This window comes from Sebastes umbrosus, chromosome 16 (genome assembly GCF_015220745.1).
Source record: "Sebastes umbrosus isolate fSebUmb1 chromosome 16, fSebUmb1.pri, whole genome shotgun sequence".
NCBI lineage: Eukaryota > Metazoa > Chordata > Actinopteri > Perciformes > Sebastidae > Sebastes > Sebastes umbrosus.
Genome location: NC_051284.1, coordinates 12,934,068 through 12,984,552, shown reverse-complemented (window position 1 = coordinate 12,984,552; position 50,485 = coordinate 12,934,068). Strand labels below are relative to the sequence as shown.

At 41.8% G+C, this 50,485-nt stretch overlaps 3 protein-coding genes across 6 annotated transcripts; 1 reads left to right on the top strand and 2 right to left on the bottom strand.

The window, feature by feature from the left end:
• Nucleotides 1-4,848: 4,848 nt before the first annotated feature.
• Nucleotides 4,849-44,862, top strand: dnajc17 (DnaJ (Hsp40) homolog, subfamily C, member 17). Its single transcript, XM_037746822.1, has 11 exons — nt 4,849-5,095; nt 12,681-12,750; nt 15,095-15,153; nt 16,177-16,264; nt 16,551-16,627; nt 17,325-17,436; nt 19,046-19,095; nt 21,754-21,831; nt 23,660-23,740; nt 24,356-24,475; nt 44,595-44,862. The coding sequence occupies exons 1-11, from the start codon at nt 5,006-5,008 to the stop codon at nt 44,712-44,714; spliced, it is 945 nt and encodes a 314-aa protein (XP_037602750.1). The 5' UTR covers nt 4,849-5,005; the 3' UTR covers nt 44,715-44,862.
• Nucleotides 27,673-34,438, bottom strand: LOC119474659 (cdc42 effector protein 3). Of its 3 annotated transcripts, XM_037746823.1 has the most exons (3): nt 33,602-34,438; nt 33,350-33,504; nt 27,673-31,939 (listed from the first exon to the last, which is right to left on the bottom strand). In XM_037746823.1, exon 3 carries the CDS (start codon nt 31,790-31,792, stop codon nt 31,160-31,162), a length of 633 nt encoding a protein of 210 aa, XP_037602751.1. In that variant the 5' UTR covers nt 31,793-31,939; nt 33,350-33,504; nt 33,602-34,438; the 3' UTR covers nt 27,673-31,159. The 3 variants fall into 3 exon arrangements, with proteins under 3 accessions (XP_037602751.1, XP_037602752.1, XP_037602753.1); XM_037746824.1 differs by having other exon boundaries at nt 33,350-34,438; XM_037746825.1 differs by lacking the exons at nt 33,350-33,504; nt 33,602-34,438 and adding an exon at nt 32,937-33,268.
• Nucleotides 44,863-47,945: 3,083 nt separating the features above from the next.
• On the bottom strand, nt 47,946-49,916 carry gchfr (GTP cyclohydrolase I feedback regulator). 2 transcript variants are annotated; one of them, XM_037747450.1, is made up of 3 exons: nt 49,713-49,916; nt 49,086-49,177; nt 47,946-48,484 (listed from the first exon to the last, which is right to left on the bottom strand). In XM_037747450.1, the coding sequence occupies exons 1-3, from the start codon at nt 49,746-49,748 to the stop codon at nt 48,355-48,357; spliced, it is 258 nt and encodes an 85-aa protein (XP_037603378.1). In that variant the 5' UTR covers nt 49,749-49,916; the 3' UTR covers nt 47,946-48,354. The 2 variants fall into 2 exon arrangements, with proteins under 2 accessions (XP_037603378.1, XP_037603377.1); XM_037747449.1 differs by having other exon boundaries at nt 49,086-49,180; nt 49,713-49,906.
• Nucleotides 49,917-50,485: the final 569 nt, after the last annotated feature.

Below are 50,485 nucleotides of genomic sequence, written 5' to 3'. Positions count from 1 at the left end.
GGCACTGCAGCCAAAAGCAGTAAAGAGTCCCTCCCCTGGCGAAGGTGACTGTGAGCGAGGCCACTGTAATTCTAGGATGGTGACGAATGCCTTTCTGTCAACCACAAAGACGTTCCACTTCAGACGGTTACAGTGTTCGTCTGTCCATGTTTTTGTTTGTTTGTTTGCTTGGACGGTGGAGGGTTGGGGAGGCTCCGCACCGGCCAGTATAGGGTGCCACCTGTGACCTTGTAAAAGAGAAGTGATGAAAAATTTATGTGAGAAATTCGACCGCTTGTTTTTTTTTTCTTTTGCTATTCAGAATCCTCACAGTTCATAATATTTTTTCGACACAAAACAATTGTATGGAGACCCGAGGCAGGGTGCTGTGGTTATGGTTAAGTAACCGAAGAGCGACCAAACTGCATTAAACTGATTTATATCTGCAATGTGAAATATTTTAGCCCGCATACCGATCAGGTTTTACACTGAGGCTGTAAAGCAATCGGTGAGCTCAACCCTCCACCACATCAGTCACGACTGTGCAGGGTGACACACAATCTATGAGGTGAACAAAGTGTCACACACACTTACTGACACTTTACTGTACATGTACAGACACCACATAAAGGACTATCTTTGATGTGTGGTTGCTGTATGCCTGTAAGTGTGTGTTTTTTTACCAAAGGAGAAAGTGTTGACCCCTATGTACCTCCCCCATGTCTCTGGCTGACTGAGCAGATCAGAAATAGCTGTGTAATGTGAGGGGCAGCTGTGATTTTGTATGTGTGTGAGTGTGTATACAGGCTCAAACATGCAAAGACAGCATAAACAGGTGCCTTGAACACACACACACACACAACCTCTGATATCTCACATTCCAGCACAAGGCCGAGCCCGCTCCTCCTTTTCCTCACACCCTTCATCTGAAACTCTTAAGACTCCCAAACACTTTGATTATGAGATCCATTTCCACTAACAGGCCGATAGTGAAACATTAGTGGGAGGTAGCTCTCTGTCAGATAGTTATGGATCGTGCTGTATAGAGGATGAGGTCACCAAGCAAATACATCGCTGCTCTGCCTCACTGTCACTTTTCTAATTGGAACGGCAGGCTGGGTCATATCGCTCCAAAGTTAAGATCTTAATCTCCTCAACAGGATTGATGACGACAATGTTTTATACCCAGTGGACGTAAATATTGACACACGTATCCAGATGTATATGGGCTAGTGTGTAACATGAGGGTGTCTCTCTGTCATAGATGGCAGGTGATCTGCTGACCTTGGTGATGACGAGTTCACGCACAGGGCGAGGGATACAGCTGCATGGGAGGGTTGGGTGCTCAGGGGTGTGGATTTGGTACATTGTGTAGGAGCATTGGAGCTTCAGCATCACTACCAGCTGTCTGCCTGGTAAGCTGTATAGCGAGCCCCCCAACCGGTATGATGAAATCACGGGCAGCTGTTGTGTGGCAAGGCCAGACAGGCAACCAAATTCACCAGGGAAGCGCCAAAATGGATGCCGACCACATAGCTCCACCGCGGTCCTCTGCAGCGTGTGGTGGGAAAAACAGAGCTACGGCATGAGGGCGAAGGCTCCATTAGGGGCCATCAAATATTCATCTGCCATACGGCACCGAGCCCTTGGCTCGATCCTCACAGCACAGTGCAACAAACCACCAAGAAAAAAGGCTCCTGAAAACAACAACAACAAACTGAAGAGCCTGCAGTGCAGAGCTAAGAAACTGCTTTAATTATCTTTGACCTCACACCAGCAATTTATTTATTGATGAGTACAGGCAGAACTAAGAGCCATGCACAAATCACTTAATGCTCCAAGCATCACTAACTTAATGGCTGTTCAATTTGCACAACACTTTCACATGACAAACTAAGCTAATGACTGTTTAATGGAGGGAGAAGTTTGCTTTCTCACCTGCCCACATTATATAGTGTTAACTGCCAACTAATGGCCGCAAAAGACATTAATGAGGATAACAATGACATCACCAGACTGACCACATGGTTCAATATGTTGAGTTAACTCCAAACTGTCAATAAAAACTCCATCAATGAATCCAAGCAGCCCCATCCAGACTGCGATCGGGTCTTAAATGTGTTTAGTGCTGCTGGTGGGGCGGTAATTGCCTTAGCAGGCTAGCAGGCTGGCTGTAATAGCATTATCAACCCGTTAACAACCACAGAGGAGCTTGAGTTGTTCCTCCAAAGGCTTTGTCATCCGTCAATGTATGGTCAGTTGCAGTGTTGTTTATCTACAGTGCTATTTGTTCAGGTCTCTCATGTTTTGAGGCAGAGATTATCAAAACAAAAAAGGCTTTTAATATTTAATATTGTGTTAAATGGCGTCAAGAAACACAACAGGAGTCAAGGGCGTAACTTACGAGGGGGACACACAGGGGACATGTCCCCCCCACTTTTTCAGACTGCAGTTTTGGACCCCTCCAATTTGTACAGTCTGAAAACTGATGTTATATTACAAAAAAAAACAGGAGAAACTGCACGCTCTAATCCCCTTCCAACTCCTCTTCCTCTCTCCTTCTCATGGTGTCATTCAAACCGATTCAAACAGCCAGCCAGCAGCTCAGCAGAAACGTTAGAATGTCCGGCTTAATATTGCATCATATCATTGCCGTACAACACATGCACATAAATATTTGGTCTGCACTTGCTCAAAGGCTTACTAGCTGGCGCACGATCATAGAACATGAGGATGATTGATTTGTTTCACCGAGGCGTCCGTAGGGAGGGTGTCATAGTAGCTTACTTTATGGGGGAGAATTACAATTCTGCAATTATTGAAAAGATCTTTAATGAAAGACCATATACAAATGTGTTCTATTTGAAAACATTCTACTGTATATCGGCCGCCATCCATTCGAGCAGACTCATAAAGTTCTGTCAGGCCAAGTGCACTCAAAGACTAGCTGAGCTGTCACCATCCCTTTATGTCTAGCGCCGTCTGCTGTAACCCTCCAACATCGCAGCTCCAGTTACACTGTGCATGTGTTATACCTCCATAGCTCAAGACCCTGTCCTAATCTCTCATGTCCTGAACTTCAGAATACCTGAAGCTGATATTACAGCCAATTTAAGAAGCTCATTTGTCTTCTTTGTTGGTTCTCAGAGAAAAGACATGAGGTGTTGCAGACTGCATGGAGGTGAGGAGAGGTGGACCTGAAAAACACTACCGTCTGTACAAAGCTGGAAACTGCAACAATCAAATTAGATGATTTTTATATTTGAATGATTGTGTGTCTGTAGTTTGATTTTTTTTTTCTGTCTCAGCCCTTCAGAAAATGATGGAAGAGCAGCAGGAGAACCGCAGCTGGAGAACCACAGCTGGAGAACCACAGGGAGGCTCATCAGAAGCAGCTCAGCCGCCTCCAAGACGAGAGTGATGCTGGACGAACTCGCCGAGTAAGGAAACATCAGTAAAGCAAAATATTCTCTCGATACTCTGATTATTGTTTCATATTTTTTAATTTGTGTTTTAAAAATATTTATCTGGCATTTTAGCCTTTTTTAATTTAAAGTGGATGGAGTAAAATGGAACCAAAGGAATTACATAGTATGTGTCGAAACCACTTGACTACCTGGACATGCATGTTTTATTTATTTTAATTTTATTATTTGTTATGTAGGTAGCAAATGAATGGTCTGACAGACAGTGAAAGTCACTGTTTCATCATTGTGAGTCATTTTGTGAATAAAAGGGCCTTAAATGCAATTAAATGTTAGTCACTTTTAAATCCTTGTCATCATAATACAAGGCACATTGTGATTACATGATCAGATTATCAATGTATGACCCAATATGCCTACCTGTGGTTTGAGTTGTTGAAGGTTTTGATCTATCTTCCATGAAAACTGATGAAAGTCTGTTTAATATGTTTCGTAAATGTTGGTGTAAATGTCTGTGTTTACTGTCCAGACTGCTGAATGAAGAAAGGGACTTGAAGGACCTGAAGGAGACAAGAACCGGAGCACATTGAACAAATATTTGGTAACTATCAAATCAACAAGTAGTAGAAGTTGTTTTATAAGTAAGTAATAGTTGAATTTACTGCAGTTTATAGTTGTTGTTGTTGTTGTTGTAGTTTTAGTAGTATTAGTAGTTGTTGTAGTAGCTGTAGTAATGTTAGTTAGTTGTTGTAGAAGTCATAATAAGTCATACAATAGTATATCAAAACAATTGCCATAAAAATGGTAATATTACGACTTTTTTTCTCCTAAAGTTATGACTTTATTCTCGTAATATTACGACTTTTTTCTTGTAATATTATGACTTTATTTTCGTAATTTACAACTTTTTCTCGTAAAGTTATGACTTTATTTTCGTAATATTACGACTTTTTTCTTGTAATATTATGCCTCCATTTCCTAATATTAAACCTTTTTCTCGTAAAGTTTTGACTTTATTCTCGTAATATTACGACTTTTTTCTTGTACTATTATGACTTTATTTTCGTAATATTACAACTTTTTTTCTCGTAAAGTTATGACTAGTTTCTCGTAATATTACGACTTTTTTTCTCATAAAGTTAGGACTTTTTTCTCGTAATATTATGACTTAATTCTGTAAATCTCAGATTTGTTTTCCCTCAATGTGGCCCTAATACTCCGTAGTACATTTGCTCTTTGGCCCTCACTGCATTAGACTTACATACTATATACTTAGACTATAAACTGTGTTACCTTCGTCACAATGCTCAAATGTTTTGCTGCTCCAGACAGATTGTTTTTGTCTAAAATGTCTCTTTTGATAGTAAAGGTTGCTGACCCCTGTGCTATGGTTAAAAATGCTCAAAATCTTTCTGCAGCAGCAGCAGAGCAGAAAAGCTGAACAAAAACTACATTTCCCAGGTTGCAATGCACATCCTAGTTGAAAGGTCGACACGCATGTGCCCGGAACAACAACAAACCACTGAATTTGACAAACCTTAACGTTTGCGTCTATATTTCTTATTCTTCCGTGTTGGTATTGTTGCTCGTTGTTTGCAGAAATGTCCAGAAAGGCTGGGAAGGCCAAGGATCTCCTCCAGTTGGACCTGTATGGTTTACTCGGGATTGAAAGCACTGCTACATCGAAAGAGGTGTGTACATGTGCTAACATTAGCTGTTGTCTTTACTCTACAGGCGCATTACAGACTGCAGGAGGTTGTGTTCACAGACAGTTTAGTGTAGACTGTTAAAAGCTAACTATACATGTCAAAGTAGTTGTGTTTGCACAAGGAGAGACTGTGACATTTCTGCCTGCAAGCAGGAGGCTATTTGAGCTTGCTACCATGGAGCTTGTAGAAGTGTGTGTGTTTGCATTGTGTGTGATATAAGGAGAACATCAGGAGTCTGTTGTTTCTGTAAAGAGAATGACTGCAATTCTAGGTCCAGTGAGTGAAAGCACAGGTAGCAAAAGACAGACACACACACCGGCTAATGTGATGTGCAAAGATGTGATACACATAAATGTCCACCTGGTGGCGATGTTGCATCAGTTCATAAATGGTATCATCATTCATATGAAATGGCTAATGAGGGTGGATGTAAATCCTAGAGCTGCAACTAATTTCAATCATCAATTAACCTTCCCCTTATTTTTTTTTCTGAGTGACTGATTAATCGTAACTGATTAATTGGTTTATGAAATGTCAAATTAAGTGGAAAAATGCCCAAGGAAATATCATCAAATTGCTGATTTTGTTTTGAAATTTATCTATTTTACTTTATTTCATTTTAATTCTTTGGATTGTTTAAGTATGTGTCCTCCCTTTTTCTCGGAATTCAATTGAAATTATAGTTTAAGATGAAGTCTTGTTTAGTTTTTTTGTGTTTTCTCTTTCCCCTCTTTGTTTTAAGTTGTGAAATTTTGTATAAAAACAAAGAGATAGCTGTAAAATGAAAATATAGTAGGAAAGAATGTGATGATGATTGTATAAGTTGCTGAAACTGCAATAAAAAAAATATTTTTAAATAAATTGCTGATTTTGTATGACCAATAGTCCAAAACCAAAAGATATTCAACTTACAATAATCATAATATATAATAATATAAAAAGCGGCAAATGATCACAATGGAGAAGCTAAAAAATATAGAATGTTTGGCATTTTTCTTTAAATTATTACTTAAAATAATTAATTGATTATCACAATGGATGCAAATTATTTTTTTGTCGATCGACTCATCGATTAATAATGGGTGTGACATTTATTTATGTTTTTTAGTAGGGCTGACTGGAATGCTTGGAAGCTTTGACTGCTGCCGTGGTAATTGACCTCCAAATCAGTATTTGAATGCTTTGTTTAAAAAAAAAAAAAATAATGATAATAAATAAATAAAATAAATAAATAAAATAAAAAATAAATAAATATATATATATATATAATTTTATTTTGTATATATATATATAAGTGTGTAATAATAATAATGTATAAATCCCAAAATAGCCCATGAAATAAGGAATAATCCCACATCATTATTTATATTCAACATTAATTATTATCAGTTATTCTCAGATGGATATCGTTGTTTGTTGTGTGTAGAGGTGCGCGTGTTTACAGTCGTGCGGCAGCAGCACTGAAACGGGAGAGATGGAGATAGACAGACAGAAAAACATGTCAGCCTGCCGCACCACGCCACGAAGATACCGTTGAATATTTCTCACCAAAGCTTCGTAGCCCAAAATTGGGACAGCCTTAGTTTTTAGTCTGCCAACTCAATCCACAGTATATTATTTATCTAAAACTAAACATAATGTATATGTGATCACATATAAACTTGGAGTTGTAATACGATTACATCTGATGAGGCTTGGAAAATGCTGTAATACTATGGACAGCCTATTTACAAAAGGTTACATCTGTTTGCTCACCTATGCACACTGTAAACAGAATTTTGCCTGAATGACATTTTGTGCCTGCATGGATTTTGAATCAACTCCTATACGTTTCATTTCCCAGCCCAGAGCGGTTCACCATGATGTCCTGAATCCTGCCTTTTTCCTACGACCACCTCTCCTCACAGTTTCCAGCATCTAGAATCCACAAGCCCAAAGGGAAATTAGAATTGCGGCCAAAATGAGGGAACGAAGTTAATTTCTTAATTGGATTTCAAAGTCCTGTCCTCCCCAGAGAATTATCCTGGAGGAGGTTAGCGGTTGTGGCTTGGGTAGAATTGAGACTCCAAAATGCAGAAAACTGTTTCTGTGAAGTCTGTTGATGTTTTGAGAGCGATATCAAGGGTTTGTGTGTGTGTGTAGTGCATTGGCTCCAAAAAATCAATCATGTGTGTGAAGACAGATGTCATCAGATGGGCTACTTATCCCAGTTGTTTTACCCGCTGCTACACCACCATTATCATACTTGTTGTTTATCACAGAGAGAGGGGAAGAAGCGCATCCCAGAGCCTGTTTATGTGGGCTCAGCCACAGCTTGTAAAACATTGTCTTGACGTAGAGGGATTCGCGTTTTGCATCTCCTCCTGGTTCTATTTAGCATCTTTTTCTCTTATCACTGCTGTTGACTTTCTTCTAAGCTTGGCCGGCTGATAAATGCTGGGGGATCTGGCACGTCAAGAGTCTATGATTTAATGTCTATGGATGACTGGGGTTTGCTTTACCCTTGTAGTGCGGAGGGAGGCTGTTGCTGAAGGCTATCCACCATTTAAAGAGTCATGCTCATGCATATCAGCAGGGCTTGGGTAATAATTGCCCAAGTGTGTGTTTTACCTACCACAGATTGCTTGGTGAGACAATGTCAACAGCCAAGACCACACAAACTGTCTTGTTTGGGGTTTATTCAGCTACTCAAATTGTAGTGTACCTGATGTGTTGCTGTGTATACAGAAACTACATACCTGGATGGTTTACTTCCAGACAGAGCATCAAGGATGATTGATTGCAATACACTGTCATAGCGCATTGTAAACTCATTGCTCTCAGCGAGGAGTTTCTTTTTGAGTGTCTGCTTGGTCAGGGTGGGTAGATTAAGAGTATTATTGCATCCTCTGGTGCACTGGATCACATCACTAGTGATGCAACCTGGGGTCATTGTAGGGCTGCACGGTATGAGGAAAATATGCGATATATGTGATAACGTTGTTGAATGTCGCAATTACAATATTACTTGCGATAAATTAACGGATATTAAAGTGTACTCAGTTCTGCCTTTGTGATTCTACAATACAACAAATTGCTTGTTGAATTAAAAAAAACAGGAAATTCTTTCCAACATCGTTTTATTGAACAAATTGAACAAATTGAACATTGAACAGAGAAGGCACCAATAGAAAAATAAGGATTTAACAACATTTCAAAGTGCAGTTTTCTAATGATCAAGTAAAAAAAAATCCCTGAGTGCAATATCGCAGTCTTTCTTTTGGTCATTTTGTAGAATGATAACAAAAAATGAGCTCATCTTGAACCAAGATGAGGAGATTACCTTTTAATGGAATATAGGATCATAATGAATTCATGCTGAGTTTGACAGGAGGTTTGGTCAGGTTCACAAGCACATGGAAAGTTCATCACAGTGTCTCACTGTTTCTCTTCATTACATCCAATTTTTCTTCTTACTTTCTGCTCTCCTTTTCTCTGTGTGGTCACGTCCTTTCTGCCCCTGTCCTTCTTCCTTTTCCCTGTTGTGCCTGTTATTATTTTCCCCTAGCTGATAATGTCCCGTAAATAGCAAAGCCTTGTAATTAAGGAGGATGGGCCCATGGCAGATCAGGCAGCTAATCAGCCACACAGGCTACAGGCCCTACCAGGGCTGTGCCGAGGCTGCACTAGGACCATTTTGTCAACTGTAATTGGCACCAAAGACTGGTGTAATGAAGTCAAGATGTGGGCATGCAGTTAAGACTGTGGCAGGCAGGGAGGCACAGAGAGTCTGTTTTTTCGCCGGGCACTAACCATTAGGCTACTGTTGGCCTGCTGCTGCCGAGTCTTTCCTTGATGTCTCGGTTCGTCCTCCTGCATACTGAAGCGTGGGAAATAGTTGAGATGTCCGCAATTCAGTTTGTCTTGCGTATGAGAAATGGAAAATGTGACAATCTTGAATAATTTGAATTGCAAGAGATTGAATACTAACATTACTGCTCATCTCTAAGCACAAGGGACAGCAGTTGGTTTCTGTCCAGGAGTTTCTTCTGGTTTTCTCTTCACATGGTCTCACTCGTAATTGATTCAGGAGCCAATCCTAAAAGGTCATGCTGAACTGCACAAAGATAATTGCGACAGTAATTGGCTGGATTAGTCCCGTAGGAAGATGCCACTCGATCTGAGAGCTCTTATCCACACATGTGCTAACCTCTTCAGATGTTGGGCCCACTTTGGCTTCCAGTTTGTAGGACCAAAGGGCTTCAGACTCTTCCAGCATCAATTAAGGCTTGCGTGTTACGGCATTGATGGGAGTAATCATGTATTATTTACAAAACAGCACTGGAGGCGCGGTTGAGACAAGATATCATGAAGGATGCTAGAGGGGAGTGAAACAGAAAAGAAAGGAGGAGGAGATGGAGAGAAAAGGAAGTAGGATAATTAAGTGAAATGTAGAGAAGTATGTGTTAACTGCATCTTAAACTGAACTGAACTCAGTGAGACAAAGGTGATGACGTGCAACTCCGCTGCTCTCCACCAGTACACCATCAATGATGACAGGTTGTACTTGTCAAACAGCTCAGCTGGCCAGACTTTTGTCCTGACCATGTCAAACATCTGCTATGTTTACAGCAAATGTGAGGATGTGTTTATCTTGACAGCTTGCTGCAGGTGATGATGAACATGAGAAGTAAAGCGAGTGTGAACTGGGGACACGGCATGAGCTTTGAAAGAATGAGCTCTTGGATGTTTTAGCCCCCTTTATTTCTAATCACACATACTTAACTTCACAGCTGTAAACTGTGTTACTCGGTTTTAGAAATATCAGTGTATATTTCTACCATGCTGGGCATCCATTGGTTTAACCCTTTTGAAACTTGCATGCCTGTGTGATTCATTACAGTAAGCATCAGGGTGCAGGTTTTGTCAAAATGAAGTACAGACTTTTTGTATCAATCTGCACCACCACACTGACAAAAAAAATGAAGACTTGTTCACTGTAATGGTCTACAAAGCAAGTTTTATGGATTTTATCTGAACTGATTTTCATTTTCATATGGATATTAATGGAAACCAATTGCTGGCAGAGGTTCATAAAGAAAAGTAAAAAGAAAACATAAAGAAATAAATATGTTTGGGAAATAAATACATACAAGTAGTAATGAATAAATACATTTAAAATACATTTTAAATAAATAAAAATAAATAAACAAATGTGAACGTTAATTAAAATAAATAAATGGGGAAATTAAATAGAAGAGAAGATAAACAAATTAATACAAAGGTAAATTAATAAAGAAGCAAATTTAAACAGAAATATCAATTTATGTCACATTTGATCAATTAATCAATGCCTACATTTATTTTTTTATGTAATTTATTTTTTTTATTTTTGTGGTTTATTTTTTGCTACATTTAATGACATATTTATTTATTTTTATTTTTGACAGGTTCTGTCCTCCATAGCTTGGTGCGGAAGAAAAAAACCCATCAAAATTATATATAACATCTAAAACTCTAGTCTACAGCCTATATTTGGAAATGTCATGGTCGGCATAAATGTACACAAAATTGTAGTCGAAGAACTAAAATTGTCAAAAACTGCCACACTGGTATAGTCCTTTAAAGCAGACTCTCTTTCTTTGTGTGTTGTCAAAGCACTGATAGGGCAGGAAGTTCTCCAACTGTTACCACTACCTACCATTACTTGGGATGCAGTGGCTTTCATAATGACCTTTCTTGGCTTTTTGCTTGAGGAACAGCATTTCGTTCAACTGTATGTACCTGCATGAATGACGATACATTTGAACTTGTGTTTGAATTTTCATTCCCTCTCTTTTGGGTTGGACAATGCTATGATAGCAAGCGCAGAGAAAGGAAGAGGGAGAAAGAGACCGTTGGAGGCTAAAAAGGAGAAGTAGGCTTAGGCCAACAGTAAGCATATGTGTCTGGCTCCGGTCCACAGCCTTGTGTGTCAGTCTCGATCTATAAGAAGGCTCTGTGTGCCAAGCAGCAAGACTAAATATCTCTTAATGATGCCTAGTCTCTCAAAAACCCTCTCGATGAACCGAGCTCTCATTTACTATTGGAACTCTAATGAGAAAAAGTCTGATACTGACTAAGAGAGAGAAATAGGACTTGTGACATTTAGGAGCTGTCTGGTCCACGATAAGCTCCAGAGGGTTCACTGGAGGCTTGTTGCTGTGGAGTCTTAGCTCTTGTATCGTGGACAATGGGCTTCCAGCCTAATGGGCCTAAAGTTGACTGTCATGGAGTCTCATTGGAGTTGCTAAAAACGGCTTGGACACTGATGGATTGCACCATTCTGCTCCGTTCCCTCAGAGTTGATTTCTGTTTTCCCCCCAGTAAAGTCAGCGCTGTATGTTTTGGCGTGCACTCTAGAGATAAAATTGTGCAAAACAACACATATTGCATATGCCAGAGGACCAGGCGTCCAACGCAAACGTTTCCCAGACATGAAGAAAGGAGCTCCCAAATTCTGTGGCCCGTAGCATACTGGCAGAAGATTGATTTGCGCGAAGGGGGGTATGTGAAAACATGCAGAACGTTGGCATGGCTGATTCGGATTGGTGAGAAAGTGTATGTCAGTGTGTGTGTGTGCTTGTGTCTGAGCTTGGATATACGTGGGATTTCTGTGCCAAGTCCTTAGCATGCAATGCATATATATATGAGCGTGCGTTTTTTTAGGTTGTGTGCCGAAAGCTTCAGCGCCGCACTCTACAGCCCTCCTCTGGTCTCCACGGAAAGTTTTTTCCTGCTTCCCTTCTTTCTCCAGAGGAGCAGAGATCTAATGAAAACCACCTTGTCATTAACTGGTCCCTAGAAGGACCGATGAATGGTTAACATTCCAAGCAGTGACCCAGAGTTAAAAAATCAGCTATAACTAAAACCTCACATGACATTACAATACTCCAAAGTATTGTTTAGTTTTTCCACTTTGCACTTTGGTTCTCTGAACCCCCCCAAAAGGTTTTGGCTACCTGCCTAAGATATTAATGGCGGCCTTCTCAGATTTGTTATAGACAATGGCACTCTGTTTGTGTATGTTATTGTAACGGTTTTTTTTCAAGTTTAAATAAAGATGGACTAATACTAGGCTGCAAGTCAGGCCACATTTATCTTGCACACTGGCAATGGGCCCGAGAATAGTTTGGAGTTCTTGTGCGGGTAATTCACTGTGGAGTATGTGCCGAGGTGGTTTGGTTCCATTAACAACATGTCAAAAGGACACGAAGCAGAGGATCAGCTCAGGTGTTGATTTGATCCAAACAATACAATCCCCTGATTTTTTTTTTGTATTTAAATGCAGACCACATTTCACCCCCAGTGCTTTCATGTCAGATTGTTACCATTTTGTGCCATTATTTCAATGGGACCATCATTTCTTATTCAGACTTTGGTTTTTGTGGGCCAAGGACGACAGGATAAAGATAATCGGTACTGAGAGTAAGAATTTCACTTTCACATGGCCAAAATCTGTGCATAAGTGGATGATTCGTTCTCTTTGTGTCCTAATCAACATTTTCCACTCTACATAACTTTAGGGGTTCTTCTGTTTTTCTCCTAGATCAAGAAAGCTTATCGACAGAAAGCCTTGACATGCCATCCAGACAAGAACCCGGACAACCCAAAAGCAGGTGAGTGAGCCAGTTAATGTTTTTAGACTGTACATATAGATGGATGACGCGTCTCCACTTCCTCCCACTTTACAAAAGTGAAACCAAAATATCCCAGGTACCGGAGCTGCCATCTCGAGATTTTGACGTCATTTGGAGTCAGAATCTGTGCAGTAGTGATCGGGGAGCAAAGAACGTATTTTGCTAAAAAGTGAAAGTCAATGTTTGTTCCATTGCAACATCAGCACCCAGCAGCAAAGCTATGCTTCTGCTATTTTAGACTGAAAGCGACAACCACACGCCAGTAAAACATCCACCTCCAAAGTGCCGTATAAAAGTAATGATCAAATTGACACATGTTGTATTACACCGTCTTGTGACGGTTATGGAAAGTTAAAGTTACATCTCATCCGGCTCCGCAACTACTTCACTCCGAGCAGCTGTCAATCATAATGTCTCACCCCCTTTTCAAATAACTAATTAAAACAAAACTTATCAGAAAAATTAACACTTGAACATACATCGGTGTGATAAGAACTACCTAAAATGACAGAAACCACCTTTGGGAAACATTCATTTGACATGTTCTTTGACTTTTTAGTTTGGCCCATGTCCCATCCACTAACATGGAGGAGGCAGGATTTATGAGCTATACTGCAGCCAGCCACCAGGGGGCGATTGAGATGTTTTGGCTTCACTTTTGTAGGAGCTGTCATGTCGTCCATCTTCATAAACAGTCTGTGGTTTATCTGTGTTGGTTTCTCTTTACCCTCTCCCCATTTTGAGCCACAGACGTCTTGTCAGTCACCCAGTAGAACTGAAACAAGATTTATTACTTGTTTATGCAATTTCTGCATTGTTTTCTGAAGAATTAGGGTTAATCGTCAGACCGAGCGGCCATCAAGCTCCACAACCAAAAACGAATACTCTAGCGCTCTCGGCAAGTTGTACCCTGCCAGACAGCCTAGCCACAAAACTCTGTAGGAAGTCTAAACAGCGTCTGTCTCTCCTGCCGGCTTTTCTAGCCAGACAGGACCAGCCAAACACCAGCAGCACCACCGCCATCACCACCAGCGTTTCCACACTCCATCCCTCTTTTGGCTCGAGTCCTTCCGTGGCCTGTCGCCAACCAGCATGTCAACAATTACACCGGGAAATCTCAATGTAGCTTTTTGTCGGGATGGGGGGGGAGGCACCTTGGACAAAAGACTGGTCATGAGGCATGTTTTCAAGTGAGGTTTATGTGGTTGCTGGATATTTCAGACAATTCCTGATTATGTCAAGAGAAAAAAAAACTGGGAAATTGGTTGGGTTTGGGGGGTTGAGAGGGATAATACAAAAGCAGGGGGTCGGTTTCCCAGAAATGGAAAAGAAGTGGTTTGGAGGGCCTCAACACTTGAACCCGCACATGGACAGATTCTGTCTCTATCGCACGAGAGCGGAGCAAGCCTTGGGATTTGCTGCTCCTCAAGGGAAGGTTGTACGCATGTAAAAGGTGACTTGGGGGTCATGAATCCTCACTGACTGAAGACACCCCCCCCTACGCTATTTCCTCAACCCCCCATGTTGTGACACTCTGAGCTGCCTAGTGGGCATGGCAGGTCTCTCCCAGTTGGATTTCATTCCAGTCCATTATATGCGTGTAGGTAACCTGACCACTTCTGCTGGCAGCGTGATCTCCAGAGCCTCCTGTTAGTGTGCACTGCCAGTCCCCACAGGGAGTAACTGTATCGGTCCGTTAGGCCTCCCATCAGTGAATGATTAAGCCTGGCTCGTATAGTGAAGTAGTGTGGCGGTTGTATGATGGAGAGTGGGATTGTGGTCTCCCTGTGTACATTTGTATGTGTGTGTGTGTGTGTGTGTTGGATGACAACTGGTGAGGTGGAGTCTTGCGTGGTGGTGGTGATTGCGGCAGTGGCCCCTTGAGGTGCTCAAATGGAGGGTAGATGGAGAGACCAAGGGTTTGTGTGGGAATGCACGTATGTGTCATTGGAGGAAACTGGTTTTGTGAGACTCACGCCACCTTTTTAAAGCGTAAAATGTCTCAGTTTGTCCCAGCATCAGATTGAAGATATCATATTGAGCACATAATGCCCCTTTTGTCATAAGCCCCCTGTAGATGTTCTCTTCACTTTCTTCAAGTCACATCACCTTCTTTTGTCTCTCTTCTGTTTAAGTTGCCAAATTGACAAAATTACCAGTGTTATATCTTTATGGAATTTTAGCCACGTTTTTGTTTTTTAAAGCTCATACTCCACGTGCAAAATATCAGTTCCTGAAGCAAAAGACAAAGAAGAAGTGTTTCTGCGTGTATCCAGTAGCAGAATTTTCATTACTTTTGTTTTTTCTGGTCCCTTTCTTCTAGTGGAGCTCTTCCACCAGTTGTCCCAGGCTCTCGAGGTGCTAACTGATGCTCCTGCAAAGGTAAGACAGCTGATGCCTCAACCTGTCACAAGTGTTGATGCACATTCACACATAGGAATGCACCGATCCGACTTTTTCAGTCCTGATACCGATAGCGATACCTGAGCTTTGAGTATCGGCCAATACCGAGTACCGATCTGATACCAGTGTTTAAATAATAAGCTGTATGCCTCACTGTGTGGAAGTGACTGGGATCACTCTTTTATGTGTATAAACATCAGGCTTGACTTAAACACTGCTTTCCTAACTTTGCAAAACAAAATATAACAAATAAATACATGGATATAAATTTACTGAATGATTATTTATCATTAAAATATTAAATCATGCACCAACAACTTGGTAAGAAATCTTCCAAATTAACAGGAATTACAATTAAAGTCTAAACTTTTTTTTTTTAGTGCAGCAACAACTTGGTCAAACTTAAAGGGGAACTACGTCCATTTTCAAAATTCATACATGCTATTCCTATGGTCTCATTCCTATGGTCACATGATACTGAGAGCATCCAGGGGTATGTTCTGAGAATATTGGTTTCACAACTGACAACAATACAATATAATAATGCCCATTTGGGTATAAAAAAGAAAACAAACATACTATGGGTACACAAAATCAGTCTCCCATTCATTGTCTATGGAGCTGCTCCAGACTTTATACCCTATGACATCACAAGTTTGAGACTGACTTCTCTGGTTTCTGGCTTTGAGAGAGAGCAGCTCGTGTTCACAAATATTGATTGAACTTAACTAGGCCACAGAAAATAACATATTGGAGCTCTTAATTTAGGTGGTGTTCCCCTTTTTAAAAATGAATTAAAATTCCATTATATAATGTATATAGTATATAAACATAGAATTGAATTGAATAGATCGGCCCTATTGTCACTTATATCTATATATCCTATATTGGATATAGATACCCAATCTAGCTATTTGAGTCAGTATCAGTCCGATATCGGTATCGATGCATCCCTACTCACACAGAGATATGATTCATCCTGGTGTCTAATACTGTTTTCAGGCTGCCTATGACAAGCTCTGCGCCGCCAAGAGACAAGCAGAAGAAAGAACCAGGAAGCTAGATGATAAGAGAAAGAAAATTAAGCTTGGTGAGTCCCTTTCCAAATCGTACAGCATCTCAAGGCTCTTGATTTACTGATTTATTGGTATTGTAAAGGGTTATATTAAAATCAGTTTTCTGTCATACATATTCCAGGTTTAACACAACAGCAGCTAATATTTTTTGACATGTTTTGACATCTTGGATTGTCCAGCAGGAAATTAAACAAGAGCAGCTGTTAGAACATAATCAATCTATTTAGCACGGTTTTGTCTGTTCTTGTGGAAAAGAGATACAGACACTTGAGTGTGTGTGTGTGTGTGTTACTTTGACAGATTTGGAGGCCAGAGAGCAACAAGCAGAATTTCAGAGCCAGGAGGAGGTGTTTAACACTAGATCACTCGAAGAAGAGGTAAGATAATTTATTGAAACCATATGAGAGATGACACTGCTGCACCAAACATTGCCAAAAATTTGAAATACAAATTTCACTATACTACAAGCCTCGGCGGTGTACTGGGAATAAGGTATTCCAGTGAGTCCAGGAAACTCTGAAGCACACCCAGGTGTTTTTATTCTGTTTTTCGTCAAATACTCCCTTCTGATTGAGCTGAAATCTCCCAAAGACTTGGGTCAGGAACAAAGGCTCTATCTGAGAGAGGCGTTTTTTCACTGCCATATCATAATTATCAGTAAACCCATTAGGTGATATTGCATGACTTGATGCACTTTGTTTTGAAAGCCAATGATAAATAAAAATGGTTCAAATGCTTCCAAGGTGAGTCATGGCATGTGCTTAACGTACTAAATGCATGTAAATACGTGGCCATGTGCCTCAGGGGGAAGGAGGTAACCAGTAGGTGGCACTGTTCCATTTTCTTTCTCATCTCAAGGGGTTATTGCTGAATAACTGAACTCACGAAATAAGGTGGTCTGCACACTCTCCTGGAAACACAGAAGAGCAGAAAGGGTTTCTTAGAATGGGAGAGTCGTGCAAGTGATGAATTACATCTGTGTGCAAAGAGCAAAGATGTATAATCTGCTGTCACTCAAAACCTGTATGTCGTGTTTGTTCACATTACTGTATTGTATGCGTCTGTTTCTACCAGATAGCCCGTTTGAGAGAGGAGGGATCCAGGCAGCTTGAGGAGGAACAGAGGCTCATCAGAGAGCAGATCCAGAGAGAGAGAGAAACACAGCAGCAGCAGACAGGAGGCAGAAGTATGTCCACTTCCAACATTTAACCTTGTGCAGTCTGCTCCAGTCCAGGTTAAAGGCGTAGTTCGGGTGTTTTGAAGTGGGGTTGTATAACGTACTTATCCATAGTTAGTGTATTACCTACAGTAGATGACGGTCGGCAAGCCCACCTAAAAAAAATCTATATCAGTTTAAGTGTAAACTATATTTAGAATATTTTCACCGGTTTACTTTTCCGTGAAACATCTACACAGTCTATGTTTCCGACGGGGAACTGAAGCCGTTATCTATGCTCTTGTAAAAGCAACCAGACTCCATTTAAAAAAAAGTTTTTTAACCTCACAGAACACGGGGGTTGCTATTCTATCACTGCCTCCATTGATTAGTTTGTCTGTGTTATTGTGTGACTTTGGTTAGTTCAGATTCACCAAAGTCAGACGATAACACAGACAAACTAACCGATGGAGGCAGCGGTAGACCAGCAACCCCCGTGTTCTGCCAGGTTAAATTATAGTTTTTTTCAATGGAGTCTGGTGGCTTTGGCGAGAGCATAGATGGATGCAACGGCTTCAGTTCCCCATCGGAAAGGGCTGTCTGATGGCAATATTCTAAATATAGCGTACACTTAACCTGATATTGATTTTTTTTTAAGGTTAGCCTTTCTTTTAGGTGGCTAAAATATGTTTTACTGCCGGCCCCGTCCACAGCAGTACATTGCTTTGCTTCCGTGCGCTAACTCCTGTCTGTTTTTCCAAACTGCGGGCGTGCTGACCGTCATCCACTGTAGGTAATACACGGACCAATGACAAGTACCTCATACAACCCCACTTGAAAAAACACCCAAACTATCCCTTTAACCAAACCAGTTCAGTGCAGTCTTGTTCTGCCTGGATAAATCCAGTTTGATCCAGTGAAATCATTCGACTCTCCTGAAACCCTCAGCCGAGTGAACCCCTGTATTTCCCAACCATCATACTGTCAGTCCAACCACAATAGTCACAGAGTTCTCCGTGGTTTGCCAAATATTATTCACATAATAAAACAATAACAATAAGCAAATGTACATTTGAATTAATGTTTTGCACTTTGAAGAGGTCTATTTTAGTTTCTTGGCAGTAAGACAACTTGGCAAGGTAACATAGGAATGCCCAGCACCACGCACACACACAGTTATCCATCAAACTTTTAACCTCTTGATAGTATTTTTTCGTTTTAAAGCTTCAGTGTCTCCATTCTGGAGACATGAAAAAAGTAAGAGTCTTGTAAAATAAGACTATAGAAGTGTGGGTATTTAAGGGAAGTACTGATTCTTGGCCCTAGACTTGGACCCATTTTTGTGGCTGGACAATTACTCATGCATAGTCAGCACGTCTTTTGAGTCTCTTCCATTTGCACGCAGTCAGGCCTCCCCAGCCCTCCGCTGGATCAGCGCTCTGCCTGTTCCATCTCAGTGGATCATCAGACTGTAGCTAGAGCCATACATTTACATTGTGACAGCAAACAATCGCTGTCCATTTGCCCGAGTTGACTGCTATCTTGAGTGCCACATTTCTTTCCCCAACAAAACAATTGTTTCCTTGTCTTTTCACTTCACTCGTCGTCTCATCTCCCCTCTCATGTTTGTTTTTCTCAGACTCAGGACTGGAGAGATGTTCCAAGAGCAATGTGACCCCCAAATTGAAGGTAAGGCTTTCAACTATGGGCTTTTAGTCAGGGGACGAGACTAGGAAGAGAGGTCGGTATGAGGGTTGCAGTTCTCGGAGAGTAACGCAGGAAGATGGAAAAGAGGAACAGCTCCATCTGAGTGAAAGTGCAGGCCGAACCTCAGCGGGGATTTTGATAGAACCCTAGACATTTGTAATTCATTATTTGGAGACCACATGCGCTGTCTGTCTCACCACTGAGCACACAGGCTGTTCTAAACGCCCATTCCTCCAGAGTAGGCCCGACGTCGTCAGGAGACCTGTAACTACGCCAACAGAGGGCTTATTATATTTCCTCCTGGAAACTGCCTAGCCTGTGCATATTAACAGACACTGTGGATGTTAGCTAATGTGTTTAGACATTAAATCTGCTTTTAAGATTTGATAGCCATCTAGTGTAGCAGTGTATTCTCCGACATTTGTGTATTCAGTTAGAAAAACAAACAGCAGCCGGTAAGACTGACGGTATCACAGGTCACGTTCGAGGACATGGGAACATTACTGCATAGATACAGTTACAATTCTGTGTTTTAATGGCATTCATTTTTTTCATAAAATTAATTTCTTGTGTTGTCTCTCGACTCAGAGGAGAACAGTGTTTTTTGTTTGCTTTTTACTTTCCAGTAATTATTAAGTAATAATTAAGTAATTATATCTTTAATCTGATTCAAAATGATTCTGGTATTAAAGATTAAACCTGATTTTTAGATTAAACAAATCTTTGGGATGATTAGACAATTGATGTTCAGCAAAACTATTGACTGCGTTGTGGACGTTTGCAATGAAACTGACATAAACCATTCCTTAAAACAAATCTCAGCGACATTTGACATTATGATAGATCATTTTCATTCTAGACTGATATGTTTTGATTAGGGCTGTCAATCGATTAAAATATTGAATCGTGATTAATCGCAAATGAATCACGCATTTTTTATCAATTAAAATGTACTAATTAGAGGGAAATAGTAATTAAAGGGAGATTTGTCAAGTATTTAATACTCTTATCAACATGGGAGTGGGCAAATATGCTTGCCTTATGCAAATGTATGCATATATTTATTATTGGAAATCAATTAACAACACAAAACAACGACAAATATTGTCCAGAAACCCTCACAGGTACTGCATTTAGCATAAAACAATATGCTCACATCATAACATGATAAACTGCAGCCCAACAGACAACAACAGCTGTCAGTGTGTCAGTGTGCTGACTTGACTATGACTTGCCCCAAAACTGCATGTGATTATCATAAAGTGGGCATGTCTGTAAAGGGGAGACTCGTGGGTACCCATAGAACCCATTTACATTCACATATCTTGAGGTCAGAGGTCAAGGGACCCCTTTGAAAATGGCCATGCCAGTTTTTCCTCTCCAAAAGTTAGATGCCGCTGAACCCACTAAAACCTAAAATGTTCAAGTTGTGTTAATGTATTAAAGAAATTAGTGGCGTGAATACAAATTTGCGTTAATGCGTTATCATTGCGTTAACTTTGACAGCCCTAATTTTGATATCTAGTTATAAAGATACATCAAAAGCAGAAAGAGCCCGTTGATTTGGTTCCACTAATATCTTTCCTATCTGTATAAGAGAACACAGCAGTGTGTCAGTGTTGTGGTCTAAAACCGCAGACATCACATCGTGCCAGTATTTCAACATCTTATACGAAGATTAATGGGTGAGAAGGTTATCACCAGCGGGTACAGGAGACTGCTCTTGGACGGAGAATGTACATTTTCAACCGTAATTGTTGGTAAAAGAGGCCATGAAGACATGGAAATTCCCAGAAATCCTGTTTCTTTGACAGTGAGCAGAATGCTGGAGCCGGATCAACGCTTAGTGCTTGCCATTTATAATTCTACTTTTAAGCGGTTTGTCCGGTATTGGCTGGACTCTGCTGTACTTGGTACATGGATATGAGGAGTTGCACAATATATCTTTTTTAGGAGTACGGGAAATCGCATTAGTGTTTAGTGACTGGGCTCCAAGTAAATAAAAGAATTTATGATAAATTATCTTGTTGTTTTTTGTGGAGGCTGTTAGCTGGAACTGTTCAGCTCTTATACAGAAAATAGAGATAATAGTAATACGGTAATTTCTTTAACAGCATCTACACAGTGCAATATGGCAAGCATCAACACAGAAACACTGTTACACAATCCGATAAGTTAACCACAGTCCAAGCAGAGACACAACACATCTCTCTGCCCATGACAGAGTACCTTGGGCGACCTGCTTTGGAGTCATTATTGTGTCTGGTGTTGTGCTTTATTTTGTGGAGATATGGTTAAGCAGGTGAGTCACCATGCATTCTCTGGTCCAGGAGCTCCGTGTGTTATTTTTCACCCATTTCAGCAGTCCGGCAGTCACCCGACAGTATGAGTGGAAATTGACTGCAGGTCTCACAGGTGGTGCCGGGCTGATGTTCCAAGACTTTAACAATGTCTCTTTCCCGTAGCTCCAGTCTGTGCTGATGGTTATGTAATCTGTGTGTCATCACAGCCAAGCCTACCTGGCATGCTTTTTCCTAATCAATTGTGCTCTAATGTTTAAACCTAATCATGAACTTCTTTAATTCTTGAGTCCTCAAACTAATGTAGACCTCTCCTTTCTGTCTTTCTTTCTCATTCCAGTTGAAGTGGAAGTGTAAAAAAGACGACGAGACGAATGGAGGCTACTCTCAAGACATTCTTTTCACCCTTCTACAAAAGGTACACATCCTAAAGATCCAATAAGTACCTCCACAATGTTACAGCAGAACACTTAACTTGGCTTGCCTTTAGTACTCTGTCTTTTCACACGACAGAGTAACAGTAATGTACCTTTTTTGGGTTATGTAATGTACAGGAATTTTGCATTAATGTGATGAAGTACTTTAAAATGTGAGGTATTTAATTGACTGGATTAACCAAAAACAGACATTCCCATCTGAGTAATTCATCTATGAATTGTTTCCAAGTGAAATCTTCAGGAAATTCAATACATATAAGGATATATATTGCTATCACAATATTCAAATTACATAACTAGTATAACGACAGAATCTCTTTATCCTCGCTGTACCAAAGCAGAGCTCCACGGCAACAAACGTGCCTGCAGAGTCCGGCCGTATTCGAGGTCTGCATGACATCAGCGCCGTAGATTGTTTTATTCTTCCCCTTAAACAAGGCCCATTAAGTTTTGTTGCAGTGAAAGTGCTGAGGGCAATGTTGTAGTGCCCTTTTAAAGCCATGCACGCCATTGTTTGTGCCCCTCTTACCAGGTGATTAAGCGGTGCCGAGGGAGGCATTAGGAAATGTGCTCTTCTCATGCAACACAGTACCACCTTACGCCACGATTGGTCACAAGGGCTTTTTGGTGGGGCATATGTTGGCCTGAAACGAGGATAGGGCAAGTGTCACTGACGTCAAGCTGTCCGGAAAAAGGCGTCTGAATTTCTCCTCTGCACGAACTCAATCAATATGGTTCCAGGCAGGAGGGCTGTGGAAAAAAGTGTTGTTCTCTTTTTTAAATTCTTAAGCGAAGTGAATACATGTTAGGGGAAAGATTTTGTTTGAGATGGCAAGCTCCAATGAGTGACAGTTAATGGTTTGGGCAAGTCGAAATAGCCACCGCTGTGTGGGAAAGTATAGTACGTGTATACTTGTGCTTATGCGTACGTGTGCGGACTTGTGTACTTTGGCCGCGTTAAACATGTTAAGATATTTATATTCTGCGAAACATAGGCCTTTTGAGAGTCTCCTTTGTCACTGTTGGCTCGCTCCAGTGTCCTTTCGTAGACATTAGCATTCCTGGACTTTCCCGTTCCCAGAAAGCTACATTTCCACAGGATGAGATGGTCACGTCCATCCTCCTCTTTGCTCCCAAAGCCCTGCTTTAGGCGGGGAGATAAGGTCTCAGTTAGAAGTGATAAAAACCCTGAGGAATTAAAAAAAAAACCTTTGCTCTACTAATGGCTGCCTTTGATAGGGATCAGGTTTTTTCTCCCCTGCTAAGATGTGTTTCTAGCCTTTCCTCCTCTTCGATCCATCTCTCTCAGACAGAGATCAGGGAATGTCCGAGGTGCTCTTTGCCCTGCTCCCCCTTTTGGCCAAACTTTCCTCCCTTTTCTGATTTGTGGCAGCTAGTTGGATGAGAGCCACGTCTAATTTCAGCTTTCATGCAAAAAATATAGCTTATCAGATGTTTTCATTGCACAAGGAGTAACTAAAATGACCCAATATTGCTTCTTGTCTCTTTTGAGAGATGTCTCACTTTTGTACATGATGTTCTCCTTTGCAGTATTACTAGCTCCGTCCCAAAAATACAAACCCTATCATTAGAGATTAAGGTTTGATAACCAAACACATATTGAATCCTAACTTTTATTCCAGAAGTCTGTTATATTCACCCTGTGTTTTCAGTTCTCCAGCCTGCATATGCTTTGTGTTTTCATAGTTCTGGGGTTGTGCTGTGAAAGGAAATACTAATTTGAATGTTCTGCATCTCTCCTCTGCCTCCATTTGACATGTCTTTTATTCTCCCATTTCTTACCTCCAGTACGGGGATGTTTCGAATGTGATTGTCTCGAGTAAGAAGAGAGGAAGCGCTGTGGTTGAATTTGCAACCGTGAGAGCAGCTGTAAGTACCTAACTCTTCCCCGGTCACTGTCCTCATTGTGTTTGTTCTCTAATGGAAATGTTTTCCGAAGCACACATTTTGCATAGAGACACATTTGTTTGCCGCTCACTTGCCTTGAAGTCCCCGGTCACCTGCTGAGTTTGATTATGACTAAGAATGACACCTGTCATAGACGGCCCGGCCTCGGGACAGTTTCTGCAACCTAAACCATTGGACGGAAGGACTTCATTGTTCCACACTGTCTGGATCCTCAGGCCCGTTGTCGCGGTGGTGTTCTCTTTTTTGTGTTGTGGTTTCCTCTCCACAACGTGTGGTTTCCCTCCAGAGAACATGTCTGCCAGTCTACAGGGATCTGGGCACAGGTTCTGTGGTCTCTGCATGCCCTTCTCCAGGTCTCAGTCTCGCTCTGGGAGTTGGCCCAGTTACAATCCACCGTTGTCCTTGTCTACATATGTTTTTCATATTTATATAACACCCAGGTGTTAAGATGGAGACATACAACACCATTTTTTACAGCTTTCAGGACAGTGAGAATGTTTTCTTTTGTCCTATATAATAAAATACTGGCAGAGAAACCACCCGAAGTTCCACTCATAGACTATTTTGTGTTTTTAGGAGCTGGCAGCTAAGAATGAAAGTGGCCGGAGTGAAAACCCCTTGAAGATTTCGTGGCTCGAAGGACAGCCCGAGGTCATTGCTCCAGCATCTCAACCTGGCCAGTTCATGTCTTCACAGGTACCAAAATAATGCATTGTTGTAATTCCGTCCCTCTCATAAAAGCATGTCGGGCTTATGTTACAAAATCTTCCCATGCACACAGCTTCCAACACAAATACAATTGCCTAAACACTGTCCCACAAAGACAAGTATGTAAACCTTGTGAGGTTTTTATTTTCGTATCAGCGGTGCAAATATTACCCCAGCGCTTGCACTCCCTCTCGTCTGGTCTAGAACAATGTGTTTGGTTAAATGGGCCTCAGTTTATTTGCTTTGGAGTGGTGAGGCGCTGGCCCGGCACCGGCCAAAAGCCCCTGGTCGGCCACTCATTAACGTGCTGGACCTGGGAGACCCCAGGAATGCTGCACTTCACATAGCAACGCAGAAGAAGCTGGGTGCAGTAATGGTAGCCTGGCACGTGAGACTGACTAAACGCCCGCATTTGTGCCAAGTAAGCCTGTGTCTCTGTACTGCTATTGATAATCACAGTAGTCCGTGCTGCAATCTCAACTTTTTTAATTGATCTTGCACGCCTAATATTTAGTCTTTTGCTGCCAGCCCACATGCACACACCAAAGGCACATTAACTCCTTTCCTGTCCAAGGATAATCTCATTTTAGCTACATCCACTGGGAATCTGGGAAGTTTTTCTTTCTTGTCATTAGATTAGTATGAAGTAATGTTCTCTTCCCCCCACTGTGTCCATTTCACTTCCCCTATGTTGTGATCATTACCTGTGAGGGATTGCAGATCAGTAGACTCTCTCCGTCTCAGACCCCCTTGTCAAGGCTAGCATGTGAGACTCGACCTGCACACTGGGACTTGTCACACTAATCTCTTTAAATGTTATTATGGTAACCCGGTTTGCCTTTCAGATATCCAAAGCTGATTGCTTCATCTTTTTTTTTTTTTTTTTTGTCCTGCACCTATGGGTAATTTTCGCATTAGCCCTCAGCGAGAATACTTCTTGCTAAAGAGGCCCCACATGACATAATGTAGATATTAGTAATGTTGTTCCACATCTGGCCTGGGGTCAGTGGACATGGGGGGCCATTTGAGAGAGAGAGAGATAGAGGTAATAAGCTCTATCTGAAACCTAAAAAATCAGATTCCTCCCCTGTCGTCCATCCCGCCATAGCAACCCCACACCGGCCAGCTGCAATCACATAGGATGACTTGCTTCTTTAACCCCATCAATCCAAACATAGCGCTCAGAGAGTCAGGGTCTCACTACAGGGAGCTCGGAGACACAGACGTATGACTTCAGCCTCAGCTTCAGTTCCAGCTCTGTTGGGCTTACTAAATGAATCTGGGGGCCTAATAGAGAGGAGGAGGGAGGGGGCACAAATTCCCCTTGAAGACCCCCCCTCAGGGTCCAGATACCTTGAACGTTACTAACTATACCATGATGTGTTAGATTTTCACGGCTCTCACAGAGAAACTGTTGGCTCTGTTTTTGTTCTGCTCGTCCAGAAAGCAGATATGACATGATTTATAAGCCCCCCCCCCACCCCCCCCCCCCCCCCCCCCCCCACACTGCGTTCACCTAGCTTTACTCACCATGGATATTAAACATTTCAAAATAGGGAAGGGCCACGTCTTCCACACCGTGTGGAATTGCTCCCCATGCTCCTGACTTAATTTAGACCCCCTCTTTTGGGAAAGGATCCAGTTTCATTTCCAGACTGTTATTTGTTGTGTCTTCACCCTTTGACATAATAAACGTTCATAGTGGGAGATTGGGAAATGGGTATGTGTATGAAAGAAGCCTTTCTTTTAGCATCGTGATGTGGGCATTTTGCAAAAATCAGTGAATTCTGAATGAGTCATGGTGCCTGACTAAACCTGAAGAAAAGATAATGAACAGTTGATTATCGTGGTGTGTAATCTGCTAACAAACAGTGGTGGGCTCAGATGCTGTACGTGTAACTGCAGTGTTGTAAATGGCCGTTGCATCAAAATCTGATTTCACACGATTTCACAGTCTGACTAATGATTCATATCTCACCTTCCAGACTGTCTCGGGTATATGCAATCACTATCTGACCATTTGTTTTGTCTTTGCCAGACATAATGTTTTGTGTCTCCAGAGAGATGGGACACCATCATTAATCACTGCCTGTGTCTTGATTCGTGGTTTATTGCGTAGTTCGACATACCACATTATTTAACATGAATCTATCGTAAAGGATTTTGAATTTGAGCTTTCACTACGCCTGCTTCTTCCATCTAGAGCCGGAGAGCCATCGCAGGCTTGTCACGACACAAACCAGATGCGGCAGATCAGCTATTCTGGGATTGTTTTTCCAGCCCGCCGGTTTGCGAGTGCTCGAAAAGTGCACTCTCACTTAAAATAGCCCCTGCGTCTGGAAGAGATGCACTGTATGTTACCATGCTTTTGGCAAAGTCGACCCCGGCATGACCCCCCTCTCTGAGTGGAGATAAGGGACTTCTAAGAGGAAAACCAGCAGGCTTCTGTATTTTGATATGATCAGACCCAAAAGAAGTACATTATATTATTATTATTGGTTAGTACCTTCAGTGGTGGAAGAAGTACTCATATCTTTTACGTAAGTAAAAGTAGTAATACCACAGCGTAGAAATGCATTCAAAACCTTACTTAAGTAAAAGTACAAAAATATTAGCATTAAAATATACTTAAAGTACATAAAGTAAAAGTACTCATTATGCAGATGGACCCATATCAGAATAATGTTTATTATATTATTGGATTATAATTATTGATGCATTAATGTGTACATTACTTTAGTGTTGCAGCTGGTAAAGGTGGGTCTTATTTTTTAATATATATATACATTTTTTAAAAATTCTTTTATATACTGTATATACTATATACTGGGAATTTCCCCCGGAGATCAATAAAGTTTTATATTAACTTATAATAATACATCATAATTATTTGTTGATTACATTTTGTATTAATTATCTGAATCTGCTAAATACCTAAAGTTTTAAAACAAATATAGTTGAGTAAAAAGTACAATATGTATCTATTATATTATATATGATCTATTATTTATTTTAATTGTTGTGGAGTAGAAGTATAAAGAAGCATAAAATAGAAATACTTAAGTATCAGAATTGTACTTAAGTATAGTACTTGAGTCAATTTACTTAGTTACTTTCCACCACTGAGTACCTGATATTAATATTGCGTACCAGGTTTGAATGGATATAGTAAATAATAATAATAATAATAATAATAATAGATTTTATTTAATTATATAAAAACATTTCCATGGCACTCAAGGTCACCTTACATCACATAAGTTCAGTAATAAAACATACAATAAGCAACAAAGCACCAGTAATAAAACATCAATGAAATCAACAATAGAACATACAGTATAAGCAACAGAGCAGAGCTCAACAATGAGTTCAATCGCAGTTATTGCAATTAAAGTGAGTAAGCTAATTTAAAAAGATGAGTTTTGAATTCTGTAATGGAGTCCAGTATGCCGATGTGAGAGGGGAAGTGAGTTCCAACGTTTGGGTGCAGCACAGGAGAAGGCCCTGGCACCCATTGTGCTGAGGTTGACGGGTGATGGTGCCAGTTAGAGCTGCTGCTGAAGACCGCAGGGAGCAGAAGGGGGTGAAAGTCAGGCAGTGAACCTCATCATATACGAGGTTGGAGTTGTTGGTGATATATCATCTATGTATAACGGGACCCTCAAGAAACAAAAGACCACACGGTTTATAGTTCAAGATATGCTTGTTTAGGGTAACTTGAAATATATAGATGTGTTTTTGCATTTTCTCATTAGACACGGAACGTATTGCCTGGTGGGATTATGGTGTGGTCAGAATTTCAGAATTATCGTGTCACGCCCAGTTCATCATGCGTATCACGAGAGGGGATAGCTGTTGCGGATTGGCTCGGCCCTCGCCGTATATAGCTTAGTAATACGTTCTGACATGATACAGACAGCATAAACAATATCGGTTTCACAAAATCCCCCACTGTGTGTGTGAACCCATGCGGCATATTTCAGTAGCATCAGGTCAAACTGGGAGACACAATTGCAGTAGACGGACACATCTCTTATTTGCCAAAACAATATTTTTAGTTTTTTAGTTAGTACCTGACAAAATAAATAACCCGTAAGAGCTACTCTTCAGTGAGATGACAGGGTTTCATGGTATTCTGTATGACAGCGAGTTGAGATCTTCGGGAGGGAGAGAAGTGGTACCAGATGGGAATGGGATACTTCGCAGCTCGGCCAGTTTGTGCTGCGCAGACAAGATAATTTGTCTTCGATTACAGGCTCTTTCTTCTCACATCAGTCATGTGGCTGAACACTTGTTGAACTTAAGTTTATGTGATTCTTCACACTGTGAAGAGCTCTTGTGTAATCTGTGTAGCTAGAATAATCAAATGTTTGAAAGTTATAATGAATAAGGATGGATTTTCATAAAATCTGTCCATGTTTTTTTTATCAAGAGTGGCTGAAGGAAATTCAAAATTTGTGGGTATTGTTTTTTTAATATTGTTTTTTTTTTTAGGTTCAAGTTTTTTACCCTTACTTAGTAGCGCAATAATTTGTTTCCACAGTGTCTGATACTACACAATTATTTTTTCTCTTGCGAATAAATGAGGCTTTGATCGTTAAGGGGCATTGTAACAGACGGTCCTGTGTAAAGTCTGTGTGACTCAATAGCTCTTTCTCCTGCTTATCTGGAATAGGTAGCCTGTATAGAAAAGTCTGACAAATCGCAGACACACCCTGGTTAGCTATTGAACATCACCTCTTTATGACACAGGTGTGCCTCCGAGCGGGACATGCCTAACAACCCGGCACTTGCTTCAAAGTCCAGTTTACTGTAATGCAGTATTTGTGGCTTTACATGAAAATCCTGCTTGACGTGTCTGTCTAATTTAGACCTGTGCGTCTCTCCACCTTGAAATAATGTTGCGCTGCACGTTGCGGTGGATAATCCAAGGCTATGATTTCTCTAGAAGCTGTTAAGCAAAGTTAATTGCCTCCACAGTGGCTCCTGACGGTTGAAAAGCCAAATAAATGTCCGCCCATCAGTGGTGTGTAAACTCATACGAGCTGTGTTAAAATGTTGACACGAGCAGTTCTGTCCACAAAACCACCAATCTTGGAATGTCAAAGATATTTTTCTTTACTTCCCCAAAATGCAAAACATTACATTTTTCAATGTAAAAAAAAAAAGTTTCACAATGCGTTGTCATAACATATACGAGAAAAATGGTCAGAGATATCTGGTATATAATGGGAGATGGCAAAACAGATATACAGTGGAGACGTATCCACAAACATTGCTGTTTCTGTTAGGACATACATAGAATTCTAAATCTATTGCTAGAAGTGGGACACTTGTGGTTCTTGTATTTTGCAGCGTGACCCGTGGGGAACTTAGGAATGCGACCGGTTCTGGGTTTGCCCCACAGCCTTTCCTGGCAACCCCCCACTAACGCCCAGACTGAGACTCTGTCCTGACTCTCTCCTCTCCAGACCTGAGCAAACTGGACCTAGATTGTCTGCACAAATCTCAGTTTGACCACGCGTGCTTACATCTACTTTACTTGTGTGCCAGTGTGTGCGAGATACAAGCGTGCTTTTTTCACGTGTCGGGGGTCTGTTTGGTCAGAAGGTAGTGTTTAAACCCTCATCAGGACTTTTGCCGCAGTAATGGATGTCTCTGGTCCTCCTCCCTCGACACCCCCTGTATATGTGGAAGTATCACGTTACCCTTTACCACTTTCCTTCTCGTGCGCCACTCACCAGAGCATCGCACTCTGATTTGCAGCTAAGAAAACAGCCTGCTTTTTTTTTTGTGTCTGAGGTCTTGGACCTGTGGCCTGGCTTGGTCTGCAGCCCAACCTGCCACCACTGGCTGGCTTTTTATTGGAAGCAGAGCTAAGTGTTTGTTTTCACTGCATTGTTGGGAATGAGAGATGGGGGGTACCTTGGTCTACCTTTTCGAGTGGGGCCTCTGGGATGCGTGCGGAGGAGAAATTGCCCTCCACACACAATAGATTGGCAAGCACGCCAAGAGCCAAGACATCACAGCTCGAGGACCTTGGATTCCAGCCGCAGCTTTTCTTTTCTTAAACACAACACTCTTAAGTCTTAACAGCCGTCTTCAGTGCTGTGCTGTGCTGCGTGGTTTGGGGGATTGCAATGGCAAAGGAGGGAAGTAAAAGAAGGTGAAAATGTCCAGCTTGGAGTTTGACATCCGACAGTTCAATCATTAACTTACACATTGTATCCACCTCTGCAAGGGGGCGGATATAAGGAGAACATTAACTTTGTGTCTTTTTTTAGCTCAACCTTTCAAACAAGATTATGTTTAATTTTTAACAAATGCTGTGGACCACAATGTTTTATAGACACAATAGCGGGTGCTTATAAAAGCTCCTTATCCTAGACAGCTGCTGTGATATCCCATTCAAAAAATGTTTTACTGAAATAATAAAACAAAAAGGCAGACTAAAACATAGGTGAGGCAAGTTCTCCCCAAAGGCTGTTTGTCTATACTTGGTACCCAGGGATCATAAAATCAGATATCCCCAGATTTATTTCAACAATACCCATCGCATTAGGATATTGGTTTGTCCATAAAATCAGGAGTGTGTTCCCAACAAGGGTGTCCAGTTGGATCTCTTCTCCATATTCCAAACTTTTAGTAAAGCCTTCCTGTAACGCCTGGCTACTAGGTTGTCTTATTGTCACGTTTGTCCATCACCTGGAGAACATCATCCAGGATTGAAGGGCCCAGGTCAAGGCTGAATGAAAATGCACTGTCCTCCTCCTTATGCTGTCCAACAGCTTTGTTACAGGTCTCTGTGGAGTCTTCGTCCCTGTCTGAGTTCAGGCTGCCCCGTCCGAGGCTGCGAGCCATATTGGGAGCAGCATTATTCACTCTTTGACACCCGTCCTCCTTTTCCATCTCTGCTTCCCCGTCCTCGCTGTCCAGCAGCGGCATAGAGCTGCATTTCTTTCTCCTCTGGGACGCGTTGTGCTGGCGGCCCGCATACCAGTCGGGGCTCTCCGAGCCCTCTGCCTCATCCAGGTTCAGGCGCGGTGGCTTTGGCGGCGGAGAGCAGGCCAGGAAGAGATTCTGCTCGCTCTGGGAGCTCTGTAGAAGCAGACCGTGGCCCATCTTTAAGAAGGACAGGTCTCCGAAGCTGTCTGTGTGGGCATCGTTGCCGATATGTGTGATGTGACGGAAATCAGCCAGCGGTAGGCTGATCATGTTGACAGACAGCACCTCCCTGCGCTTGGTGTGCCTGCTGGGCCAACGAGCAGAGGATGGCTTTCTGTACAACGATGTTCTTAGTGGCATCTTGGCAGATCTGGTTGAGATGGACCTAAATGTTTTTATTTATTCTCTTTTTTTATATATCCTCAGTCTTTGTATCCTTTTGTATTTCCTCCTTTGTTCAACAATGAATCCTTTAGGAAGTGGTGAAGCTTATAAGCAGAATTCCATCTGCATCAAAACACAAGAAAAGATCAAATTATAATTTAACAAATCCAAGTCAAATACCAAGTTTATAACACTTCATTATAAATCTGTTTTTTTATAATCCAGGCTTCCCTCACATCATGCTAGAATATGGAGCAGGTCTGTGCTTGTAATTCAGCACCAGATGTAAGTATTGTGCTGAAGCAGTTGGCTCGATGTGAATCGGCAGCCGTTGTTTAGAGATTGCACCTGCTCCACTCAATTTTGATTTGATTGAAATTCAGTATTATTTGGCAGCAGAGGGATGTTCCAACAATGCTTTGAAGCTTTCATTTCTAAATATTTACTTTTCAAATCCCAGTTTTTTTTCCCATAAATGCAGGTGTGGTCTGCAGCCTATCCTCTAAAGGAAGTCTATCAGCCCACTTAAGACTTCCAGTAACAAACACAACAAAAACGCAGATTCCCAAATGGTAATTGTTGTCCTGCGTGTAAGTGAATCATACGTCTCCACATTTTGTTTTTGGGAGAACATGAGGTTTTACCGTAACTTATGTCTGAATGCATGATAACTTCACTTCATAACACATGTTTCTGATTTTGTGAAAAACACAATTAGCTGCTGTAGTGTGAGAGTCAAGCAGTGGCTTGATGGTGGAAGTTAATAAAATGAGATGTTTTTATTCCTTAAATAACACTGTGGGCATTACATTTCAAAAAAGTTCTCTGTTTTGTTTTGTACTTTGGGGAATTTCTATTACATAAATGTTACATCCAACTTAACAGGAAACATTCTTGGTCAAATGAAACAACAATAACACTTACAATGAAAGTCTAACTGTCAAAAAACAGAAAGTCATTTTGCATTCCGTGACCTGTAATAGTTTTATTGAGTAAAATAGAACTCAGTTCATCAACGCTGGCACGCCGATTAGATAATCTGCCTGGTGTCTGTGATTTTACGGTTCTCCCAAACAGCTTTGCCCACATTAGATCTGTGTTCGTGACTTGAAACACTCACTCTGTAAATTTGTAAGCCACTACAGCAAACAGGTTTTGTTGGCCCGTAAAGGTTTTATCGGCACTTTAGTAGCAGCGGGAGATTGGAGAGCGTTGACACAACAGCATTCCTTTCCAAACATGTCAGTTTGGCCGAGGAGGGGTCTTAGGATTTCAGCCATGAGTATCGTGCTCAGGAAACACTTCGTGGCCAAGTAAAAATTAAAGAAGCCCATTAAAACAGATTGGCCAAGAAACAATTTCTAAATGATCTTCCTCAATGCTGCCATAAAAGATCCATCTTTGAGACAGATGAGGAATCTGTCTGATGAAAACTTTACACCAAAAGTTAAAAGAAAAAATGTATTTTCTTTTCATGCGGCTGTCTAGCAGGATAAATAACAATAGGATAGATAAAGATTGATTAGTTCTTACCTGTCTTGCAGAGCAGACGCAGGATGTTTGAATCCAACACATGCTAACACGTCTCTGTCAGGAAACTAGGCAGCGTCTACCTGCACACCCTGACAAGCTCTTCCTCGACATGATGGGACTTGTTCAACGGTTACAGAGAAGACCTCATTACGCAGCTTGAGACAAAGAGACAGAGTGAAGGACTTTTCCTTGGTGTCAAGTCAACTTTTACATTACATGGTAGCATTTAACCTCCAAGAGAGTGTCTCTTACCTTTTTCTCTACTGCTGCTTAGGTGTTTTCAGTCCTTGGACATTTGATCCTTGTCTTTTTTTTTGCTAATCCTTCCCAGTGTAAACTCCCTCTTTTTTGAATTGCCGAGCTCTCCAGGTGTGTTGCCGGTAAATGTCTTCTTTGCCTAAGAGATAAGCCGGGTGAGGTCAGAGTCCAAGAGCGTTCAGGCATCCAGGTGGAGGCTTCCCTTCAGTTTTTTTTCCCTGAGCTTATATTTGCACTTTAGAACGGTTGCCAGCCGTCAGATGATATCATCCTGGTTGCGATGTGAGTTGGCCTTTTAGTCGTAAGTGTTAGAATAAATCCTGCTGGTTGGTTGGTTGGTTGGTTGGTTGGTTGGTTGCACCCATTACCTGCGGGAGAGTGCAAAACAGGAGCTGCTGATTTTAATTCCTGCGATATTGAAAAAGACAGAAATGCAGGAGAAAGTACGGCGCACAACTCATTTTAAGAGCTGTTTCTGAGAGAGGTTGAGTTTTCAGCCATGTGTATGTGTTTGATAGAATGTGTGCTTGTGTCTAAAAGGAAGTCATAGTCATTGAGCAAACAGGTCAGCCACTCAGAGGAGGGGGTTAACTGATCTCTAATCTCCATGTCATTGTCCCCGTGCTCTGTTGATTTCCTGATTTCCTGCTCGCTGTTGGCTCATCTAAAGCCTCGGAGTCAGGCCCTTCTGCCTGACTGGAGGCCTATAGCTTCTCTATGCAATCAAAGCGCACTATCACACACAGACATGTATGTACAGGCACGCCGGGTTGCACAAGATAGAGATAGCTTGTTGCATTTCCCGATTCTCACGCCTCCAGCATGTTGTCTTTGCCTTTTGGAATGCTAAAGCAACACAGGAATGGGAATTGTGTCCGAACAGCAAACGTTTTTTTTCTGCTCTATGGAATTTGTTTGTGTTAAAAATGTCAGGGTTAAAGCATTTTGTTGTGCTCTCACAGGCTGTAATTGTTACTTGTGCTGATCATGCCCTTTTGGTTGTCTCATGGTTTGGAAAGAATCTTTCTTGAACTATATAATCTTCTACAACCTGTGTGTTTTAAAGAGAATGTGTTAAAACTAACACGCCATCACGCTCTGATATCCAAACCGAGTCTTATAGCGAACACTGTGTTCCAGCAGAAAGGAGGAAAACGTCTGCGGATCCCTTTGCTCAGTGCTTCTCCTTGTTCTCTATAGTTGAACATGCAGGGTGTGAAGGAAATGGTCTTTTTCATATTGATCCAATAAACAAAAGGCGTGCCGCGTGATCCTCTCTTGTTCTCCCGCTCTGCACTCCAGTGCCAAGAGCAGTCTGCAAGACCAGACACAATTACTCACGCAAATGAAATTATCATAACATTTACTCAACACTGAAGCAAGAACAGTTTTGAACATTTCTTTTCTGAGAAACACCCGCCTTCTTCCATCTACAACCACAAAATACTAGCCAGAGCTGGTGTTATCTGCAGTATTGGAATGACCTCACAAGACCTTCTGTCTGACCAAGGTTGGGCACACTGTGTTGTCATGCTATGTAGCCTCTGGGCTGATGCGTTGAGACCTAGCTGGATTTCTGTATAAGCTTCTTTTCTAAGGCCTGACCATAGCGGGCAGTGTGGTTTGATGCAGCTATGCTGGGCCTGAAATCTGGGATGCTGCGTGTTTTTGTTGTTGCAGGATAAAAAGTGTTTCCAGATATTGCTTTGACTGGCGCTAGAAGCCCAAACTGAGGCTTTGGTGGATATTCTTCTGGCCCTTTGTTGTGTGTTCTCCAGCTTCCGCTGTGTCGAGGCCATCAGACTGTCAGCATTCGGACTAGATTTACAGCACGAACTGTCTGATTCTTTTATATGAAAAACATTTTTTTTTCAATGATGACAAACATGGGACATACTGTGCTTTCATATAATTCAGATTCGAGTACATCCATGAGTCACCCAGAGTACGAAGAGAATGAGACTACATTCGAGCTGCTCTTATTAATCGATTAGTTATTAATTATTAAATTAATCACCAGTTATTTTAATAATCAGTTTGAGTGATTTTTTTTTTAAGGGAAAAAAGGGAATATTCTCTGATTCCAGCTTCTTAAATGTGAATATTTTCTGGTTTCTTTACTCCTCAATGACAGTAAACTGAATATCTTTGAGTTTGGGGATGTCATTTTGGGCTTTGGGAAACACTGATTGACATTTTTCACCATTTTCTGACATTTTATAGACCAAACAACTAATCGATTAATCAAAGAAATAATCAACAGTTTAATCAACAATGAAAATAATCGTTGCAGCCCTAGACTAGACAGACAATTCCTTGTTTAAGTTTGGGCAGTCCATAAAATCTTATCTGTATCTGTCACTAAAGTAGTTCCTAGTAGCTACTCTTTGTAATGTACTTTCATCAATTGTGGTGAGAACATCCACGTTTGCTTTTGTCATCATCCCAGCCACTGTCGTCACAGTTTGTCTCCAAAGTCATGATGACTGATGAGCTGTTTGAATGCGTTCCAACAGAAACTTGGCAGGCTTCTAAGAGGAATTGCAGACAGTTGCACTCAGTTGCATGACTGCCACATGACAAAGATCTGACACCAGTCAAAGTCCAGGTGTTGTGTTCTAGTGAAGACCAAGTGATTAATACATGAGAAAGCTTACAGTAGCCTCTAATCAACTAAGTAAGGTCACGCCAGGTCCAACACATTAAAGGGTTGAATAGGCTGGATAATTAACAGAGAAACATGCCATGTCTGATGAGGTCATGTTTATTGATGCCAAATACTAAAACAACATAAAATCGCTTAATCATTTACATGAAGGTTTTAGACACTAATGTGTTCTGATGCCTGTTTTTGCCTTCTAGCACCATCTCACGGTGTTAACTATTTACAAATGAGCAGAGCACTTTGATCTACGATGGACTTAAAGGAACACTTTGTAGCATTTCGGGGTATTTATTGGCAGAAATGGAATATTAATAAGTACGTTTTCTTTAGTGTATAATCACCTGAAAATAAGAAATGTTTGTGTTTTCGTTACCTTAGAATGAGCTGTTTATATCCACATAGGGAGCGGGTCCAAGCCCCCAGGAAGAGCGCCGGACTTTACAAATTTTCGTAGTGGCCAAACGTTGGAATTACAACTTCCGTGTCCGTCACATGATGCCATTGTGCCCAAAAATACTTTATCCCATAGACTTACATTGGGAAAGAGACATCTATAAATCAGTGGATAGTTTTTTTTTTAGGTAAATCAACTTCCCAGTACGAGCACTTAAATAGTCCTTATTTAAATCATTAGGTCCTAAAAGTGGTAAAATGCACTAATAGCCGAATCCAGAGTTAGCTCCCTTCCTTCGTACATGTGAATGAGCCCAGACTGAGGCTGGACCGAGGGCTGGGAGGGGGGGGGAATAAAGAAAACGCTATTGCGCCTGCTCTACGGGCCCAATGGATGCGGAAGATCAATGGAAAATCTGGGTATTTTTATACTTCGAAGTCAGACTTGTTTTGCTCCATGTGCCGCTGAGCAACTTTCATAGGAATGAATGGGGCCCCGCTGACGCTGTATCCTGTTCTCTTTATACATCCATGAGTGAGTCCTCTTCACGGAGTCAGCCGCCATGTTTTAGCCCAGAACGGACAAACCAAACTGTGGCTCTAGATAGGGCCATTTGCGTCGGCCACCATAGTTCTCCTACACGCTTGACACAGGGAAGAAGTTGATTGCAGATTGCAGCCAGCTAGATGCCACCAAATCCTACACACTGCACCTTTTTAAACAAGAAATTGCAGCATCTGTTTATCTATCAGAGATGTATTCGAATCTTAAGGGGATTTCTAGTGGCCTGTGGGTGTAAAATACATGCTATATGGAGCTGCGATGTCTTGCGTTTGATCCAGGCCACCCTTTCCTGTCATTCTCAACTGTCCAATAAAGGCAAAATTTCCCCTCCATAAAATATATGTTATACAATGGTCATTTTGTGCTTTTATACACAGACATCTTTTACTTGTTTTGATCTCTTTGTGGCGCCCACAGACTTATAAAATGTATTTTTTCGTTTTTGCAGGATTGTAATATACATTTGCATAACTCATAACATACTGTTTCTTTCCAGTGAATGTGGGCGGTCAGTGTAGGCTGGGAATGTACTGCCGTGTCTCCTGACACTGAGTCATTAGTAATTATACAATCATGGTTGGGATATGATGTAAACAGTATACAGCAGGATACATTCCTCTAGCCGTTTGTTCTGCACATTAAATAGATAAGGAGCCATGCTAATATGGGAACACATACGTACATACACAGAGAGAGCACAGACATTTAAAATTTCATGTTTGGAACCTTGAATTCATTTTCATTTTTTTCTCCCCTCGTGATGCCTGAGTTCTTTTTGACATCTCCAAAACTGCATTCTTACCAGTCCTGTGGCCACTTTTGTTTTAATGGGAAATCTGTTGCAATCAGAGGGCTTTTCCCGGAAGGCCGGAATGTGAGAGACATAATTTTGCTTTTACAACGATGTATTGTTGGATATTAAAGAGGCCAAACCCCCACATCTCCCTATTCTAGGATCCCTTAGCTCATCCATCATAAAGAGAAATGCCAGGGCACCAGGAGTTCAGGTCTTTGCTGCCATTTCTCTTTTTCATTGTTTATTTCCTTAACGTTAACAGTTTCCAAAAGGCGCTCTCCGTCTCCGTCCAACAGGCTTCTATTCTGTCCAATACCGTGACCACCTACAACCACATGCGTACATGTCCACACACACACACACACACACACACACACACACACACACACACACTTAAATGGTACCTCACATCCACTGCTGACTTTTCCCCCCCTTCACTTTACCTTTGATTGTTATTGACTGGATCTACGGTCCACACGCAACCACCGCTACCTGCACAGTGTTCATTCAGGCACTGTACTACAAAAGGTCTGTACTGGATATGGCAAAAATCTTCTATCACGATATAGGTAATTTCATATCTCGATAATGATATATATCACGATATAGCATGTTTTCTGGTAATTCAATAAATAAATTATCTACAGTATATGAAATAACCACATGGTAAAGCCTATTTTTGTATACTCCTGTGTGAATTAAATACTTGACAAATGATGAGTATTTTCATATTGAGTGCAAAATTAACATAAAAGGTTTAAATGAAATTATAGAAAAAACAAATAAATAAAAGGCCTAGCCTATATCAGAATAGAAACAAAAATAGAAAATGTAAGATAGACATTAGATATCGTTTTGACGATATATATCGTCGTATTGCCCAACCCTAGTACTGCATTTCAATTAGAAGAGAAAAGTGAATGAAGAAAAGATAATTCTTTATTATAACAGATGATATGTGATAATAAAGTCTTGACAGAAAGTCTTTGGCATTTAGACTCTACAGAGAGATTTGTAACCAAGGGGCATCCCCACATGGAGTCCACACACTGGTGGTGGTGGTGGTGGCTGATGATCCTGCTGATAAGGCTGATGAATCCGCAAAGACTGGGCGGTGATGGGGAGGTGGAGGTGCACGCTTAACAGCAGCATGAACGTACTAAAGGAAGAGAGAGAATCATATTTCAAAAGAGACAGCAGCAAGATGATAGTTTAACAATGTAGGTGTTTCGCTGTGCTGACTTTTGTCATTTACGCATAGACTTCCATACAATCAGACTTCTTTTTGCAAGCAGGTTTAAGGCACTTCCGCATTGGCTTCACTTCTCAGACCCGGAGGTTGCCCACTGATTGCAGCTCGACTTTGTGATTTAGATTACGCAGCCCCATACGCAACAAACTGTGATGCACTGTGTGTTCTGACACCTTTCTATCGGAACCAGCATTAACTTTTTCAGCAATTTGAGCTACAGTAGCTCTTCTATAGGATCGTACAATACGGGCCAGCCTTCGCTCCCCACGTGCATCAATGAGCCTTGGGTCTGACCCTGTCGCCGGTTCACCGGTTTTCCTTCCTTGGACCACTGCAGACCGGGAACATCCCAAAAGAGCTGCAGTTCTGGAGATGCTCTGACCCAGTTGTCTAGCCATCACAATTTGGCTCTTGTCAAAGTCACTCACATCAAAACGCTTGCCCATTTTTTCTGCTTCCAACACAAAGTTCAAAGTTCAAAATGTTCACTTGCTGTCTAATATATCCCACCCACTGCCAGGTGCAGTTGATGAGATAATCAATGTTATTCACTCTACCTCTCAGTGGTCTTAATGTTACGTCTGATCGGTGTATATTAATTGTCACAGTCAGTGATCTGTAGATGTATTTACTAAGACTACATTCTGTTCAGACAGAAAAACTCACATTATTTGGCTTTTGCTGTCAAATAAAAGGCGGTCTTGTCTCGGAGTTCCTTTCAAAAACCAGATGTCTGCATTGAACGGGTTAAACACAGGAAGTAGATTTGGGCCTTAATCTCTATGTAGTGTTTGTCCTTCACTAACAAAAACAGTATAATAGACCAGACCTTCGGGGTTTTATGTCTGCCGAGTCTTATAATGAACGATGATTAATCCTCCACCATTTACAACGCACGAGTTTTGTCTGCGGAGGAATTTCACCTTGGCTCCAGCGTTGCATGTGCAGTACCCCTTGCCTGTTTGTTTGACTTAGCAGGAGTGCTCGGGAACCCCCCCCACCATACACACACACACACACATACACATACTCACACGCAAATGATTTCTAAATAAGTGTTCGCCTCTCATAAATCACCTACTCCATAGGTCCGTGACACACGCACACAGACATAGAAACACACACCACGCCACCACACGCGCTCCAGATAAATAGTTCCTTGATTAACTACACCAGAGTGCATTAGAGGCAGAAATGTTAGTCTGGACCACAGAGCAGGCTTGTTAAGAAGGAGCCATTTCTTCTCTTGGCAGCAAAGTCTGCAAAAGTCTCTTCTTGGCTCAGTGACCATCTAGTTGGAGATATCTGGTGGCTGATGGTGTTAATGACTTATCCAGTTATCAGATACTAGTTGGTAACGTCACAGGCTGTAAGCTTAAGAGACAATAAGCATGAAATGGAAAAAGAATGGAAGTATATCAATTGAAAATGTAATTGAATCAGCCAAGAGGCATTGTTAAACTGAATGTTCTCAGAGAGGTGTTAACGTCAAGCTTTTAATATCCAGTTAAATACTTTGATGGCTTCCTTGTTTATCAGGTTGCTGCACAAGCATGTGTTGCCTGTTTGTCATATTATGTCTCTGCGTTTCGCCATTCAAATTCCTATTTTAGGCATACAGTCGGGCTCCTGGCCAGGCTGAGACACAGTAACACTACAATAGAGTGCTACAGGAATGAGACCTAAAACCTGGAAATGAGTTAGCATTTTAGCACTTCCGGTTCCCTCGTCTGGAAGTCAGTGGGGTTTTTTGAATGTTTTTTTAGTTAGAAGCCTGAAATAAGGTCTGTGGTTAACACAAGCTTAAGATATAAAACAGAGACATAAAGTACATCAATATATATCCCTCTCGTAAATTTTAAAGACTTTATGTGTCTTAAAAAAGGCGATTGCTTACAAGTGGCGAAATAAGACTACTAAACGTCATCCCGCCGCCTCGTCCGCCTTCACAGCCTCGTTGTGTATACTCACATTCATGTGACCGTGGTATAGTTTGTTTATAGCCTAACGTTAGCTTTTTTTACTTCCGGCGATGCATTTACTCTTCAAAAATCATAAAATGGTGTTCATTTGTGTAGATTATCTTATGGAACAAAACATGTAAGTATCATAACATCATGTTTTTTTGCAACAGAGCTTATTTTCTGCAACAATCCAAAACCCAATGGAAAAAACCCACTGGCTTTTTGTCGAGGGATCCAGTGCGACGCTAACTTACCAGTTAGCCTATAAAAAAATACGTCATCCCTGGAGCACTCTATAAACTTAAATTTTAAGGGATGGGGTTACTGACAACACATCACAAAATAATCATGAGCTTTATACTATTCTGTACGATTTGTTAGAGAACAAGTAAAGAAAAGGAAAATGAGCAGAAAGGCAGAGTGAATTCTTGCTTCTTTTTCTTGCTTCTTGTGTTGTCTCCTCTTTCTGGGTGGCAATGGATCACAGTAACAGAGAGCAGGGACGTCAGCTGTGGAGATCTTTATGTGTGTGCAACAAATGAAATAGAAAAGCTGACCAAATGAGTGGAGAAAAATAATAGATGTAGGGCACAAGGGGACACTGAATGGTTTGAGACTTGTAGTGACTTGTAGAATCTATGCCAAGGAGCACTGAAGCTATCCTGCAGGCTTGAGAATGTCTAACACCTTTCTAAGACAATTATGAAATTTGCCTTCATATGTGTTTGTGTCCAAAACACTTTTTAGAGTAAGAAATCCCCTCTTTAGCTTGTGATAGTTTGCTGGAAAAAGGTTGAAAGTGGCATCTTATAGGTGCCCGAGTTCACACTCTTCCTTCTCTATTGCACACAAACAAACTTGTTTCCTCACATACTCGTTCACTCGTGCTCACACGCTTACATGCTCACACACATCTCACACAAACACACACAGAGGAATGGCGTAATGTGCAGCTGATCTGACAACTTGTGCCGGGGGAACACAGCGGCCACCTGCGCTGCGAGATGCCTCCTGCTGCGTGTGGGAAGGAGTGTGAGAGAGTGTGTGTTTGTGTGTGTGTTACATTGCCTGACTCACAGCACTGGTGGTATTCATGATGTCATTACTGGCCCGAGGTCAGACTCGGGTGTGCTGGTTGGAGGCCTAGCCATGTGCTGATGTCACATCGCTAATCCTCAGCTTGTTTGTGTGTGTGCACGTGTGTGTTTTACTACCATCCTACCTCTGCAGCGGCCTCGTGCCCTCCTCTCTTGGCTTTTTACAGGGGCCTGTTGTTTGTGTTCTGTGGTTTCCTACTCACCCTGGGCCCCAGAGTTACTGCAACGTACACACACGCACACAACCGAGTGTTTAGTTAGAGTGATGCACAGGCTAAACATGTACATTGTAAGTTAACACCCCAGGCAAGGAAAAATCCCTAATTCGGAGAAGAAATGCGTCACATTGCCCATAAAGCACCTGTTAATGTTCAGAATTCCCCTGCATCATTAGCCTGGTACAGTCCGCCCTTGACCACGACGGGTAGAGAAATAGGTCTGCCTAATTCTGACTGGAAATGTGTCACTGCACTTCAGTGTAGTGGCCAGTAGAGGGCAGGGCAGAGTATATTTGCAGAGGAAGAGGGAGCATTGCTTGTATACTTGCTTGTGTTTTCTTTAATTTGAAGATGCAAGAGTTGTTTATTTACCTAATGGCGTTCGCGTGATATTTCAGAGTTACGTGTCAGACAAGGGGCTTGAGCTCACATTACTGGAATGATAATAGCAGCTTTCCTCAATCCAGGGGCGGAGGAGGGGAGAGCGGGGGGGTAACATCCCCTCACCGACCCTCTCCTCTCGCTTCTTCCTCCGTACTTACCCTCTTTCTCTCAGCACATGGATGCTGGAGTCCCCGTGATCTTTTCCAGATGCGAGCGCATTGACAAAAACCTACCTCTCCTCCTCTTCGAGTCGCTCTCACTCGCCCCAGTCCTTCTTGCACACACTCACTCGCTCTCTCCTGCAGCTCACTGTCTTGTTAAAGAGACACTTCCTTGGCCCAGCAGACTTCCTGGATACAATCCTGTAAAACAATGGCTTATTCTGTGGACACATGGCCTCTCTCTGCTTCAAAATTGGATGAGGATCTCTGTGAGTGCATATGTGTGTGTTATATATATGCATAAGTATGCACATATCATCTTAGGTGCATATTTGAATTCTCTTTAGAGTCTCTCTTCTTGTACCTGGATGTGTGTGCTGGCCTGTGTGTGGCATTTGTGACCGCACAGATCGTGACCTATGTGTGTGTGTGTGTGTGTAAGACGTCTGGCCTGTGTTCCAGCCTGCTTGATTAGCCATTAGCCAGTGGCCGCCCTCTCCGATTCCCCCCACATTATGAGAATCTGTCGCCGTCGTCGTCCAAGCCCAAGCCCTTCAAAGAAATCACACACGCACAGTAAGAGGCCGGGCGGCTGCCAGGCTTAATCCCAGCCCTCATTTTGGGGTTTAATGACCTCAGGCAGCGGAATTACCCTGTCACTGTTGCTCTGCGGCCTGCTGTCTCATACATGTTCGCCCTGCCGCTGATGGTAACCGAGATGAGAGCATCCGTACGAGTCCGCCTCTCGTCCGCTGTGCACCCACAAAGGCCCTGTCGTGAAAGCAAACACGCAGAGGACGGTGACGGCGGTGTCATTCGCTCCGTGTGCTGGCCTGAGTCGATGTTGTCATGATATCAAATACAGACATGTTTGACTTTGCTATGATTCCCATCCAGTGTAGTGGCTCACTAGGAGTTTTTCCTTGAGTATTGATTTAAAGGGGCCACGCCACTGATTTTACAAATCTAGATCTGTTTACTTGTGGGGAGTACGACACATAATCAGAGTTATCTCTGTTCGGTCTCGGAGACTACAAATTTATACTGATACAACAGTCGGCAGGTTTAAGGCATTTGCTAGGCATAATGAAAAGGGGCTAGTGATTGCATTATGGGAAATGTAGGATCCTGGGGGCTTGGAGCTTGACCCATACTAGTAGGGACTAAAAGTCTGGATATCCCTGCGTCTGCTGCTTAGATTTTAATTATTATTTATATTATATCATATATTTTGAATCTGTCACTTGTATACATACTGTATATATATATATATATAGATACTGTATATACACTCAACTTCTCTATTAATGGACTAAATATTTTTATTTGTAAATCTTTAAAAAGAAATGTCTGAACTCTTGGGCTCAAATATTTACATTACAACCTCATTTTGTCTGTTTTAACAGACAGAAATTGGGACTAGTTTATAATATGTGCTTTCAGATAACATGTTATAATAACCTCTCTCTACGTCTGTCTCTCTCTCCTACAGGGCGCCCTATCAAATGAGCGCGACTATGAGAGCGTGGTGATGATGAGGATGAGGCAGGCCGCCGAGCGACAGAAGCTCATAGAACAAATGCAGAGAGAAGATGACGAGGAAACTGCGTAGCCCAGCAGGACTCAGCTCGGTACCTGCCTGCGACTACTAAATGAATACCTGTTCCAGGCTTTAGTTTCATAAAGCCTCTTATGTGGGTTGTTATTGTTTTTTTGTATGCAATACACTGTGGCAAAATAAATCTTTTTAATAACTAAAACAGATAGTTTTTAATCAGCATGTTATGTCTTTTCCTTTATGAAGAACGTAGGATGGCTGAGGGAGATACAGAGTAGAGAAGAAGTGAGGGCTCCTGCAGTGTGGAACCAGAGGTAGGAGTTATTAATACTCAGGGATCAATAAGTACTGCACACTATCTAGTGTAACCATATTGTATCCGTGAACTGAGATGAACAATTATTTCATCTTAATTTATTTGATTAAATTTCCACGTGGTGCATCTGGGGATTTTTTTTTACATCTTATCAATATATCAACCCTGAGCACTAATAAATTAGTTGGTAAATTATTCGAGATTCGAGGCACCCAATGAGTATTTAGTCTTTATTCATCGCATTGTAAAAGAGCCAGATGAGATTGGCCATCCAAAATGGTATAATGATGTCATTTGCATCTGTCTGGTTAGATGTGACAACTCATTACCTCATCATTGCAGCCAACTGGCTGAGTGTAATCTCTCTTAATAGAAGTGTTGTAGCAATCCAAACAGCAGCCCGTGAGATGTGACTACGTGGATGTTAAACCAGAAAATCAGGCTGAGATAGGAACGCTAGGTCGGCTTTTGTGGGAATTCTTGTGGCCTCACATGAACATACTCTGAAGGGGGAGACCCTCCATTATAGATCTGGTGGTTAAGATGACTGCTCTACTCCAGATTGGATAGACCTTGTGGACTGCACAATTTCAAGGACACACAATGCTATTCATTCAGCTTTAGATGAAGGTTATGCAATCTCTATGCAAACCATTTATTTCATAATACTGTTCATATTAATGTAAATTAGGGGTTCCCAATCTGGGGGTCAAGACCCTCCAAGGGGTCCCAAGATAAATCTGAAGGGTCAGACAATTATTAAAGGGATAGTAAAGAAAATTTCTGTTATAAAAAATGTTTATTTCTGCCTTTTTTTTCTTGGGAAATACTGGATACTACATCTTCAGTACTCTGAAAAGCCTTCAAATTAAACAATACCTGATAGAGAAAAGGCCCTTTTAGTAACTGTTATTTAGTAACTTAGTAAATATTGTCACATGTAACAGTTTTTTAATACAAGATAAGATAAAACATTATTTATCCTGAGGGAAATTGTTGTGCAAAACTGTCTACGAATATTTTTACTTTTAGTTCGACATTTCGGGAAATACGCTTATTCATTTTCAAGTTGGAGCCAGGAGACGGTTAGTTTAGCTTTGCTTTAAGACTGTAAACACAAGGAAACAGCTGGCTTGGCTCCGTCCAACAGTTAAGTACCAGCACCTTTAAAGATGACTAATAAATACGTGTTGTCTAGTTTGTTTAATCTGTTCAAAACCCAAACTAAAAAAAGACACGTTGTGGTTTGACAGGCGGTTTGGTGCTGAACTATTTCTTGGCAGGGAGACATGACTTTCTGGAGTCTTGTTGTCACCGTGAGGTTGCCAGGCAACTAGCGGAGTCTCCTGGAAGTCACTGCTCCCAGCCAAGAAATTGTCTGGCACATAACCCCCCCCCCATACAACCACATCTGGCTCCAGCTTCAAATTGAATGGACAGACGGGAGAGTAGTATCGATCCTCTCATCTAACTCTCAGCAAAGAACCATCGCTTTAATCACCAACTGAAAGGCTTTCATTAAGGAGTCCTGAAATACTTTCTGAACATCCAATCTGCCTTCACGCATGATATTGCAGGGATAGGTAAAGCCAAGAATTTGCAACAAAAGGTGTGATTGTTTCATACACTTCACTCCAGCCTCGGTCCTGATGGGTCACATGCCGCAGACCAGCTTACATTTAAAAACTTCAAAAACTGCATTCTGTCCCATGACACTGATCTCAACAAATTTTCTCTAAGTTAAGCTTTTATTGTTCTGGGCTCTTTCACAATAGTCTTATGTAACAGATGCCTAGAAGAAACTCTGTATTGCTTATTTATGCTCTCTGAAGTGACACGCTACCGCTCCGTGACCCACATTAAGTCACACAGTGCAGTGCCAAACTGTTGCGGTCACCCTGAGTTTTGTAACAAGGTCCTCTGCCTGTGGAACATCTATCCATCCAAATAGTCTTATTTTCCTGCCCCTCGGGGGAACTATGGCGTAATGCTGTGTCTGTATTTGTGGGCCCGTGTGGCGGCGTTCTCTCCCGTCACTGTGTTATTTAGGAGCCACATGGCAGCTTCGCGCCACCCAGCCCAGTCATCCATCTGTCTTACCACTCCTGCGCTGCCTCGCCGTGGCTCTGTTACACAATGTCCAGCTGTGGAGCGGTGTGGTGGGAGACATCTGCTCCTCTCCTCCTGCAAAATCCCCTCATCACATGGTTTTGTTTATGCGTAGCCTTTTTCATATCCCGGTAATGTGAAAAAAAAAAAAAAAAAAAGCCCAGGAACACACAAACTCTGTCCAAATGACAACAGAGGAAATACAATTACAGGAAACACATTCACCACCAACCCTGCCCTGAGCCCACGGTGGCTTGTGCTGCATGCGAACCAGGATGGGAGGATGCGCCTGTTCTATGTACGCTCTGTCCTATCAACAATTACAGCACAGCCTTGGAATATTCACAATATCGTCTTCCGGATCTGTTTTCCATATATTGTCCGAATCGAACCCGTCACGTCTTTGTATGCAAAACAGCATCTGGAATCTCCGTGGTCGCAGAACTGGGAAGCACCAGCACCTTTTGATGTTTAGTGCGGAGGTGGAAGCTAAGTCATGTGTGAGGCAGCAGGACTGGTAAGAGTTTGGCTGTGAGCTGGCTGGCAAAGTTTCTGGTTTTGCGGGTTAGTGATCCGGGCTGGCCCCAGACATGTGCTGGCAGACCTGGGGCTGTATTGAAACCACCCAGCGCTTTCTGGCTCTCACAGGCCCGACTGCTGCGCTCTGTGTGCGTGCAGTGCTAGCGCCTCGTCTCGGGGCATGCAGCATCCCCGTAAGGTGCCGCAGAACTGCGACAAGAAGAGCGTGTATTCTCAGATTTCCTATGGGATGTGGGTCTGTTTAAACGGATTGTCAGGAGGATATATCATTTGCAGCAGGATTACAAATTGTTTTCTTTTAGTCACAAGGACACAATCAATCCACGTCATTACATAATTTAATCAGAAGCATATGATACACTCACAAAAACATATTTAGACAATGCTGTAAGTACAAATCTATCTATCTAGAATAGTGTTTTATTTATTGGACAGAAGAGAGGGAGAACTGGGTGAGGTCTTTTGCACAGGCTGAATGTCTTTAATTAGGTTTTACTGACAAATGAGATATTAGAATTTAAACTGGCCCTCACTTCCTACACTCCCACTTGGTCACCAGTAGTAAATAACATAAAATCTCTGGAATGTAGATCATTATTCCCCTGAAATTGGTGACCTGTCGCCTATTGAAGGTAATCTGAAACCTTACGTCTGGGATAAAAAGTTCTTTCATTCATCCTTTTAAAGGCTTCTAGAGGCATTTACAGTCAACAGTCAACTCTCGCTCCATCACTCCGTCTCCTTGTGGAGGCACCACACCAGCGTCTGTCCAACCCCCGTCATCGTCAGCACGCGGAAGCCTATCTTCTCCAGCTTGTCCAGCACCAGGCGAGGCGGGTCGTCCACATGGTACTCGGAACTAAACGAGCATAAACACAAAGTCAACTTCTACCTTCCACAGATGTGAGGGTTCCTCTGTCTTTCAGTAAACTTTGTTTGGAAAGTAGAATGCCGTTAATTGTTCTGGTGCTTGTTCACTTCCTTCCACACCTTGGTTCATTTCCCAGCAGCATTCGAATCAGATTGCCAATGACAACACTTCCCTGATCTGTATTCCATCAGCATGAATGGTTTATTCTAAAAATCTGCAAAGCAGCAGCCTTCCTCAACCAGTTTTTCTTCCCTCCTCCTTCATGTGACCTGACCTCAGCTCTGCCGTCAATATGTACACGTCAGCTGCCAAAATGAAAGTGAAATGAGAGCTCTGCATCGGAGCGCAGCAGCCTGTATGGTTGACTATTTACTGTTTTTGAGATGGTGGTGGAGATGGTTTCACAAAAAAATGATCAAATCAGGATAGAAATTCTTCATCCTGTGAGGGATATTTAAGTCTTGGTGCTTTTGTGTATGACGAACTAAGCTTAAAAATCTCTCTGTTTACGTTTCATCTTCAGATATTGCCCGAATTTGACTAGTTGCGCTGCCACATTTACTTCAATGTCACCATTTTCAATACTCACAAATTGTTCCCCAGCATGGTTGTTTTCCTCGCTCCCAGGTAATTCATGATTTCTGGATCAGAATATTCATCTCCCACATTTGTTGGACCAGTCTCCTGTAACAAAGCCATTAAGCACATTAACTAAACATCTGATGCGTTTGCTAGAGATTGATTGAGAAATGATTGCTTTTGCTAAAAAACAATATCTGTTATTTGTACAGCTCTGTGGCTACACTTTGCAGCCATGTGGAACAGGTGCATGATCCTAATCTCTAATAACTGGACAGACTAAAAATAGATCATCAGATACTCTGAGGCTGTAGAATTAGGTTGTTAGAGTCTCGCAGACAACAACAAGCGCAACAAGAGGCCGGCAAAACTAAAGCAACATGTGTTTTCCATTTAGGGCACCATGGCAAAAAAAAAAAAAGAAAACAACACAACCATCCGCATATTGCTTGCTCCGCTTGTAGCCTTGACTGTTTGTTGTTTTCCAGCATGCAGAATATTACAGGCCACAGCATAAACTGTAATCTGCAAGTGGCGACTCTGATTGATTATCACCGTGTTGCTTTGACCAAATAAACAAAATCTCCAACTCGAAACGCGCGTCTCTAATAAAAAGTAACAGATGCGAGGTACACACCAGTCTGATCTGCGTACTGACGAACAAGTAAGGCATCTCTGCTCCCTGGCGACGGACCACTATTCCTCTGGGAATCACTGGTGAGGAGGAGGAGGAGGAGGAGGCTGCTTCTTCTTCTTCACAGACGCGACGGAGGATCTCCTCTCCAAGTTGCGCTTCTGCCGAAAAAGCTCTTTGCGGAATGCGGAAACACCCACAGCGACGGACCAATCACAGCTCTCCTCTCCTCTCAGCATCTGTCAACAGCGTTTGCTTGATCTGTGCTTCAAGTGAAGCCTTTGCTCGACTGATGCGATCAGTTGTTTGTTGACATGAGGAAATGTTGACCAGTGTGCATGAGCCAGAGGAAAATGCCTGTTATGCAGAGTTCACAGTGCAGAAGTCTCCTGGAAAATCTCATCCCTCTGTGGCTGGGGGGGTGAAGTGTACATATTGTGTCTAGTAGCTTATTTTCACCTACAAAAGATGATAAATAGTTTGTTAAGCAAGACCTCATATATGGCTTGAGTTCACAAAATGACACTACAGCTTTATTCCCAAATGCATGAATAATAATAATAATAATACATTTTATTTGGCGGCGCCTTTCAAGTCACCCAAGGACACCTTACAAGGATACAATTAAACATAGACAGATCAAAACAACTGGACATGACAGAGACACATTTATGCAGACACGTATGATGAACTGATGGACACTATCGAGAATAGGCCAGTTTGAATAGGGGGATTTGAATGATGTGATAGTGTCAGACTGCCGGATGAAGCATTTT

Bases quoted from the DNA above. Each gene is read 5' to 3' on its own strand.
- dnajc17 (XM_037746822.1), top strand. From the start codon at position 5,006: ATGTCCAGAAAGGCTGGGAAGGCCAAGGATCTCCTCCAGTTGGACCTG. The intron at 21,832-23,659 runs GTACACATCCTA...TCTTACCTCCAG, and splicing joins TTTTCACCCTTCTACAAAAG to TACGGGGATGTTTCGAATGT. The intron at 23,741-24,355 runs GTAAGTACCTAA...TTGTGTTTTTAG, and splicing joins TTGCAACCGTGAGAGCAGCT to GAGCTGGCAGCTAAGAATGA.
- LOC119474659 (XM_037746824.1), bottom strand. From the start codon at position 31,792: ATGCCACTAAGAACATCGTTGTACAGAAAGCCATCCTCTGCTCGTTGG.
- gchfr (XM_037747449.1), bottom strand. From the start codon at position 49,748: ATGCCTTACTTGTTCGTCAGTACGCAGATCAGACTG. The intron at 49,181-49,712 runs GTGTGTACCTCG...GCTTTGTTACAG, and splicing joins TCAGTACGCAGATCAGACTG to GAGACTGGTCCAACAAATGT. The intron at 48,485-49,085 runs GTGAGTATTGAA...ATGCTCGTTTAG, and splicing joins ACCATGCTGGGGAACAATTT to TTCCGAGTACCATGTGGACG.